Source organism: Podarcis filfolensis (genome assembly GCF_964270895.1).
Source record: "Podarcis filfolensis genome assembly, chromosome: 7".
In the NCBI taxonomy this organism is placed as follows: domain Eukaryota; kingdom Metazoa; phylum Chordata; class Lepidosauria; order Squamata; family Lacertidae; genus Podarcis; species Podarcis filfolensis.
Window position 1 is genome coordinate 47,986,965 of NC_139603.1, and position 72,089 is coordinate 48,059,053.

Below are 72,089 nucleotides of genomic sequence, written 5' to 3' on the forward strand. Positions count from 1 at the left end.
TGTAGGAAAATGTAGATAGATGCTGTGCCTTGGGCTATGGATTCTCTTCCCTTACAAACAACAACCCAGCCAGCTTCCCCATCTCTTCCCATGACATCTTGCATTGCAAATGCAAGAATGAGACTGTATTTGAAGCAGAAACAGTTTCAGCCTTAAATACAGAACATCTGATCCAACATGTCCAGGTTTGTGCTTGTTTGTTTTTTTGAGGCCTGGGTAACCAGATCAGTGAGGAAATAGCCAAAGATAACAGAAAACCTTAATGCAAAGTATTGATCTTGGTACTGGTGATCCCTCCAGTCCCTCAAGAAATAATAAACCACTCACATTGAAGTCTGAGAAAATCAACTGGCCTAAGGGCCTTGAAGGTTTCTTGGTTTCATTTCCACTGTAAATAAACCTCAGGCAGCAAGAATGTCTGCATTCAAATACCAGTTGTGCAACAGAAATAATTCATAATATAGAATTCTCCAGGACAGGAATGACAGAATGAAGTAATTGGTTTTAGCTTCTAAACAAAAATAAAAATATAATTTGAACAATTGTCAATATTGCAGTCGTGGGGGTTCCTCCCCCATATTTAATCCAATTCAAAGCACACACTCTCTTTGGCAAACTGGTCATCATAAGACAAAAATATATACTACAAATACAACTTTTAAGAAGGTGTATTCAAAACTATTTAGCATCTGCTTACAAATGCAAAACCAAACTTAGTATAACATTAAAAGGAGACCAGCAATAACTACATTTCCTTGAAGAATCAAGCTGTTCTTTGATACAACTTCAGAAGTGAATGCTGGTTCCATCTGTTGGTTTCATATGCAGTTGGTGCTTCTTCCCAAATACTTACTAGACCTGTCAGGTAACAACCCGGTGTGGACAAGTTTACTGCTTGTGCATTAGTAGAACACGTTAAAGGCTCCTCACTTCATGCTCCAAGCTTCAATTTATTATAATCTCCAGTTTCTGCATTGACACACTCACCCTTAACAGCACATCCAAGTGACTGTTGCCCCACTGGCATCAGTACCGTCAAAGAAGAACCTGCTCAAAACCTACCTGGGCTGCTTCTAGCATAAGAACATAGTAGCGACCAAAGGCCTACTTAATCCAGCATCCTTTTCTCGCAATGGCTGCCCTCGAGCAGGACAGGAGTGTGACAACATTCTACCCACTTGCGATTACCAGAAGCTGGTACTTTTATATTTTTAAGTTCACTTTTTTGAACTATGATCCCCACCCCCCCAAGTTTCTATATTTGATATAGTGGTCTGATGGTGCTTTTAGGAAATAATCAGAACACACAATGAGGAACTAGAAAGAGGTATTTGTATTGGTAAAAATGCATTGATCATTGATATAAGCAACAGTGCCTTCAATTTGCCTTTGGAACCTAGTTTCATTTCCACCTCCAGCCACATTTTTACTCCGAGGAAGGTCACGTTGTGTGGCATTTCCAGTGTATGTTCCCAGCAGTCCCTCTGCTACCACTTAATCATGTTGACAGAACACACAATGTTGGCAGCTGATGTTCCTTTCCCTTTTCCCATGCATTACAGCAAAAATACAGCACCTGCTGATGGCATCAAATGCAATTATTTTCATCATTATTGTTACTTTTAAAAAGTAGCTAAATTACAACTACAGTGCATCACAATGTTATTAACCTGTAAAAAGAGAGCTGGTTGCCATCACTGGTTTTTTCCTTATTCAATATATTTATTGCTTGTATCTATTGATCTGATTTAATAAATGACATTTGACAGATTGTTAAAAGAGTCTGCTTTCTTTGTAAAGGGCTAATCAGTGTCACCTACAAGTCTACATATTGTTTACCCTTGTTGCATTATTTTTATTCAGTTCATGACCATGGAGTCCATGTCTGCGACCTAGAGTACAGTGCCATTAACATACCAGACCTCCACAATTTGTGATTCAGTTCAAAAAAATAACATTCAATGCAGTGTTTATCTGACTATTCAAAGATTTAGAAAGGAGCGAGATGTTAATGTTTGCTTCAGAAAACTGGACAAGTATGATGAATGATAAGGGCCTCAGATTGTATCAAGTGCAGCCCAGGAACAGCAACGTTAAGCTGCAGCATTTGTAAGGGGGAAGACTAACTCCTGTGTGGTAGTATTTCTTTCAAAATACCAAAACACAGAATCCGAAACCATGTATAGTCTGTTGGTGTCTGTCAATTATGCTACATTTTGGGCAAGAGACAATTTAACATAGTCCCACTCCTCAAATCTAGAATCTTCACCCTTTTCTTTCAAGGTTATGTGGAGTGAACATGCAAAATATTCCAAGTTAAGTACATGTAGGGTACTTAAAAAGTACTTTCCCTACATGTTTACAGATTATTCTACTGGTTAAGAACAGTTTTTAAAATGTGGATGTACCAGAGTTCATATTCCTTCCATTTCACCTCAGTGCAAAAAAAAAAAAAAAGTTAAATAAAAAAATGCACATACATTTATTTCATTAAGACTAACTGCCATCATTAAAAAACCAAAACATTTAACAATGATCCAGAAACAGCAATACAATAGAACTGCTATTGTCCAAATTTACAAATCTGAATCCAGAAATTTACTCAATCTACCTTCTCAGTGCAACTCTATGTTAACATCATTTGCCATTTTATCCAGTATTTTTAAGCTTATCCGCTTTAGATATACACCACACTGGAAAAGCAAAGTTGTATTTTATTTTACAAGTTGATATTGTAGGGAAACTCTGAGTTTTGTCATCAATGTACTGAACATTTATGTATGGGATTTATCCTAACCACTTATTTCCTGGCATGATCAATTTAAGTTCCCCTGCCATACCCTCTAGGAGATGCAAGACTACCTGCCCTTATTTTATAAAACCCAGAAGAATTCCTTTAGCTTTTGAAGGTTTGAGATATACTAGAATAGACCCTTTTCGTTTGATTGGAAAAAGCTTGAATTCAGAGCTTCAAGTCTCACAACAAAATAAAATAAAATGGAATGTTTGCACCATTGTTTCAGTTCACTGTTCCATAAGGAGGAGGAGTGTGTAGTCATAGCTTACTTAATATACAGTATTGCATATAAAAAGGTATTTTGGGTAAGGATAAATGTGGTGATTGGTGACTGGTGAGTCTTATGCCACAAAAGCATCACCTGTGAACAGTATGGGTTTTCTGTTGTATACCTTGTAATCTCTGTTGAGACAAGCCAAAACCAATTAAGCAATTAGAATAACTTAAGACAATAAAATAAATGGAGGCAGCTATGTCGGTTCTTAGAAAAAACCCAAATAGCAACAGTACCAGACCTTTATAAGGACCAAATTAAAAACTTAAAAACAAACCCCAAAGCAATGTGCTGGCTTTTGAGTTTTTAAGAATTACTACATACTGTATCGGTTTTCTGGGTTTGTAAAGTCAGAGGAAGAGTGCTGTTTGGGTTTCAAAAATACCCAAGAAGAGGGCAAGGGAGGAAAGAAAATTGTTTCAGTCGAGAGGCTAGGAGATGCTCTGGCTGCAATACATCAGACTTAAATGGTGATTCAGTAAGCACTTTGCATACTAAGTAGTTCAAATTTTGCCAAGTGTAAAAATTCAAAGGATGCTCCAAGTTAGACAGGGACCAAAAATATTTGAAAAAAATAAAACTCAATGCCCACTGTCCTTTCGAAAAATATATACCAGCCATTATTCAAATTGTCCCTGCCTTACAAGGAAGACCTAAAGAAAAATGAGATAACCCTTATATTAGCAAATCTGGAGAGGAGGTGGGCAAAGCACTCTTATGTTGCTGCTGTTGCTGCTGCTGCTGGTAGTTTCCATGGGAGAGCAACCAGAATGGTCAAAGTCCTGCTGGATCCCTGTGTGCAGGGTGAGAATTAGGAAGCAGATCCCTTCCCCTGTTACTGTTAAGAAAACAAAAACGTTTATATTTCCTTCCTATTGTGGTCAATGGCATGGAATTAACTAGACCGGATCTGCAGTTTAAGGCCCATTTTGGTGAGGTGTCAGGGGAACAAGGGGGTTTAGGACCCTGCAGAACCTAGAGACGCGCCCTCCCATCCTGTCCTGGCCCCCATAACTTGTGAAACACCACCACTGGGATATCTATGTCACATACTAGGGGCTCTCAGGTGCCAGGAATGTGTTCCTAAAAACAAAGAAAGGAAATGGAAATAAAAGTTATTACACTAACTATCAGATACATACTTGAATAATAAATCTGTAATAGGCCATAATCATTAAGGATATTACAGCTTAAGCCAAACACATTTTGACAGAGGTGGTCTAAATATAACAAACAAAGCAGAACAATTCAATTGGCTTTATAGTATATGAGACCTCAAATGAGAGCAAGACCTTCAAAGGAGAAGCAAACCCCCTTGATTAACAACCAACCAAATTATTGTTCACAAGGATAGCCATTGTCTTGACATAATCAGGCTACACTTTCTGGAACAGACAATGAAGGGGAACACATTTATTATGGCACAAGACTATAGTCCATCAAAGAGTACGCCAAAATAATGGTGTTAGTCTTTAAAGTGATGTTTATCTGAGCAAAAAATATACACCTTCATTTCACTCTTGGAGTCTGAACTGGAGGGGTCTGAACTGGACCAGGAACGAGACTTGTAGCTAATGGAAGACTTGTAGCTAATGGAAGGGGTTGTAGCTAATGGAAGATGTCAACAGCACCTGTGAAAATCGCAAATTCCATGCTAGGGATCATTAGGAAAGGAAATGAAAATAAATCTGCTGATATCATAATGCTGTTATACAAATCGATAGTGCAACAGCATTTGGAATACTGTGTACCGTTCTGGTTAGCCCACTTCAAAAAGGATATTGTGGCGCTCAAAAAGCTTCAGAAAGTGGCGACCAAAATGAGAGCAACCCCTGCTACGTGGAAAGGTTGCAGAGTTTGGAACTTTAATTAGAGAAAAGACCAGTAAGAAGTGACAGAATGAAGTTTACCAAATTATGTATAACATGGAGAAAATGGGTAGGTAAAAGTTTTTCTCTGTCTCTCATAACACTAAAACTCATGAACATGTATCTGAATTTTGGAAGGTTCAGAACAGATAAAAGAAAAGATAAAATAGGAAACTGACTCCCATGGGAGGCAGTGATGGCCACCAGCTTGGCTGGCTTTAAATGAGGCTTAGCCATTGGGGCTAGTGGCCATGAATTTGCCTGTGTTCTACCTCCTCTGTCAAGAGGCAGTATGCTTCTAACTACCAGTCACTGGGAATCGCTGGTGGGCAGAGTGCTGTTGCTCATGTCCAGTTTGCAGACTTCCTACAGGCATCTGGCTGGTCACTGTAAGAACAAGATGGTGGACTACGCAGGTCAGTGGTGTGGTCCAGCAGCCTCTCTCTATGTTCTTAAGGTGCCATGACACTTTTTGTTGTTTTCACTACTCCTCTGGAAATTATGAAAAATGCTTCCCAGAGGCTTTGCTTGTTTAGCTCTAGGTGAGAATGAAATCCTCCCCCACCCTTTTAAAATGGCTCCCCCCCGAGCATTACAGAAAAAAATCAAAACATTCAGTACTATGCAATAAAATAACCAACATATAGAAGCCAGCATGAGAACCAATTATAGTCTCTTTTTAACTGTCACATCTTGTGACCTCGAAAAATACCACTTTGAATCTGTAGAAAGAAGGTAAATCTGTATGGTTGTATCCTGGGAAAATTTACATTGATGGAAACAGAGATGAAAAATAATTTGGTTGGTTGTTAATAAAAGAGATTTGAAGCCAAAGTCAAGAGCTAAAGCCTACAGAATGGTTGCACTATGTTTCTTTCTATATTAAGGCCACTGATTAAGACCTCTGTGTCAAAGTGCATTTGGCTTATGATGGGATATTATGAACTTACTATTGTAGTTAGTTATCTGATAGTTATTTTTACTGTATTTTTGATCCTTTTTTAAAATACAGGCTTCTCCTTATCTGATTTTGGTCACTAGGTTTTGTATTAAGGATCGTTTTGTCTGCAGTTCTCTGTATTTTGTGAGTTTTGTCCTGCCAGTGGATCTTGTGCTCCACCAACGGAGCAGTAGTCATACCATTTCCTGTGGCCCCTCAACTGGCTTTGCAATTGCTCCTTTTGATCGGGGTAGGCAGACTTCAGGATCTACCAGCCAGAGTCCGCTGCAAAAGATATAAATTTAAGATTAACTAATTCTGATTCCAGAAGTGCCAGAACTGGATGTTGTGCACAGTCCTTCCACACAAAAAACACATTCTTGGTTAGTCTAAGTTTTTATCATTAGGGTATTATATGGGGCAGAGGTGGGTCATTTGTTTGTTGCTTTGGGAAGTCAGAAATCACAGCAAATCATCCACAGATCTGCTAGTAGATCCAGATCTACTTTCTGTCTACCCTTGACTTTCCAGGTCTCTCCCATCATTATTTATTTATTGGCGCCGCACGTATACACAGTCACATGCAAGTCAAACAAACATATGTGGGGACTTGCCTGTATTGTTACTCAGCAGCTGGAGGGCCTGCCCTTCTCCTTAAAACAACATCTTCAGCAAAACTGTGCAGAATTATACTACTCAGAAAGGAAAACAATACTTGTGATTTTATGGGCAGTGATGAAATTATACTACACAGGGATGTTAGCATTAGAGAGACGTAAAAGCAGGGGTACAGGCCTGCATTTAATGACTTTACAACATAATTGCCCAGGACTGAAAAGATCGTACTAACCAACATTAGGGTCACTTGTCTCAATGATGGAGAGAAAGAAGCACCCTGAGGTGCATCAGAACCGTTTGCCACTATGAACTAAAGATAAAGCACATTGCCTTTCTTTAAGTAACGTATTTGTGCCTTCATATTGTTGTTTGTGCACAGAATTCAGCACCACTTACTGTCCAATGAATGTATCAGATGCATAATAGAGCAAGTTAAAAGCAAATGCTCATCTTGATTTTTAAACATTTTTCATTTTTTCTTTACTATTGTTGACTTAAATCAGGACATTAACAGAATTTAGTGTACTTCATTTGACTAAAAAATAGTAAAAATGAATGCACTGGAGTCAAACCAGAGCAACTCTGCCATGTAGGAATAAATTCTGATTCCATCTGATAAAAAAATAAGATGGATCACATCTGTCAGACGGACAGAAGTGTGTGACTTCCTGTTCATGACCTCTGTTGTGTAATGGATGGATGCTTTCTAGAGTTGTGCCCAGTCATCTCTAACACAAACACCTGCAAACCTGATTCAGGATGTACATGCTGAAAAACAGATCACCATTTGGCAATGGAAAATGGAAGGGAGCTGTGAGCCTCCCCTTCTGGCAATGGCTTCTTTATTGTAAATCAGGCCTGACTATGGCCTAGGACACTTAATGGCCCTCACAGCACCAATCTCACCTACAATTTTAAGGGGTTTTTCTTTCTTTTTGCATTTCTAACTTTTTACATATACATATTTTACACCTTGAGGTTATTATTACTAATCCAAATGCTCCTGTATCAATACAGGTATGGTCTCTATATTTGATATAAATGTGTCTTTATTCAATGTTTCATTCCAGAGCTCTTTTGGTGTTCCGACTGCCCATGGAAAAGGGTCCCCTTTTTTGTTGTCGCATAAGAAAAAAAAATGTCCTTAGTCCAGAGGCTCTTGCTTTATTCGAATGACAGAGGATGAACGAGATGTCCTTCTGAGTTCTCGCCTAAGTACATATTCACTGAACTGGGAAGAGTCCACCCCTCCTCCACAGGAGCCAACAATTTCAAAGCCTCTTTGCTGCAACCTCTCAAGTACCTACAAAATAGGACGAGGAAAAGATTGGGTCAGAACAAAAGATTAAAAACAACAGCAGCAGCAGTGTAATTGTGAAAAACAAAATCTGTTTTCATGTACTTTTTTATTATATGCTTAACTACTTTATATTTATGCAACATAAACTCCCTCCTCAATGATAACTACTGGTAAATTTCAAGACATTAACAGCAGCTACTGTAGTTAAATGAATACTGAAATTGCAACCTCTTCATTCCATTCACCTTTGCATGATTTCTAAAAAAAATGTAGGGCAACATCCAGTGCCGTCGTCCCATCAGTGCGGGAGTGAGAAACTTCCAGCCCATGGGCCAATCTTTGGCATGAGAACCATTTCTCCCAATCCATGGCCAACTGGCCATCAGTTGATGTCAGTGGTAATGACAATAACAAGTGAACTGATAGAGGTACAGTGTCTTATGAGCCTTCCATTCTGGGCTTTATTTTGGGTACTCCAACAGGTCATGGATGCAATAATAGTGCATTAGTGGTGGATTTATACTGGAACACCCATACATCGTTCCACTTTATCAGTCATTCTGTGATGCTTCCCTAAAGATGCTACGTTTTTGCCACCTGGAAAGACACTTCTGCTGTGGCACAACAAAAGCAGGACAACCCCCTTCCCCTTGCAAACTTTTGTGGTATGGAAAGTTACAGGATTTCAGTGGCAAACTATGGGATATGCAACTGCTGGAAACTAAGTAGTATGTTTGTCCCAAAACCTTTGCAGGAGCAAATGGAATCGAAAGTGAAGTTGCCTATAATCACTACAATACTATTGTGAGAATAGCTTTTCATGAATGCACAATATAAAGGATATCTGTAGGCCCTATGCTAAGTCCATTAACATGTGTACAGAGAGATGAGACACACCCAACATCTATATGGAAATATCTAAATTGGAAGGAAGTACATGAAAAGTCCGCTAATTTCAAGGTTGTTGCCTTTGATCTGACTTACTGCTCACCTGATGAGTAAGTGCCTTTAACTCAATGGGGCTTACTCCTGAGTAGACATGCAGATGATTGTGGTGTAGCAGTAAAACTCCATTAACATCTAGGCTCCCTTTCAAACTCTCACTGGAAAACTAAAACTGAAAATACGGTAAATATCCCTTCACCTAATGTGCTCACTAAGATTAATGTAAGCATCCTATTGATTATTCTAAAGGCCTATGACACAGACACACAAAGGCTTTCCTGATAAATGCTCCATGCTTTTGGAACTCCAGAAGCATGTTCTGAGAGTACACGATGGACTTATACTGCTGAAGCTAAGGTGGTTTGAGTCTGGATAGGAGACCATCTAGGAAGGGAGACCATTTAGGAACACTTCATGATGGAAGAAAATTAGGATATAAATGTGCTCATAATCTCCAATCCTCTAGTACTTCTGTGATCTCTGAACTTCTTTATTTGGCCCAGTGTTTAGAAGCCAAAGTTAAAATGATCTGGGGCAGGATGCAGCTGGTATCTTTAAACTGTAGCTGTAGGGATTTGTTTTAATCTTGAATGTTCAATGTAAATTAAAAGACATTGATTAAAACAGAACAAACCAAATGTTCAAGGCAAGGTCTTTCAAAGACTGATTGGAATACAGGTGTTGAACATTAATCAGATACGACCAGACCTTATTCTTCAGGAATTTTTCACTGTATTATTCTCTCTCTCTCTCTCTCTTTCTGTGTGTGTGTGTGTGTGTGTGTGTGTGTGTGTGTGTGTGTAGACTGAGAAGGCATAATATTCAAACTTCAACTGTTTCCCCGCACTAGGAAAGTTAGGGTAAAGTAGTGTAGGATAGAGGGGTAGACGTACTAGTTGATTGACCAACTAAAGACAGGTCTTGTGTCAATCATGTAGAATATTCAGATGTTTTTAAATTCTGGCAGCTAAATAAAACGTTCCTGAACCCGCAACGATTGTTGAAAATAGCTCCTAAAACATGACACCATGGAGTGGAGAGAAATCTCATAAGCCACCACAGGTTGTTCCATAAATGGTTAGCCTCCTATGTATCTTCCCCATAGATATTCAACAATACCTTCCAGGATGAGTTCTGCAACATATTTTTTCACTAAGCCAATTAATTTAAGTGATGGTACGTGGCTCTTCTCGTCATGTCATATGCAGCTGCTGCTGAGAACATGGAAACTGCCTTGTTCTCAGAAGCATCTGCATGCTCCATTATCTACTGAATAGGTTCAGCACAAGCCATTAGACCCAGTGTATCAAATAAAATGTGTTGTGGGAGGGGGAATGATTGGCTTGTTTTTGTTCTTATTTGTATTACATATTTTGTGGTTTTTATATTGTATTTTTATGTTGTGAACTGCCCTGATATCTACGAATGAAGGACGGTATACAAATTTAATAATGAATAATAATTTAATAAATAATAAGAAAGAGAATACAACCGATCCTCTAAGGAAGGGCTTGGATTGATTTACTTTCAAAGTTTTTGTTTGTTTGTTTTTTTAAACATCACTCTGGCTCACATATTTATCAGCTTGCCCAAAAACTGATATACTGGTGTCTACATACCTGAACTGAATTGAGATGACAATAGCCATTTAAAGGAAATCTGATGACATGTGTTGAGTCGTGATTCCAACCTGCATTGACTGAATTGCACATCACATCACCAATTTCTGGGAAAACCTCTTCTATCAAAGACTTGTCGCCACTCAAAGTAATCCTCTCTCCAAGATCCGGAGCAACTCGCACAACCAAACACTCGCAGGATTTTGAAAACCGGCATGTCTCCCGATCCTGTTTCCACCTTTCCATCTCCCCTAGCATGGGCTGAAGCTGAAAATACTTTGCTTCTTCATACAACAAGCTGTAATCCTGAAAGACACATAATTTTCATTGCCAACGAGAAACATACATGCCGCTATAGGGTACGAATGGCAACCCAACATTGTCAACTTGCTTGTGGAACAGGCTTCCTCATCATTTCCTTTCCACTGCAGCCTCTTTCTTGTTTGCCACCCAAAAACTCCTATGGGAAGGTTGGGGGGCAGAGGGACTGCAGTGGTGACATGCCTACCAGTGCAACATTGGATCTCATCATCCTACATCTACAGCATATAAGAAAAATAAACTCAATATTGAATTCACTTCAACACGTGGATAGGAACTGCTCACCTTCCCCATCTAAGAAGGTCGTATGGAAGAAATATACACCACGATTAATAGGGATGCTTCTGCCTTGCATTATCTTTTTCTGCTCCCCTATGAGTAGTAAGCTTACCCATGTCCAGGCAGTCATCATACTGTTTGTTGGGGTTGGGCCTGAGGAGTGGGAGGACTATGGCTCATTTATAGCATACATTGTTTGCCTGCATAAGATCCCAGGCTCAATTCCCTGCAAAGGTAAAGGTAAAGGACCCCTGGACAGTTAAGTCCAGTCAAAGGCGACTATGGGGTTGAGGTGCTCATCTCGCTTTCAGGCTGAGGGAGCCGGCGTTTGTCCACAGACAGCCTTCTGGGTAATGTGGCCAGCATGACTAAACTGCTTCTGGAGCAACAGGACACCATGACGGAAACCAGAACGCATGGAAACGCCGTTTACCTTCCCGCCACAGCGGTACCTATTTATCTACTTGCACTGCCGTGCTTTTGAACTGCTAGGTTGGCAGGAGCTGGGACAGAGCAATGGATGCTCACCCCGTCATGGGGATTTTAACAGCCAGCCTTCGATCAGCAAGCCCAAGAGGCTCAGTGGTTTAGACCACAGCGCCACCCGTGTCCTTTGCATCTCTAAGTAAGGCTGCACTGACAGTACTGAACTAGATAAGACTAAGCCTGTCGTGATTCATAATAGTGCAGCCTCCTATTTTCTTATGCATTTTGTTGCCCCTGCCAGTGACAATTGATGCTGAGCAAGTTTGAGGAAAGCACATGCGACATCAGAATACAACTAAGTAGGGGACTAGACGCAGGGCAATTGCCATGCTAGTTCCCAGTACAGTACAATAGAAAATAAATGGAAAGAAGAGAAAGTTGGTGCTGAACACAGACTGGCCTCTAGACCAGACCATCTAAGAAGCAAGGGATACAACATTTGCTACAGAAATATAGTAGGGAAGGTTGTAAAGACTGGTGTTTGAAAGCATCAAAATGGAAATACAGCAATTCAGGACACATAACATCGATTTGTTAAAAAAAGGGGGGGACTACATTCCCTTTGATATGACAACTGTCTTGATGGATAAAGGGAACATAATCTATTAGCTTAAGTGAACATTTAGACATGGTTCCATATAACATTCAAAGTTATGTTTTTTATAATGCAATCCTATTCATGTCTACTCAGAAGTAGGTGCCACCGAGTTCAATGGGGCATACTCCCAGGTAAGTGGGAATATGACTGCAACCAAAGATTAATATTTTATCTTCACCAAAAGACTAATATTTAAATGGTTGGTCTCAAAATAGTCTCTATTCTGAACCCACTGCTAGGAAGATGTATTTTACGACATTTTATTGTACTACATATAATAATTACATTGGTGTGTGTGTTTTGAATTAACTATATTTGTGGCTTTAAAGTTTATACTTTGGCTCATATGTGCTTTGACAAGAGTATTGTGTGTGCATGTACAAATACAGAAATAATAATATTAATGAGATTCAATGTTTTCTTCAAATTATGAGATATTTCCAAGTGCTGACTATCTGGCTCACATCTGAACTAAGCAGTAAAGGTCATCAATATGATCTTTTGTGTGTGTGTGTGTTGTTTTTTAAAAAAGGAAAAAATGCATTTTGACCTCATTGTAAATGGTATAAGGCATCCCGACTCATACATACATCTGGATGAGGCTAGGCAACTCTAGAAACATTTCCCCCCTTTGAATTTCTTTACCACCCTCCATTGAAAGATCACAGGGTGGTTTATAATATAAAAACAAAAAAGCATAATAACAAACAAAAACAATACGCACCCCCCACCCAAGTCTAGATGCAATGGCCAGAAATAATGTACATTCTGGGATAAGACAGATTATGGCAAACCTGATACGTATAGATACCTGGCCACATCCCCAAATATCTTCTTCATTAGTATTGATGTTTGGTCCTGTTTTCATATTTGTATATAACGCTTAATACCAGAATTATTATTAGGACTTATTAGTTACCTAAAAAGTCTCCAAAAAGCTTACATTTGAAAACATAAACACATGACATATTAAACTATGCTGTTTACAAAAAAGATAACAATCAGTAAATGTGTGTTTGTGTGTGTTTATGCAAAACAATGAAGATAAAAGTCTACAATACCAGATGAAACAGTAACATTCCCCCGCCCCAACCAGAAAACAAACCAGCACATTTCTAAAACATCGTAAGAGTCAGGGAAATGACTAGCTAGCCTGGCCACCAAGTACCTGCAAGGTAGATGGAGGATCAGAGAGGTATGGCCTGCAGCTGTCTGGACCCCACCCCAAAAGTACTTAAGATACACCCAAAGTTCTGAACTGGCCCATGACATAGAAAGCCCACAAAGCATGCCTCACCAGGATCATAATGTCCAGTTTAAAAATTCCAGCAAAAGCTAGAGAGAAATCAAAATCAGCAAGGAAAAAAACAGGAATTGAAAATTCATATTACCAGTTAAGGTGAGAAAGGGAAGATCAAGGATGGGTGGGGTATAAGAATTTTTCAAATAGTAGAGGAACATGCTCCCATAGAGAGGAAGACTAGCTAGCAAGCAACTGGTTCCAGCTATAGCAAGAGCTGGTTCAGCCTTGGAGAGTAAGAAGTGCTTGTATGTGGAAAATGCTGTTCACAAAAAGTGATAAGATCTTGTTCTCTAGACTTCTTCCAAGAGGAAAAAATGTGTCAGAGATACCTTCTGTCTAAAGAATCCTGCCCGTGGCACATGTTTGGACTAGGTGACCTTGAATGTCTCTTCAAAACTGGACTTGGTTATATTATGTATCAAAACAGAATGGACAGTGACATCATCACAATTTGAAGTGGCTAGGTTTTAAATCTATTTTACCTACACTGAAAACAAATATGAACAGTGAACAAGAAGGGCAACTTTGTTCCCCCCTTTTAAATGACTGACCTACCTTCAGGAAAGAAAACCATTAGGGACAGTGTAGAGGCAGATGCTGAGTCTCATGTGGACATATGCGCTTAAAGGCTATTTTTAGACAGCGCCATTTAAAGAGTGGTGTGCCCTAAGAATGCTTGCGAAGGGCAAGTTGGTACTATGGGGTTTTGTAAAGACTGCAGTTTAGCTCTGTGGCTGGAGCTAGAGCTCATTTCATCAGTCAAATGCATTTTGATTTTCCTACTGAGCAGATAAGTGGGGCCAGATGTTTCCAATAACCTGAGGCTGGGTTTTTAAGAGTGCTCACACAAAACCTTTTTTTGTGAAAATACAGCCCCTCAAGCAAGAGGGATAAAACAATTACACAGTATCTTGAAATTCTTCACCTCTTTTCACGGTTCCTCCCCCATCAAATCTGAATGAGAGAGAGAAAAAACCACCCATCTGAATGCAAACGAATGCCATGTTAGGGCATATCATATTAAGGTGTGGATTAAAAAAGAGGGCAAGAAAATATTAATTATTATGGCACACAGAGGTGTATAGTTTTAAAAGCCAGCTGTTTAAAGTAAGAATAGGTTTTATGAATTAAACTAAAGTTGCTCATTTAAACTTGTGTTTTAAAAAAGTTTTTCTGCACGTGTATGGAAGTGTATTATTTTTGCTGATAGGACCCACATTTTCACTATCATCTATGATCTATCTATCTTCTATCTATCTATATTAGTTTAAGCAGGCTGCATCCGTGTACTGGATAATTTCATTCTTCAGAACTGCGATCCTAAATACACTTAACTACAGAAAAGTAGTGGGACTGACGGGGGAAACCCAGGTTCAAATCTCCACTTAGTCATGAAGCTTACTGGGTGACTTGGACCAGTTATTCTCCCTTAGTCAAGCCTACATCACAGGATTATTTTGAGGATAAACAGGGAAGAGAAAGAGAGAAGAGAACATGCATACCACCTTGATCTCCTGGAAGGAAACTTGAGTACAAATGCAGCAAATAAAAATAAATAAATCATGAGCTCCTTGATCACAGGTTATGTTGCTCATTCAAGTAGATGATTTGTATGAATAGCCTACAATTATCTGGTTCAAGTCAAGATTCTACGTGGGGACTGCTCTGAGGCTGTTGCTTCATTCTGCGATTAGGATTCAACTGTGTAGGTTGTGCAGTTAAAGTGGATCTGGTGCTCTTGCACAACCAACCTGCTTCCAAAAAACAATCTGAACTTTTTACAAGTAAGGGAAGTGAGGGACAACAATTACTTAGCACGATACACAAGCTCTGAAGAAATCAGAATGAATACTCAATCAACAGGGGCCATTATCTAACTTCTTTGCCAACCTTCTGCAAATGAATAAAGATGAATGCTCAATAAACTGGTGGAGTGACTAAGGTTTTGACTGCATTCCTATGAATGTTAAGAGTCCTGTTGGATTAGACAACAGTCCATCTTGTTCCCAACAGTAGCCATGCTGCTGGGGGAAGCAGGGGAGACTGTGGGTTGGGTGGGAATGTGCCCCACCCCTGGCATAAAGTCAGTGGCCCTTCCCTGCTGCTGCCCACTGGGTATTCAGGGGCACATTGTTCTCCATTTGGAGGTTCCATTTAACTATTAGACTGGTAGCTGTTTATGGACCTACCTTCCACATGCCTCTCAGGGACTCAAAATGGAAAGATAGCGTCTTCAATCAAAGTACAGCTGACAATCTTATGGTGGCTTATGATCATAGGTTAAGCTCTATGATACAAATGGGAACCAAACTGCATGGGGAGCCATTCAGTGGTATGGATGTCTACAGTTTAAGACTTTCCTCTATTCACAGGCACTGCCTCCCTGTTCATGTGTTCAGGAAATGTCAGGTGGAAGCATGCTTTACATGCACAGACTCCTCCCATGATATGAAATAAGTTTTATAATTCACTTGTTAAACTGTATGCTCAATATTTTCAAATATTCATTTAAGAGATCTATTATTTGCCAGCATCCATCAATGCAACCCACAAGCCTTGCTCCCGGCACATGGCAGTTCTGATTACTCTACCTCCTTTCTAAACATTTCAAATAGGATGATGACGATGCATAAAATTTCACCTTGAAATCATCTGGTATGAGGAGCTTTGATGTTCGTAGAAAATTCAGGATATATCTGAACATTTGGCCATCTCTGTCAATGAAGTAGTGCTGCTTCAGGCTGTCCAAAACAATTGGCTCTGTGCCATCAAAAAGCCTCCCAATTCTGAAAAGGAGAGAAAAGTCAATTTGCAGTCAGCATCTTTAAGTCACTAGGAGTCACTGACCTTGGTCACTGGAATTTCTTGAATCCACGTTTTTGCATTAATCAAGCTCAGTGATAGTAACATTTCATGGTGAAAACAATATTATGGCAATGAACATGACACAGTGATATGTTATCAATGTGAATTTTTGAATCAGTTTTGAACTTAATGAGAGGACTCGTCTCCTCAGATATTTACAATGAAAATAGGGCAATACGGAATGCATTTCCATTTCAATAGTTTCTTAAAACATCTTTGAAACTGATGCTGAATGAAGAAGGCATGCCCATTAGAAGTACTTTTACCCATACACATAATTTTCTTCTGTTTAAAACTTATTGCAACATAAACCTTCAGGGCTAAGATTTTTTATGGCATTTGGATCTAAACCAAAATAATCTAAGCATGTGAAATTTAGTAACCACTCTCTTTTGATTCTAATATTCTGAATATTTCATGTTTTCATTCTTGGGGTTGTGTTCCTCCCCCACGTGTGAAAGACATCAGGGTTGCAATTCTAAATCAGAAGAGAACCATTTCAGCATTTCATTTTACTTATGATGCCATTAGCCTTTCATTTTTCACCCATCATTTCCACTTCCTGTCAAGTGGAGGCAAAGGGGATGGTTTTGAATCCAACATATCCTGGGCTAGCTTAGCTCCTCTCTGTCGCTGGAATGCCTCATTTTGAGGTTTTCCATCAGCTGTTACCAACAGGGATTCTGCCACTGGCCCTTCTGCCCACCCACCCATTTTGCAGGTGGAACAGGGAGTTCCAGCTGATTTCCACCCATGGAGTGATGCAATTATCACTCCGCCAGCACAAAGCAATGCCAGCATTTTTGTGCTGGCAGAATGATGTTGGCATTGTTCCATGTGTGGAAGTCAGCAAGGACTGGCAGGGCTTGGAGGAGGGGCAAATGGGTTTTGGATTGCAGCCTAAGCCATCCAGATTCGCGGATGAGCAGCAATTTGATATTGGTTGTCCCCTCTAGTGTCCCATTTGATTTATTTTCAAAACAAAATATATAATGACCTTCTGTGAGTGAATGTCAATCAAGGTGGAGCCAGTAAGGTTGCTAACATTAGAGTAGACATTAAAAGCTTTGGACAGAGGACCACTCTCAGTTCCACCATACAAGATTTTAAGACTAGTGGTATCTCTTGCTGATGTTCAGAGAAACGCCATACATGTTTCCAATTTATATCACATTCTGTATTCTTTATGTTGCTGATCTACCCTGAACATTAATCAATTTATCTAATTTTACGTGAACAACAACATGGCACAGACAAATGCAACTCAGCTAGAATCAAGTCCTATTAAATCTGAATACATTTTAGTAATTTGTATTTTTAAACCATCTATTTTCACTCTGTGAAATCACTGATCTTCCACTGACTTTCAGGAACAGCCCATTCAGATTACATATTAAAGTGCCCAAAGACCCTAATTTTGGACTTTATTTCTTTTCTCATTTACAAAGTAAACTGACCACTTAGAACAAGACTTCTCTTGTCTCGAAGGCAGAAAATATTCAGCAGGATCATATGGGTCATGACTTTGGACAGCCCCCATTAGGCAACAGGTTTGTTGTCCTCATTATTATTAGTCATATATCAAAACAAGCAGACACTAGTGATCCAAGCTTTAAAGAATGTCAATAAAATGGGATGTGGATGTCAATACTATTCTTACCAATGTTTTCCATTAGAACAAATGCCTGTTACTTTTATGTCACCTTTAGAGACCTCACAATGTTTTCTTCTCCTTTCTAGGTCCACTATCTCCACTTACAGGAGAAGGTAGTTTAAAATGCAAGTTGATGCTTCTTCCTGCCATTATCCCTACCACCCAACCGCTGTGCTCGCCAGTGCACCTCATCCTCCTATCCAGAAGGTCAGTCTCTCACACATGTCTGAATTGGTTTAATATTTGCTTCTGAACTTCCAAGTAGCAACCCGATGAAACTGATAATTTTTGTCAGACTCACTGTGGCCCAAGGCAGAAAGCAGCTGTACAAACTCAAAATGCAACCCGAGAGGCAAATGAACTGTTCACAGATTTAACAAAATCGAAGATTTATATTGGGAAAGATGTCTTTGAAGAAAGTAAATAAATAGAAAAATGGACAAATAAAGGGTCGAGAAATGTTTCAAAATGGAGTGGGTTTGACTGGTTCCCCAGACGTTTGTCAACGTTCATGTAGTTTTGCTTATAAAAACAACAACCTTGACATCTTTTCTCCTGATATTTATATTGTTTTGAAAATGACTGACAATATGAACAATGTAAAAAGGGACTTAAGAGTAAAATCTGTGAGAGAAATTGAAGAAATTAACTGAATAGCTAAGAACATAAGAATATATGAAAAGCCCCGCCAGACCAGGCCTATGACCAATCTAGTCCAGCATCCTGTTCTCACAGTGGCCAACCTTTTGGAAGTCTGAAAGCAAGATTTGAGCAAAAAAGCACTGAACCCACTTGTGATACCCAGCAATTGGTATTCAGGACCATACTGCCTCTGATAGTGGAGGTAGAACATAGCCTTCTAGACCATGAAGTTGTCTAACCCACTTTTAAAGCTATCCAATCTGTGGTTGCTGTTAAGCAATCACTTGCATAATTTGACCAGTTCCTTCCCTCTCTTTCCCAAACAGGTTTGTGCTAGCCAACTCAGAAGACAGAGCCAACCCTTATTCAAGAGGAGAACAGATATGAAGTTGCTCAGCAGCTGGTGCCAGCCAATCTCGCTCCAAGGCAAGGATGTGTGAACCCTGGCTAGGCCTGATAATGTATAAAAACTGCAGACTAAGTGTCAGGGAACTGCCATCGGAACTAGAGGAGGAGGCGAGGCCCCACAACGATGCTGGAGAGGGGCCAAGCAGGGAGAGAGGCATGTCTCCTTTTGGGGAAGAAAATCAGTGCTACACCAGGGATAGAGGGGGGCCAATGGGGGAAGCAGAGAGCAGGCTCCGGGACTCTTCACTGGACACCAGCGGGGAGAGCACAGGTCCTCCGCTACCCACGCCCTCCCTGCGCAGAAGACTTCCGCGCAGGGAGAGTAGGAGGAGACTGGGCGTCAAACAACTTTTATGTTGGAAAAGGTTTAAGAAACGCCCACTGACGGATTCTGCCAGCGACTGAACAGCCACAGAGTGGATGGCTGTCCAGCAAGAAATGGTTTAACCAGCCAACCTAGCCCAGAGCAGCGGCTATTTACGCACAAGCAACCCCTAAAGCCATTACACTAAGTCTATTGGAATTGACTCAGATGGGAACAAGACCCCTTAATCACGGGTCCTGATGAGTTTGCCTTCGTTCCCTGTTTTATAGACTCCTAGGAATTCCCAGGCTTGAAGCCACCCTATCCCTGGGTTCCTGTTCGCTTCAACAACTAGTCATCTTCTCTGCAAACTGTTTCCTATGAACTCTTGAGATTGCACATGAGTTACTCTCTCAATGAAGCCATGTTATCTGTTAAATAACACCAGAAGGAGATGCGTTTGAAAAATATAATTAAATGATTCATTTAAAAATATTTTTATACCACTAAAAACCAGAAAGTGATGTATAGCACAATGTAGCAATTAGAATAACACCAGACCCTGCAATCATCTGGGGCCCTTCTTTATATGCCTTCTCAACAAGAGGTCTGGAGAGTCGCAATACAATAATAGGCCTTTTTGGAGGGTGGCTCCCCTTGTTTAATGCTTTCCCCAGAAGCTCACCTGGTGCCTTTATTACATATCTTTAGGTGCCAAACAAAAACATTCCTCTTCTTCTAGGTGTTTGGCTAATTAAACAGCACTATTTGTGGGATGCGGGTGGCACTGTGGGTTAAACCACAGAGTCTAGGGCTTGCCGATCAGAAGGTCAGCGGTTCGAATCCCCGCGATGGGATGAGCTCCCGTTGCTCGGTCTCTGCTCTTGCCAGTTCAAAAGTACACCAGTGCAAGTAGACAAATAGGTACTGCTCCGGCGGAAAGGTAAATGGTGTTTCCATGTGCTGCTCTGGTTCGCTAGAAGTGGCTTAGTCATGCTGGCCACTTAACCCGGAAGCTGTACACTAGCTCCCTCAGCCAGTAAAGCAAGATGAGCGCCGCAACCCCAGAGTCGTCCTAACTGGATGACTGGACCTAACGGTCAGGGGTCCCTTTACCTTTAGGGTTATTTGTTTGTTTGTTACTATGGTGTGCATTTTTTTGTTTTTATATTGTAAACGGCCTGTGATTATCGGATGAAGGGCAATATAGAAATTTTAGTAGTATTAGTAGTAATAATAATAATAATAATTCAACAACAACAATAGAAACCTAACACAGATTAAGGACTGGGAAGCTAGATAAAGAATAAATGAGTCAAAATCCCATCAATGTGAACACCTCACACAACTCAGATGGGACATGGTTCCCTAGAGGGGATGCCACAACTGAATAGCCTCCCTCTGGTTGCCACAACGTGGACCTCTGCAGGTGACAGCACAACCAGGAGGGCATCACTAAGCTGATCTGAGTGACTGGGTAGGATGATATGGAGGAGGCATTTCCTACAACAATAGCCTGTTAAAAAGTTTGCAAGCCTTTTACAAATTGGTTTTCGTTGAAAGGATTTGTTGTATGGTATAACATATCATCTATCCCTTACGACAAATGCTTTCAACATAAAACAGTTTGTTTCTTTCCATTTGAAATATGTTAAACATAACTGAGTTAACTTTCAAGAAAGGAAAGCAATCCCAACCTATTCTGGCTGATACCGGTTTACTTCAATGATTGTGGCAGTCTGCCTATAAATACTGGGGGTGGGGAGTTATCTGATTTTCACCTTGTTTCTTCTGCAATGTATCATCAAGATGATGATGTTTGTGATGAAGTGTCTCACACAGGGGCCTGGAGATAATGGATTCAATGGATATCCTTAAAGGATCATTTGTCAATTTTGTATTGACTATTTGTGTTGCTCCAAGACAGGAAGAGATTTCATTTTTTTAATATAGGCTCTGAAGCCCTGAGGCATCTTCTTAAACCGTTTAAAAAGAAATCAATTTTCAGATGGATAAAAGGGAAGCTAAGAAGGGTTTTAATGAACTTACTTGAGCAGCATGTTCTGGACCTCATTCAGTTGAATCTTAAACAAGGCCAGACAGGTTTAAAACCTACTATCAGCAGAGGAGCTGTGGCCTGGAAATGCTTGCTGCTACTGTTTAGAATTTGCGGTTCTGGCTCCTGGAGTAAAGCCATAAATTACTGTCTTAGTACCTGAGACATAATATGTAGTTGCACAAGAGTGTAAATTAATTGCTACCACTAATGAGGATAAAAGGGAAAGCAGTTACTATGCAAACCAGATCTCTATGTTTATGTATAAACCAGAACCTTGTGACCATGTTACATAATCTCCTCACAATTATATTCAGGTAACTACACACACACAACCCTAGTGAAAAATCACTGTACTGGGTAAAAGCCCATTTCAATTAAATGTTACAGCTTCTGCTTTGAAATTATAGCTGGATATGTGTTATGGGGATATGGAAGACACAAGTGAATCTATGCTCTCCTGACAGGATATTCTGCCCAATATAAATTACTGCAGGGATATTTTAACAGAAGGAACACAGAAGAGCTTGAGTGCACTGACAACTAAAAAAATATGTCAAATGAAGCCAAGAACATTTCACAGATCCGCAGGGCAGGGACAGGGATTCACTTATCCCAAGTGCAGCAAGGCAAGGACCCACCACATCCACATTAGTAAGTACACTGGCCACAAACAGGTCTTGAAAAAACTCATGGGCACAGAAATCCAGAAATCTTGTCTCTGCAGGTAGCATATGCAACTCAACTACTACAGTGTGCAAAATTTTTGCACAGACTGCCGTCTGCTCTGCCTTGTCCTTTACCTACCTGAAAGAACACAAGAACATTTCTATTATCTCAATTTCTTTCTTTTTTGAAACTTTTTAAAAACTTGACTGCCAAGCTCAAAATATATACTTTGAATAAAAATTAAGTCATTCAGTTACTTTTACATGTCATATTATCTTAAAGCACAATCCTAACCATGTTTAATCAGAAGTAAGCCATACTGAATTCAATGGGGCTTGCTCCCAGGTAAGTGGAATTAGGGTTGTAGCTTTGGAGCATTTTTAATGGAGAAATGGTTAATAAATTACATGAACAGCTAAAAGTCATCCTATCCCATTCACATGTGTGGGTTATGTATGCTTACTGGTAATGTCCACTGCAGCTTAATTTCCCTAAAAAAAGAAATTCCACAATCTTTATTTATTTAAATTTATGTCTCACAAGGGATTCATTTCATTCCAATTTATTGTACAATTATAGATTTCTGGGGGTTGAAAACAGAGAAAATAAAATTTGATGAAAATAAAATTTGATGTGGTCATTACAAGAGCAATAATGCGTTAACTACTTGGGATGAACATGACAGATGCAAATGCTAGCATAAAAATATAGAATGAATCTCTTCACTCAGCTGAAAAATACACATTATAAATGTATTCAGGTATTAATATAGGCTTCATAGCATTTATATCTTAGTGTTTGAAAATAAACCCATGCATGTTAAGGAGACAGAGGCTGACAGTATTGAACGCTGCATTGTTCTTGATTTGTCTGGGAGTAAACATAGGCTGCTCAAGGTCAGTGCTGGGAATTGGTAGCAAAATGGTACACAGGCTCTCCTCTTCTTTGGTAGCACAAAAAGAGGGAGAATGCACTGGGGAAGACTAGCTTGGCTCAGAGGCGGCACAGCTACTAACATATCTGTACAGGAAAAGGAAACTTCAAAGAGAAAGCAGAACTCAAGGGTGGCTGATACAATAACAAAAAGGGGGCCTGAAACCCAAAACTTACTTTATTTGATTACTGGGAGTGGAGCTAACTACCTGGATTGTAGAATGGGGTTTATAGGATTACCACAATAGATATTTAGATGTGTTGTATAAGCATGCAAACAAAGCCTGTTCTGAACTTCCTACTTCTGGAATAAGAGACTAATCAGGACACCCTCATTAAAATGCCAGAGGTTTTGAGGGCTGTGAGGGTCCTCTGAGCTAGGAGGAGGTGTGAGGAAACTTTATAGTGCAAATGTTTTCTTTCTTTAATTCTCTCTTCACTGTGAAATGTTTCTATGGAAGGCTGAATGTTGGAACAAAAACTGGGCTGGCGGTAGGAAGGTATAGAAGTCATCAGCAAAGAGCAAATGGCAGGAAAAAGTGCTAAAACAAGCTATGACCAGAACTACATGAAATGAAATGAAAAGCTGTTACAGGTGTTCAAATCATTTAATCATCAAACTGCAGAGTTGGAAAGGACCATGGGGGTGATCGAGTACAACTCCTTGCAATGCAGGAATCTTTTTGCCCAACCATGATAGCAGAGCTTGTGGCTGATTAATTGATGCTGTAGCTTTACATTTCACTGCACTGTGAACTTTCATTTTCACTTTCTCCAGGTCTTCCCCATTTGGCCTGTCAGGCTACTTCTGTCAAGCCATGCCTAGCTGCCCTACACCTGCACTGCAAGGGGTTGGACTAGATCACTCCTGGGATCCCTTCCGACTCTACAATTCCATGATTCTATGATGTCAGCTGATTGTCCGGGCTTGCAGAGCGCTGTACTTTTGCCCAGATGGTTTGATTTCAAACTGCATGGGCAAAACCAGGTCACCTGACAAGAGGGCAGGATAGGGGAGATAAGCACCCAGCTTGCTGGTCAGATCCTGCTGCCTGTCCTTGCTCTACAGCGAAATCACATGCTGGCTTGTTGAGAAAGGTAAGATGGGAAGTCACAAAGCAAGACTGTGACAAGAACACATGCATGGGCAGGAGCCACAAGCCTGGCTGTCTACCAAAGACAAACAAAGGTTTGTGCTTGTCACTGATCCTGAACATCCTCCAAGTTGAGCAGAAGTGAGACAGCACCTCAGACATCATGCTGAACTTTGGAGGTAGGTAAAGTGCCAGTATCACTAGGATGAGCCTCGCACGTACTCAATTTATTCATTTTTGTAAACAGGGAAAGGATGCTTGCAATGGAATTGGTAGAAAGTAAATTTTGATGAGCCTTGTATATGGAGTAGAATTAAATTCAAAATAAGCAATGGGATTTAAGCATCCACTGGCTTATGCTTTCAACAAAAGAACCAAGTCAAACAAAGCATTACAGTAAGTGCACAACAGGCAACTTTATCTTTGGTTTTTTTCCTTGACTTAATTACAGGTGTGGACTGGCGATGTTCCTGGGGACAACAGTGTATGGGGAAGAGGATTTAACTCTTTTCTCCCCAGCTGTGATTCCAATACACACACGCACACACATACACATACACACACATCAGTTATAAGGCTTAGAAAGAAGTTTTCAGTGACAATGGAAGTGTTTTGTCCCTAAGTCTTCTACCTGCACAGGGGTACTTTTCATTTGGAACACAGCTAGAAAGGAAGAGTTAAACAACTCCTCTCTGTGCTTTGTGGTCCCAATGGAAAAATTGTCCCTATGACTGTAATTAAATAAAGAAAAAAAACACAGACAGCTAAGCAATTAAGCTAACTTCTGGTTTTTCCCTCAGCCAATAACAAATCAGAGCAGCAGACATGAGAATCTGAAGAGAGAGAAGAGAAATTCTGATTGCAAAAACATACTTTGAGAGGGTATGCCGAGTGTCAATAACAGGGGGAAGTAAAATTTTGTGGCCCTCTCCCCCTTGTGTGATTTCACATAATGCATGCCATAAGAACAGGTAAGGTTTTATTGGCCAAAGCATCAGTTTGAAAATAATGCCTTCAGATCCAAAGGCTCTTCCTCACCTCGTGGCTGTCTTTTAACAAAGCATTGGGAAACAAATCTCAAAAGGGGCAAAGCTTTCCAAATGCAAAGCCAGCAAAAAAGTGGAACAAAGCCAGCAAGAAACAGCAGAGAACCTGGCAGCTATATACTGAAGCTTCAAACATACCCTGTGGGTGGCCATGGGTGTTGGCTGTAAAGCTACAAGCAGACTCTGTTTAGTCCTGCAATTATACACAAGAAGTATATTAAACTGCTTTGAAACCATATAGCAATTTAGGAAAGACTAGCATAGCAGAAGCTGGGGCGCTAACTTCATGAATTCTCAGAAAAGTAAGTTATATGAATTGTTACGTTTCTTCATGCTTGGACACAGAGCTTTTCTTAAATTCTGGTCATGTATTTGTAAGGTGGTAGTGCTGCTGCTGGGCCCACCACAGATTACTGGGTCCCAACCCACCAGCTGAAGACCAGACTATTACTGCTCCTCTATGATGTTCTGGAGTTCTGGGTTTTTTTTAAATTGCTTGTGAACAACTTATTATATTTTTGTTCCTCATTTACCATCACACTCTTCCTACAAATTCAATAATTTAATACTCTAAACTAAAACTGGTAAAAATAAATAAATACTGGCATGTTGCAACCCCTCATATTCTAGAAAGATCCCAATCTCTCCTGAAATCACAAATACTACAGGTCTGGCTTCCATAGATTTTTTTCTTAATTTATACAAAAAAGAAAGCTGACACAAGGGAACACAATGTTGCAGTTAGTTAGTTTACAATTAGTTATTCTGTACCAATAATGGATCAAGACACTATAGGATCACCTGTGAACTGAAAAATACTTGTGGGGGGTAGAATTCATTCCTTAGTGAGAGCCGCTCATTTGACTATGCAAATTTTAATAACTTTGTGAGCAGGCACAGTAGATTTTTGTTGTGGTTCAAACAGAAGTGACACCACCACTACCACCAAGATCTAATATATTAAATCTAGCAGGTAGTGTTGCATCAATCTCTCTAGATACCTGCTCAATATAAGTAATGACATAATAACTATTTCCTGTTATAACTAAATGCAATTTCTCCTTATCCAGGAAACAGATTTATTTTTTTAAGACATGTACAGTCTTACCTTGGAAGTCAAATAGCTTAGTTGCCAAACGTTTTGGCTCGCAAACGATCAAAAACTGGAAGTGATTGTTCCAGTTTTCGAATGTTCTTTTGGAAGCTGAAAGTCTGGTGAGGCCTCCACACAGCTTCTGATTGGCTGCAGAAGCTTCCTGCAGCCAATTGGAAGCCATGCCTTGGAAGTCGAACATGTGGGAAGTCGAACGGACTTCCGGAAAAGATTCCTTTCAACTTCCAAGGTACATCTGTATATACCATTTAATCATCAGCATATCTTAGTGGAACATGTAAAAATAACGCACACAGAGAATAATATCTTTAGAAATAATTATGAAATCTAACTTAAACTCAAACGCTGCCTTAAAATGCCTGCTAAAACAAGAAAGCCTTTGCCATGCACCTGAATTTTGCAAGGTGGGTGCCTATTTAATCTCAGGTGGGCCTACTACACTGAATGCATGGTGCCTAACAAACAGTTGGACCTGACTGAGCAAGGAGGACCCATAAGTAAAATATGACTTCCACATGCATATTCCCTGCTGAATCAGAAACTGAAATGCCAATTGATACTGCACACATAATTCTAGTCACCAATCGCTACTTGCAGGAAGCATGTGGGAGGTCTGAAACTAGGCTTCACTCCCACAGACTAAATTACTAGTGCTGTCAAAGATGACAGTGATGATCATCTGACTGGCATACTCAAATCGCTGTTTGCAATTTCAGACATTGAGTCTATATAAAAAATAATTTGAAGGTTTTAAAAACCTATTACTCAAGCCCAACTCTAGACCAACAGTACTCACTAGAGTACTGTAAGTACATAAAATTCACAGTTACCCAGGTAACTTGTTCCCTTTAAAATGAAAGAAGATTACATTAAAATTAGCAAAGATGCATCATTTGTTCAGGTGCATGTCAGTAAATGCTTTTGTCCAGGACTATGTACATGTTTATTACGTAGCAAATATTTGTCTAAAAATGTAATTATTTTATGTTTTAATTGTTCAGATACACCCTCTATCCGAGATTCTGATGGCAGAAAATTCCCCCCTCTTCCAGGTCCAAAAGAAAGCCAACCCCCTTCTTCTAAAGCAGATGATTTAAATGCTAAGTTGAAACCCATTATTCTGAGGTGATATTGTGAGGAATGACTGACAAAATTTCAACAGAAAGTGTCAAAGAAAAACAGCAAAAGAATCTGGTTTATGAGTGATGTGGGTCAGTTACTCGTGGGTTCTGGGTAGAGAAACAAAATCCACTGGTGTGATTCATTTAGCAAAATGCTTTCCAACTACGACTTTACGTGTATGGATTCACCTTCAAGTGAAGTGGTTTTGCACCAAGTAAGAAGGTTACAGAGGTCAGAGGATAGAAGTGAGTAAATTAACAAGGCTGCCAGAGACATGCAACATAGTCCTTAGAATTACCTTGAATCAGGATATTTAGTAAGTGTGGCCAAGCTGCTGGTATACATGTGCCCACCCACATCAATATGTACCGGTGCATTGGATTTTGTGAGCTGGGCTGGCGTGGGGATGCCTTGATTGTTCAAAGGAGATGCAGGGGACCTAGTGATCAGAGGTCTTGACATATTGGGCCGACTGTCCTGTGAAAAGACACAAACACCATTAGGAATTTGAGTTTCTATTTTAGAAAAGCCAACAACACAGCTAAGTTCACATTTAAGACTGAATAAAACATCACCAGCACCAAACCTCAGTCTCCATCTTTAAATATAGCTCAGGAAGTCAGTTAAACTTGAAATCTAGTTACATTGCAAGATAGGGGGAAAAAAAATAAAGACAGTGTTCTTTGAACACACACTATGGAAAAGCAGTATTTTCAAACTTCTGTTTAAAAATGAAAACCAGCTCAGTGCTCATACTTCAGAGCTAGATTAAGTCACTAATAATGACAAAGATCAAAAAATACAAAGGGAGAGGAAAAAAGCAGGATTTTGCTATGTCCCAAACCCACCTATGCACTATGCTGTTAAAATAGGTAAATACAAACCCTCAGCTCTTCCATTCTGCCAGCTCTTCTCTTGAATTTCCAATTCACATATCACGCAAACAGAAGAGGAAACACCTGGACTAGCCAACTGTTCATGTACTGTAAAACACGGGGCACCGAGAGCCTTTGAGAAAGACATTTTCCATGTAAATATTATACAAGTTGTGACAGATGCCCCTCTGCACCCAAAGAGGCTGCTATCCCCAGAGCAGCTTCCTGAAGAAATCTCCAAAAGGGAGCACCACAAGCAGATGCAGATGAAACAAACGCCTCAGTCAAACTGGAAATGCAATGTCAGTAAACTGCAAGCACTAGCCCTGTGCAAAGAGTCAGGGTGGGGCAGAGCGAAGCAAAGCATTTTGCTGAAGCCAGCAAAGCAGACCAGTTTCAAAATTCTGGAATGTAAACAAAACAAAACCTGGGCACATTTCTAAGGCAACGGCACTTCCTCTTACCATATTCACTCAAGGATGTAGCTGGGATATTCCAACTGAGGATACAGAATACTCCCCAGATTTTTTATTTAGGGTTGTACGCATATTATCAGCAATAACCTGTGAGGACTCAACTAATCAGACAGGCATAAGGTTGCACTGTTAATCCCAATTACCCATCATAAAATGAGAACAACCCCACAGAGTTATTAGGATTATTGGGCCATTGGGATAAGCACTGTAAATCATTTTGCATATAAAGGGGCTAAGAGGCTGATAAAATTATAATGAGCTTCTCCAGAGTATTTATAGTTCTGCACAGCGGAGAACAAATATAATATTAACACATTTCCATTTGTAGGAGGCCCAAACATTGTATTGCCACATCATTTTAAAAGATGAATCTGTACCTGACCATTTAAAATATTTTTTCACCAAAACGGTTGGACATTATTCAATATTTGTGATGTCTGCCTAAGTCTGCCTGAGCCATTTGGATCATTCACAGCAAAAAGAGGCAACTGCATATACTGTACTGGACAATGTAACTGAGCATACTAACGTATGCCTGACATAAGATAACACTTAAGTAAAAAAAATACTTAAATCTACTACATTCCTTCAAAACAGTAGCTCAAACTTAAAAAGAACAACATGAGAGATTTTATAATTGAAACTAGGTTTAAGGGTCAGAGTTGCAGAATGCATTCAAGCTTCTTGGATATTGGGCCCAGACAATTAGGTCCAAAGGACAGCAAACAAAGCAATAATGTAAGCAAAGAGAGTTAAGATGTGACTTCTATCATTGTTTGAAGAATGCTATGTTCTTAGGATTTGGAAAGAGTGGAAGCCCTACTTGGAGAACAACAAAAACAGGTCTACACATCCCACAACCACCTTGAGTGGGAAGACCGTACATTCTTTTAACAGAATGCTAGGAAAGAGAGAAAAAAATTTAAAATGTTTAGGAGATGGCTATAGATAAAATGAAGAGTTTGGGAATATAACCAACAATAGCTTTGTGGCCTATATGAAACATACTGTGGGTTGTATCCAATGCTAGTCCTACTCAGAGTAGACCCACTGAAACTAATAGGCACAACTAATCAGTTCCATAAATTTTAATGGGTTTACTCCGAGTTGGATACACCTCTGTATGATTTTCTTTATGATTTCCCCCCATATCTATTATAATTTAGAATACAATAGTGTCAAAAAGACTTTGAAGAAAATATTTTCATAAAGGAAATCTGGCATGTTCTAATGTATCATCTTCCTCAGGTTCCTTACTAGAACTTGAGCAGCAGGTGTTAGTTCTGAAAAATGACTCTCTTTAAGACACAAGTGGAAAAGTACAGTATATCCTATATAATAAAATCTAACCCAAGATTGCTCACTATAGGACATGAAACTGGACTCTCTACCTTTAATAAACAACACAACTTTAAAACATAGCTCACAACATTCAAGTTTACTATAAATCCTTACTAGAAAGAACTCCTTTCCCTGACAAATATGTCTGGCTGATATTTGTTGGGCTTATTTTCACAGCAGGGGTGGGGAACCTGTGGCTCTTTAGATGCTGTTGAACTAAAACTCCCTGTCTATGGCTTATAGCAAAGGAACAGGTGAGAGATCCCAATAATTGTATTGAACATGTACTATGAGCCACCTTTCTATGCAGAACACTAAACCCTTCAAATGGGGGATGGGGTGGGGGGAGAGTAAGAGAAAGAGCGCCAAAGCAACACTCTCCTGAGATGTACCAACAAATCTGCCATTTAAGGTATCTGCATCTCCTGATTTCATACAACTTCAGGAGTTCCAAGAGAAGGGGAGAGCCATGTGTCCAACAGAATGACAATCTCATTAATGATTTTGCCATTACTGGTAAGCAACATTTTGTATGAAGACTGATCTAGAAAGGTTTTTCCATTAAAGCAGTACATGCAAATGCCCTTATCATGCTAGTACAATATGCAAGACACATATCATTTTTCAAAAGCAGAGACTTTTGTTCCCTATGAAGGATGAGAATGGAATGAAATATGAAATAATGCATCTGACATTTTATACATGGTGTCAGTTAATAGGAAAATGCATACTTTAGGAATGGCACTACTACAGAAATTCACAAACAGCACCTCACCTTGATTATCATTCCCAAAATTCTGAACGCTTTAAAATTATGCAATGCTTTCATTGCAGCACACTGTGCACATACATCCTGGGAGTTCTGGTGTGTGTGTGTTTTTTAATGTTTTAATGTTCTGCACTTTTGTGACACTTTAAAATACAGTGCTAGCTGAACCTATTTGTCTTTCTTGCAATGATTCTAAAGTACGTGTGCACATAAGTAGGTACTACAGTTATTTGTCCAGCTTAAGAACACTACAAGTGATGCAATCTTGATCAAATAGACACACACACCAATATGTATAAATGTGTTTTCACAACTTAAAATACCTCAAATCCCATGCTGCACTGACCCTCAGGTAAATATGCAAATATACTGGTACCTGACCAGATCCAGTGCTGTCATGCAGGTATTATGTAATGGATGCAGTTTCTGATGAATTTCATCATTTCCCTGAATCTTCTAAGAGAAATCAATTCAATACTCAGTAATTTTAGCAGAAAGGTTTTGAGCTACTATTTTTCAGTTTATTTCAGTGCCAACAGAGCCAAATATCTACCAACCAAAAAGTCTTTTCTCATACAAATGTGTGTTTGTGACCTCAAAATTTCCTTTTCTACTGATGCTATTTTCTTAAAATCCTTAATGTTCAAATGTTACCAACACTCATATACTACTATTTTGTAGTGTGGTGTTTTGCTTTCCTTTTAAGTTTCAAATTAATTCTTGCAACACTCCTGTGATACATCAATATTATTATCCCCATATTACAGGTGTGTGTGAGAGAGAGACAGAGAGAGATAACATGGGAGGAGGAGCCTGATAGTCAAGGACCATCATCTTTTATATTTTGGAAGCTAGAAACAGCAGGATTCTTATGAATGCTACAGAATAAAAATGAATTAAAATTTAATGGAAAGTTAACCCTTCACTGATGCTAGAATCTGAGTCAATTGCTGTAACCATTTCTTCAATTGTTTCCTGTGTACCATGTATGAAATAGTTCTCTCTACTGCTACTACAAACTTATGAAATAACTCATTTTCAGGAATGAAGAACTCTGAATCACTGCAAATATGATGTCAAAATATGAACTGAATACATCTGTAGGAATGCAGAAAAACGTTGCAATGGTCCTAGACAAATTCTCTCCCTATCCCTGCGTGTGATAAACTATTTTTTAAAAAACACAACAGAAGCAATCAGAAGCAATACCAAAACCATGTGATCAGCTTCAAATCAACTTGGTTTCTACATTAACACTTATTTATACAAATTAACATCATGACTGTTCCTAACCAAACTGCACACAACTGTTCCTACTAGAACAAAATGCACGTGAAAAAGCTATTCTTAAGAATCACTATACGGACAATACTCTCAATTATGTATGCAGATATCCTAAATATCCTGCAACAGGATATTGTATGCCATCCCTATAACTTAGAAAAGAATATCTATACATATACTTAAATAAATATGTCTTCAACATGCTCCCTGAGATGTCAACAAAATATTTAAGAACTGGCTATATATGATACTTCTCCCAGTCCTGCCCATAATCATTATGGAGTCCCTGGCACGATACTGCTGCAACCTGCTACATCTACAGTATTTTTACATTCATATCCTGCTTGCAGACTTCCATAGGCATCTGGCTAACTCCTGTGAGAACAGGATGCTGTGCTACATGGGCCTTGGGTCTGATTCAGCAGGGCTCTTATAATGCTTTTGTACTTTTACTTACACTTTTTAAAGGGATAATATACAAAGTAGCACACCTCTGCACACAAACTCATGCAATATTAGGATAATAAACATAACTTACTGCATGTAGCATGACAACACAGCTGGCACTATTAACTGCTGTGTTCTTTAATGTGGACATATATATATATGACTAGCAGCATATGTATTTTAAGATGACCATCCACTGATGTTTTCTGTTTTGTTAATTTGTAATAAAATAACATCGATCAATGCCAACATCCTTTGAAAAGTTACTTTGGGAAATAATAGAACTGTGCAAAATTTTCAACCTCATACATTTGGCAATGCCACATATGGGAAAATGCCGGGCGCACCCAGCAACCCCAGCCAGAACAGCCAATGATCAGAGACGATGGCAAACATAGCGCAACAACCTCTCAAGGGCCAAAAGTTGCCCATCCCTGCGCTATATAGGAATTGTCAGGGGGTGCAAAGTCATACCGTCCTCATTCTGAATCCCAGGCCCACTCTAGCCATGCCAGATTCCAGAGACATGGAATCAAACATCTTAAGCATGCATTCCATCAACAACAGTGAGATGTACGCTCCTATATGCATTCAAATGCTCATTCAAATGTGATTTCCAATATTCAACAAGCCTGACTGACGCTTCTCATTTTCATGCACTGAGTGCAGCAAAAGAGGAACTTTCAGCCTTGTTGCAACAGGGTCAAACGTCCTTCTCCCACAAACACTTTCACGTCCTTTCAAACACCCCCCCCCCCCAATTCCCCAATGAAAGGGTAGTTTTGTAGGACACAAAATTATTCAGGATATTTGAACCCCAAGTTTTGACACAGCTCCAGGAAGCAATATGTCTTCCTTTGCGGGGGTGGGGTCAGGGAGCGAATACCTGATTGTTCTTGACTTGTGCCAAGGTAGTTCACTCTTCCAGGTTTTGACAAAAGTGATTCCTTTCTTTTGTCTGCACTTACGAAGAACAGAAGTACTGAATTATTTCTTTTGGAACTTCAGCGGCACATTCCCTTGGGATTGTTCCAGATCATCTACCTAACAGCAAGGAGAAGCTAACACCCATCGTAAAACTTTCGGAAGGCGCATTAGATGTTTATTCTCCCCTTGGCAATTTCACCCTCAGAAGTGAAAAAAACAAACAAAACCAAAACACTGCCAATTGCCATCTTCGCTGAAAGAGCACAGATATAATTTCACCCTGGGAAAGTTGCAGGTTTGGACACTCTGGGGTGACAAGACACCTCACCTTTACAATCCAGTGGCTCTTTCGAATCAGAGTTTGGCCAGTGATATAAAAGCAACCCCTCCCCTTGAAACTGCCAGCCTCTTCTTTTATCAGCTTTAAAAAATATATGTATTCAAACATCTAAAATACTTAGAAATTCAGCACTATCATCTTGACATAATGCACATATACTTCAAAGACATACATGTATGCTACAGAGACATAGTGTATTAACTAGTGAATTAACTTGTGTTCTACAAGAATAGGTATCCTCCTGACTAACATTGCAAATGCTTCCGAGTTACACAAGCCCATACGTATGGTAGTGCAGGATCATGTGCATCATACATTTATTAAAAGTATTTTTAACCTGCTCTTCAGCTCAAAAAGTACAGGCAATCCCCGTTTTGCATGCATTCAAAGAACATGCAACCTTGCATGTGTGGGTCATTTTTGGAACTGGAAGAGGGCACAATGGAGGCTGGATGTAACAGGCAGGCATATGCGTGCTCTGCAGGAGCGCACAGTGACTTGTAACACAACCCCCATGCAAATCAGGTGTTGCCTGTACCTCAGACCAGCTCATAATGATCAGTAATAAGACCATCCCTACCCTCAGGCTCATAATCTTAAAAACAAAAACAAAAAACCGCAACACAAAAGGTTAAGGGATTGGAAGTCTGGAAAAGACAAACAGACTAAGTACAGGTGCATTTCTCTCCATTATGGAAAGAAACACCAGGGATTCCAAATGGATTTTGTGGGCTGGTGAACTGTAGGTGAATTGTGGCCTCATCTCCGCCCCCACTCCACAATCTATTAGCAAGAACTGCTGCTTATGCACATGTATTAACTTAGCCTAGCCTACCCCACAGGGCTGCTATTCCTAATATTTATTTGATTTCTTAGCTGCCCATCACTGCACGGTTTAAAAATAAATTACAGTTACAGGAAGAGGGTGGCTCCTACTGCTAAGATAAAAGGGCGGCAGGTAATGTACACAACTGAGAGTTCCTGAATCCAAAAGCAAGTTACACATATGTCATTCACAATATCCCCCTTGCTTTAATTGCAACATTTCATAGTTCTCCTATGCACAGCAAAATACCAAAACAAACAAACAGTTTGCCAACCCTGATAAATAAAAACAAGCAAAAAAGTACTCCCAAGTACGTATGTGCAGTTTCACAAATTTAGCATTTGAACTACCAACTCTCAGCCTAGCCTACCTCCCAGGGCTGTGGTTAAGATAAAAAAGGGGGCAGGGAGAAGGGAAAGAAAAGGTACACAGCCTGGAACTCCCAGGAGAAAAATCAAGATACAAAATATACAACAAGTGGCAACAAATATGTGCAGTTTCACAGCTCTCAGCAAAACTCATGCACAAAACATATTGCCAACTCTGATAAACAAACAGAACTACTGTGTTACAGTACAGTCCCTAGATGAACAGTAACCTTGCTGCAGCTGCAAAGTGTTTGCAGATTCATTTCACATTTTTGTTTATGGTGATTGTATATTAATAAATAACAGCCCAGTGATGACAAGCAGAACAGTAGTGATTGGGTGGAAAACAAAAAAAGCAGGGTGGGAAGCTTACAACAGCACCCTTTTTTTCTAGTAGGAAGGAAGCCTCATTTATTTCAAGGAAACTGCTTTTGAGTAGAACATACCTAAATAAGCAAATTAGGTTTTACTCTGTGAAGGCAGCCCATTTTGGGGTGAAGAAAATATTGGGGACATGTATTAAACATACATACCTCAGTATCTTCGTCCATCCTGCATATAGCAGGAACTACTAGTCTCTCCTACTCTTTTGTACTGCTCTGGGAGAACCTCCTCCCAAGTACCAGGTGAAGGTGGTCTACATACTTTTCTTTAATTGCTCAGCAATGGTGATTAAGCATCCTTAGCAATGGTGCTTACTGCTAATTGCTGCACCCTTAAAGCTGCCTCTGCTTTCTAACTTTCTTCAGAAGTATTTGATTGACTTTTTTTTTGTAAAAGAAAAAAGAAAACCAAGAGGCAGGAGCCCCTGCTGGCTCATAGCCTGGTACATGTGTACCCCCTGTAACCCCCCCTCCCCCTGTCAGCAGCCCTGGAGGAAAATAGCAGCTATGATGAGTTAAACTTCCATAAGGAAATGCAAACTTGCATAAAGAAAAAAGCAGCCTACTAGGATTAGAATTTTGTGCACATAATGTGAAGAGAAATCATGTCCTTTTGATGTTCATAAATGCCATTTAAAATAAAGGTTAGTTTCAATATAATGAAATCACGACACTTCACACGCAGACACGGAGGTATGTTGAGTTGTTTCCATATGGATTCAGGAAAGCAGACTTAGGAGGTTGTAAAAGACCTGTCTTCACCCTTTGTAGAAGAACTGCTCCTCAAATCCTAAAAGCCACAGAAGCATGGAAATGGTGCGTGAGGAAGATGGCATGCAGGCAGTAGGTGTAAAGCTGAGAGGAGAGCAAGCACAAAGCCATGCAGGTCACGCTGCGTTTCGTGGGATAGGAAGGCATGCAGTGGTGTTTCACTCAATGTACAGTGCTGCAAAGCTCAGAGAGAGCTGGCTTCTGGGTGAACTGTCAACCAAGCTTCAGGTCTGATCCAAGCAACAGAAAGCTTGAATTGTGGAGGGGGTGTGTGTGTTCTGTCATGCTCCTTTTCTCCTCTGAAGCCAGCACACTACGTGGACTGAGGAAAAGGCAAAGAGCTGAATTCTCTCCTGCAGTTCCAATAATACTTTTTCCTACTGTATGCTTTGGAGGGTGTCCCAGAGAAGCAGTGGGAGGGCGCTTTAAACCAACAGGAGGCAACACAGCAGGCCTCCCACCAATCCTATCACTCTAGCCCATCATTCCCTGGTAAGGGAGCTGCAAAGGTGGAGGGGATTGCCCCAAGTAGGTATGTGTGCTATTTATTCCTGCAAAAGCATTCTGGAAGTTCTCCTGCACAAGCCTCAATGAGATCAGCACAAGAAAACCTCTAGGTAGATTGTGCCTCACACATGCATTATCTATTTGTTTAAGCTACCATTTAACATGATCCATACTGTGTGCATAGACTAATCAATCATGTATTATAGTCACTTGAATCTATTTATCTGAAACTGGGGGTTGCCTTAATAAGGTTTTGGTTTAAAAAAACCCAACTCCACCCCTCCTCCAAATGATACTGTTTTGTTTGGAAGACTTTGTTAATTAGCTTCTTTTTCTTCTTCTTATTTCTACATTAAATAGGAGCCAAGTCATGTTGGAGTAGTAATAAGGAATGGGGTTAGCTTGCCAGTGATTTGTGCAAAGGGGCCACAGCTGGGACAGCCAGGAGCAAAATGTGGTCACTGAACTCTGCAGTACCAAACGGTGACCTGCAGCTGAATTCTTTACAACAGGAGTATATTTGCTACTGCAAACAAAAGAACATTTCAGAAGCACATTAGTCTGAGAAAGTGGTTTTTGAGAAGATGAAAGAAAAAAAAGAAAACCTTGCCACTTGAAAACTGCATCACATTGCACACCACGGCACAGTTATGGTGGCAACCCCAGAACATTTCTTTCCACTGTAATTACTAAACAAGAGGAATGCTACTTTATCTTCAGGGCCTAATTAGATATTATACAAGACACAGAGCTGCCACTGCTCTGCATTGTGTTCCCTGGTAAAATCCTTTATGAATATTTGTTCTGTAAGTTGTGAATAATCGTCCAAGTATATACTAAGGATATTAACTGTATTTTTCTTTTTGTGTATTCTGTTATATAATATTTCAAGAAAGAAACAAAGATTATGATACCCAGTATTTCCCCTGCCCCTCACTTTCCTACCTGCCAATATTCCAAAGCTCAGAAATAGAGCAATATGGTGCCTCTGCTCATTTTTGTCAGTTACCTTCACCCATCCCCATCCCCATACATACATATAAACACACACCTTAACACATTTATTTATAAAGGGCATAAAAAGTAAGCAATAGATCATTTGAATACAAAGGAATCCTAAGAAGTATTATGACTGTATGACCAAAGGGAAAATGAGCATCCCCTCCAGTAAAAGCAAATTGTTTGTCAAAATAGAACTTCCATGTGCAGCAATTGTCTATCTGAGGTCAGGTTTTGAATTCTATTTATTTGGTCACAAGACCCTCTGGTTTCCTTTTAAAATGTCCTCCCCCCCCTTTGTGTCTTTTTGCCACCCACCCCTCTCCTTGGTCCTGTGCAAACCCTTTTCAAAGAGTTTTGACATGTAAATTTACTCTCAAATAAGCTTCAACAAGATTCCTTTCAATTTTATTTTTCTTTAATTACTCATTTTAGGAAATGATAATTTTGTAGTCATTTAAGGTTCCATGTAAGGTGAAGAAATGCTTTTTGCAAGTCTAAAGTAGAAAGTACCCTCCCATTACAATCCTAATGCAGCCGGGCTGACCAGAGCTTTGCCAGGAAACTGCCTCTGGCAGGAAAAATGCTCTCACACTCCTTACTTTCCTGTGCGTAGATCATGTATAGTCTGTAAAATGACTCAACGTTAGCTATTTAAACACATTCAAAGTTCTGAAGGGATTATAGAATCATATAATTGTAGAGTTGGAAGGGACGCCAAGGACCATCTAGTCCAACTGATTCTCTTCCTCAGCTTCCTGCCCCTCCAGAATTTCATTCTCACACAGTAGCAAACCCACAGGGGATCCCAGCAGGCATCCCCAAACTCAGCCTTCCAGCTGTTTTAGGACTACAATTCCCATCATCCCTAGCTAACAGGACCAGTGGTCAGGGATGATGGGAATTGTAGTCCCAAAACAGCTGGAGGGCCAAGTTTGGGGGTGCCTGCACTGGAGAGAGCCACGCAGCCTCTCCAGATTTTCCAGCTCTCGCTCTCTCCCTGTATCATGTTGTAAATGAGCCTTCTTCAGCTTCATGGGGAAAGGGGAAGGATGGAACTCCTGCTGCCATTCACTTTTTCATCTTTCTCTCCAGCTGAAGCCCAGACATGTTGAGAGGCTGGCAGCCTCAATGGCGCCTCTATGGAGGCTTCACCCAGGGCAGAAACCCTGGCTAGACCCCCTTCCCCCTAGCCATGGCTCTAGATCAGCAATCATAGCTGCCAAAAGTTGGGAGGGGGGCAGAATCTCACAGCTGGAGCCCAAAATCACAGAAATGTAGAATCATAGAATTGTAGAGCTGGAAAATGACATACCATCATGTTTCCCTAGGCTTCAAGTGCAATTATTTGCAGATTTCGCAGAACAGGAAGAAGCCAAAAAGCTCCTCCAGCTCTAACACAGGACCCTTCAACTATAGAGTCCAGAATCCAGACCAACAACAGTGTACTATATTACCAACAGAAGAAAAGATGGCATACTCTGGGAAAGCAAAGGGCACAACGATGGCAGGCTACACAATACGGGAAGTCCCAAAGGTGCTTGTAAACAGTCAGTACCACTCATGGCAGAGAGAAAGGAAGCCAGCTCTCCTTGTAGCCTTTTTAGAATTACCTGAGGAAGAGCTTGTGGCTGCTTGGAATGTACTGGACGTTTAAAGAGGAATTGCATTTCAGATATTTATAACCACCTTTGGGGGGGCATTTCTTTGTGTACATCAAATGGCTCCGGATGACTAAAGCAAGTGAGCCAAGACACGTTTCAGGGGATTATTTTATGTTCCTTGAGATAGTTCCTCAAGTTAGGCAACAGGGATTTATATCAAGCCAGTGCAACTTGCAACCCACCAAGCTGAAACTGCCCACCAGCCATATATTGTGGCTTGCCAGGTGCTTGACAACTTTCTTATTTTTGCAGACCCAGGCAAGCAGCAAAACCAGAAGATTTACAGAGCATATTGCATAGCTTGTAAAATGTGTTTGGATGGGCGGGCCATAGCTTGTGCTGGCCTGATTTATAGCATTCACTGAAACACACACCAATATTTGGATTTTTAGTATTTAAGATGTTTTTTAATATGAAATATTTATCAGATCTGAAACAATGCACAGATGCTCCCAAGGACCTTCGTGGGTTTCTCTTGCTTCAGTGAACTGTAAATGTGGTTTATCTGTAATAATGCAAGAGTATCTCAAAAGCAACTATTTTTGTCTAAGCAACTGAACCAGCTTAATTCATCCTGCCAGACCAATGCAATGCTATAAATAAACTACAGTGACTACAGGTGAAAGCAGGTGAAGCTTCTCTGAAGGCAAGAAATATATGGAGTTATATTTTGCTCATCCCAGAAAATGGATAGGCAGTTTTGGCACAGTGTACTGCATCCATACAGCAAATCCCTGAACAGAATTGAGGCAAGAATCGGAAAGGGTGGGGCAGGCATCATTTAAGAAGCAAAACAAAGGGCACAATTTGAAATCAATCAAGGCATCCCAGAGATTTTACAGAAGTAAAAAGAGAATGCTAATCTGCTGTATTGGCCCCTGATGATCATAAATATGTTAAACGATATACAGTGGTACCTCAGGTTACATACGCTTCGGGTTATATACGCTTCAGGTTACAGACTCTGCTAACCCAGAAATAGTGCTTCAGGTTAAGAACTTTGCTTCAGGATGAGAACAGAAATTGTGTTCCAGCGGCACAGCAGCAGTAGGAGGCCCCATTAGCTAAAGTGGTGCTTCAGGTTAAGAACAGTTTCAGGTTAAGAACAGACCTCCAGAATGAATTAAGTACTTAACCCGAGGTAACACTGTACCTGGGGAGGGGAGAGCAGTAAATTGGTACAAGAACCATATTCAGGGTAGACCAACCCTTCAAAAACTGCATGCCAAAGTCGTATCCAAACATGCACCAAACATACAAACCACACCCATTTGCAGGCATATAGCTAGGGCTCTCTCTCTCACACACACACAGCTTGCTTGATCAGGTCAATATCCCTTGTAGTCCAGTATCCTCACAGTAGCCAGCCAGATGCCTGTGGGAGGCCTGAAGCAGGATGCAGGCCCAACAGCATCCTACTCATTTGTGACTCCCAGCAATTGGTATTCAGAGTCATGTTGCCTCTGATCATGGAGGGTGAACACACACAGAGGCACATAAAGCTTAAGCCTCTCCAAACAGTACAGCTGAAATAAGGTGATTTCTCCCATGGCTGGTGAACCACTTCAAACACAACTTGCTGCTCCCTGCTATATATACCAGGCATCTCCAACCTTTGGCCCTCCAGATGTTTTGGACTACAATTCCCATCATCCCTGACCACTGGTCCTGTTAACTAGGGATCATGGGAGTTGTAGGCCAAAACATCTGGAGGGCCGCAGGTTGGGGATGCCTGATATATGCACACAGGATGGTCCCCTGCTTTAAAAAAAGAAAAAAAGACTGGGATGCTGGACATCCTACATGCCAATGCTTCAGAGTGTCAGTCCTAATTTTCCTGTGATTGTTGTGGCATTCATTCAATGGGACCAATTTCTCAGTAAGTTTGTGTTCCTCCTCTGACTTCAGAGAAAAATAGCTTAATGAAACTAATGCCCAAATCACAGAGAGCACATCTACAAATCAATTATGGATGTGCTGGATCAGTGTCTTGTCTTGAGAATGGACTGGGTGAGAGCCAACAAACTGAAGCTCAATCTAGATAAGACTGAGGCACTGTTAGTGGGTGGTTCCCTAGACTGGATGGGTGGGAGATTGCCTGCTCTTGAGGGAGTTACACTTCGTCTGAAGGAGCAGGTTCATAGCTTGGGAGTGCTCCTGGATCCTTTGCTGTGGCTCGAGGCTCAGGTAGGCTACCTGAGTGGCATGGAGTGCCTTCCATAAGCTTTGGCTGGTGGCCCAACTACACCCCTATCTGGACAGGGATAGCCAAACGTCTGTTGTCTATGCTCCAGTAACCTCTAGGTTAGATTACTGCAACATGCTATACATAGGGCTGCCTCTGAAGATGGTTCAGAAACTTCAGTTAGTGCAGAATTCAGCAGTCAGGTTGTTCACTGGGGCAAGATGGTTTGAGCATATTACACCGATCCTGGTCCAGCTGTACTGGCTGCCAATTAATTTCTGGGCCCAATCCAAAGCTCTGGTTTTGACCCATAAAGCCTTAAATGGTTCAGGACCGCAATAACTCAATGACAGCCTCTTCCCAGATGAACTGATCCAGACCATGTGATCATCATCTGAGTTTGAAAGATGTCAGCATCTTTGTGTCTGGGTGACTTGCCTAAACTAAAACATTTTAAGTGGTGTCACTAGCAGGGTAGATAAAAATCAATGATTTAAAAAATACATCAAAAAAATCAGATTTTTAAAATTTAAATTGGATTTTTAAAAATAAAATGCTTTTGGAGGAAAATATTTTCTAAAGATAGTTTTCTATTTAAGTTGCATAATAGTCCAAAGGCTATTCATCGGGGGAAAACGATTTGTTTTAAGTTTTTCATGTGTGCTAAAACTCAGTCTAAGTTTTGTTTTTTGTTTTTTAAACTGTTTAACCACATCAATTAACAAACCTGGATACATATGCTACAATGTTATTGTTTTAGTTACATAATTGTTTAAATTGTTTTTAAGGAAATGATTATTTTTCTCCTTACAATAAAGTACAGCAGAAAAGTTGTCCAAATATAAACAGTTGAATTATTAAATCTCACAATAATTTCATAATTATCTGTCTTACTGACTAGTGATTTAAATCAAATCCACCCTGGTTACTATGCAGGGAGTTCTGAACACTAAACACTTACAACTGCGGAATGTGTATCATGTGGTACCTGTAGCAGTACCAGTTCTACAAACCAAAGGTTGTGTGTGTGTAGTAGTTAGCTACTTTCATAGCTTTATGTGTTCCAGACTGGAGAAAAGCTCAAATATAAAAACACAAATTGAGTGATTGAATAAATAAATAAAGTGATCCAGTGTTTCTGTCCTATCATGTTTGGAATTCACGATTTTGCCTATGCAAACAGTGCCTCAGCTGGAAACAGAGGGCAAGTTGGATCTTTTACCGTTGACATTCTAGTTTCTCTCCAGAACATAGTGGTGCTGTTCGTATGCTATCGCAAGCATCATTCACACTTAGCTACCAGCTAATACATGTTGTGTGATTTACTGCAAACAATAAATAAAAACATGTCTCAATTACTCTTGCATAATGAAACACAAAATGATATAATGAATCTTCATAATATTTATCTGCTTGCTATATGAGGCTTAATATTAGCTGGTGCGATTTAATGGAGTTTTTAATCGATTAAAGGCTAGAAGCCAGAGGCTTCTCAGAAGAGACAGATGCAAAGAGGTTGAGAGAGAAGTAAAAATGGCTCAACAATTAATTACCAATTATTGCAAAAAGGTTTAATCATATGTATATACCAGCATAGTGCCTTATATTTTAGTACTGTAACAGCAGTTAAAGCTGACCCCTGTCACTGAACCAGTGCTGGTTACGGTAGTTCAGCATCAAGTCAAATCTTAGGTCTCAATCAGAGGTTTAATCATGATCACATCAGTTTCGCAACCAGATGGTAAATACAATCATTTGTCTAGTGCATGGGTAGCCACCATGGTGCCCTCCAGATACTGAACTACAACTCCCAACAGGTCCAGCCGGCATGGACAATGGTCAGGAGTGATAGGAGTTTAGTCTAACCTCTGGAGGGCACTATGTTCACAACCCCTGGTCTAGTGATAGTACACCATTTCTTTCAGTCCTTTAAAATTGCAAACCACCTTGGGTGCCTTGGGAAGGAAGATGGCACATAAGTGCAATGAATGAATAAGATATGGAGTATTTTAAAACAGCATGGCAAAATTCTCCTCATCACCTTGCCGTACCTTGTGTTACCCCTTCCCAACCTTCACTGGAGGGTTGTGGGATCTTTCTGGGCAGCATGGGCACTGCGGTGACAGAGGAAAATGCTGAGAAAATGGCCTTCCTCCCTTCTGCCAGTGGGATGTTCCATTGGGCTCTCTACTGAAGTTGCACAGAAGCAATGTTGGGGGTGTATGATAGTTGTTTCAAAAGTGCTCATATTTACATCTTTCTTTTTTAAAAAAACAAACAAACCCAATGTATCAAACCATTTTTAAAAGCCTTTTAAAAAACTGCAGCTGGACTACGCAAGTATTAGATACAGCAAACCAGCAGCTGGACTACGCAAGTATTAGATACAGCAACCCATTTTCCTTTAGAAAACCAGTGCCCAAAAGTCAGGGCTTATAACAGGCTGCCCTTAGGCATGTACTTTACAAGTTTCAGCAAATGACACTGAATCCAAATTGTACTGAAATCACTTCCCTAGAATTCACAACATATGGTCCATTAAGCAGTAACTGGCACACTGATATTTCAGAGCCACCTTCAATGCTTTCTTCATTTGAAGAGGGCAGGCAGGCGGGCGGGTGGGGTGGGGAGGGGATGCGCATGCTTCTGACACACCAAACAAGAAAGGGGGAAGAGAGAAGACAGGTCTTCCAAAGTGGCTGAAAAATCTACAACATAACTAATTAGGTTCCAACTTCTAACACAATAGTTGGTGTACTAGGGTCTATTATCAAGTTTATAGCTAAAGGCAGCAGACAATACAACCCTACATTCAATTTAATTACAGCCCATGGCTTTTGCAGCAGTGGCGCATTTCAAAGGGTTTAACCACTCATTTATTTCTAGCCCATACATAAAATAAGTCAGCTCACACTGTCATACAGATTCACCAATTAAAAATGAGCATTTTCTGATCTCTGGGTCTCTGCAAGGAGAACAGTGAGCAAAAAAAGAGCCCTTTTCAACAGCAAAAGCACAGAAGCTTCATTTAATAGGGAAAATGCTTTCAGGCACCTGCAATTCTAGTTTGTGCATTAGGACTTTGATGTTCATATACTGAGGGTAGTGAATTATTTAACTATCTGAGGAGAGGGGGTTTTTGGGAGGTGCTACTTCAGCTCTCCAGCCATAATTTTCTTGCCTCTCCTGATGGCACCCATGCAGACTGATCAAGTCTGGCCAAGACACAAAATATTCTCTGGCTCAGTTTTTAATGACTGTTGCATACAGACCACTCAGCTTGAAAACGTAAATGTTTTATTCAAGTATTGTGCAAAGAAATGGACTTAAGAGAGGCATCACATAGGTGAAATGACAAAAGGTTAACGAGGTAGGATATTACTCAGGCACTTGTTACCCCGAAAATATGGGAACTTCTTGCCTTCCTAACTAACATAAAATTCTGTATTAAAGTCAGCGGGTGGCATTCAAGTCTAGCCCTACTCAGATTAGACCCATTGAAATTAATGGGCATGATTAAATTAGGGTGATTAATTTCAGTGGGTCTACTTTGAGTAGGACTTAGTTGACTACAACCTGATGTGGTATAGTGATTTAAGAACATTGGACTAGGACCTGTGAGACCAGGATTCAAATCCTAAGTGGAAAAAATGGGTTGTAGGGCCAGAAAAGCTGGCATGAAAACTCATATAAAATCATGTGTCATGAGTTCATCTCACCCATGCTTCAGTTGCCTCCAGACTGAATTATTGTAATGCTCTCTACATGGGGTTGCATTTGAAACCCAGGAAGATGCAACTGGTCCAAAATCTGGAAGCTGGACTTTTGTCTGGCACTCTAAAGAACTTTGATATTATGTTAGTTCTAGCTTCCTATTTGCTTCTGAGCTTCACTCAAAATGACAGTATAGTCTCCAAAGCCCCAAACAAACACTTTCAAACTAGGTTAACTTAAAGAGTACTTAGTCTAATACCGGTGAGAACAAAAGTTCAAATTATTGTCAGAAACCTTGCACTTGGTGCAATCCTGGGAGAATTGATGAATGATATTTTCTGTGGTGACAACATGATTTTGGACTTCTCTCCCAACTGAAGTTCAACTGGTTCCCTCTTTGTGCATCTTTCACCAGAAATAGAAGATGCTTCTTATTCCACTGGTTTTCAATATGCAACACATACGTTTTATTGCTGCCAGATTTAATGTATAACATCTTTAACCCTTGCTACTTGTGGTTAGGCTCTTGCTTTGTTGGTTTCGTATTGCTTTTAGACATTGTTTGTTAACTGTGCTTATTATATTATATTACAATCATGTTGTTTGCCTCTCTTGGTAGAAAACCAGAAGATAAATATTAACAACTTAGGCTCAGGTGTCACAGCCATCTCAGCAGGTGGCAGCCACAGAAAAACAGCAACTTTGTGTGGACTTTCAGCTACATCAGCAAGCAACAAAGCAGGCATCACAATCTACTGTCAGGTGTGGGGTTCAGCTGATTTGACTTTTGATATGCCACTGACTAAAGCTGAATCCTGTCTATACTAGCGGATGTCTACAGTTGCTTCACCCCTGACACAGCTTAATGTCAGCACAGGGCAGCTGTCTCCCAGAGGCTACCATGGGCGGATGTGATTATGGTATGCTTATTTGCATTCAAATCATCTGACTATAAGAATGACTAATAGCATGTTTAAGAACAGGACATAAAACCCTTAGCTAGACAGTGCAAGGTGCTACTGTATGTCATTTTTAATAATTACTGTAATCGTTTGTCTTTCTTTATATTGAATTCCTTTGATATAGTGGTCTTGTCTTGAGCAATCTCCAGGTCCACAGTGATAAACAAATGAAGCTGAATAATTAACCCAAAGATATTCATTACCTCAGTCACACTGACTCTCCTTCCTTATATACACAACACAGCATGGTTAAGCCCTGGTCTCACTCTCTGACAACCCAGTCTTATGCTCTTTCTAACTGCAAAAGGACCAGCAGCTATGAATGAATAGTAATCCATGCAGTACCCTTTGTATCCAAATACATCTAAGCTACAACAGAAACATGCATCTCATGTTCCCATTACAGCCCTGACTAATGTCAATCTAGTCTCTTACGATAATTTCTAAACTTTAATAAGTAAACTCAAAAAGGACTGATTAGATACCTCTTAATAGCTGTTGCACTGCACTATTAGAGATCTTGATCATTTATGAAAAATGAATACACAAGTATGCAACAGACAATTTAAAAACCTCATTCATCAGTCCCAACTATGTTATTGCATCACTGTAGCGCTTCAGAAGCAAAAAGACTGAAGTCAAGGTCATGGAGGCTCAGCCATGTATGATTAAAATACTATAATGCCTCCTGTGTCTGCTACCTAAAGCGATAGCAGGATCAAAGGAACATTTAGCATGCCTTCTCCTCATTTCACTGCTGCATCCTACAATGCCCCTGTATCTCATACACTAAAAGATATCTCCATAGAACAAGAAAAGATATCTTAGTTTGAAAGAGAAAGGTGGATGTAGTAACAGTTATCAAAATCTTGAACTTGGCATTCCTGAAATACCAGTACATTTACATCTGGTAGCTACTGGCACATTAAGTTATCTGAATATGTTTATGTCAGTACTTTATGCAGCAAACGTAACTGAAATGTTTCCTGTGTCTAGCTGTGAACAAAAAGTCACCCACATTTTACATGTTTCCTCTGGATATTTCCAGTATTATACTGGTATACACAGAGTAAGTGTGGATAGACCCTTAATTACACATATGACCCAAGAAGTCATATGCACACACATATAAAACACACACATGCTTTCCTGTTCTCAAAGAGTGGTCTCAAACAGTTTCATTCAAAAGTTTTAGGCCTGACTAGATGAGAAGCCATCTGCAGAGCCAAGTATACCACTTTGAGCTCCATGGAGGAAGGGTAGGATAGAAGCATAACCAGCAGATATTCTATTCAATGAGCAAAGGAATGTACAACCTGAGCAATCCTTGCACAGTGTGTTTTCATTCGCAAAAGAGAACGGGAAGCCTTCATATGCAAATGTGGGGGTCACGCCCACTGTAGTATCATAGTGGTTGGTCACTGGATTCAAAGGAATATATATTTAATTTCATACATCAGAGCCTAGGCATACTTAAGTGTCAGGATGCCGATATTACAAATTATAAGAGCACCAAATATGTTCATCAAGTAACTCTAGGTGAAGCCTTAACTTTCTTGATTTCAGGGAGATCAATACTTTACCTCTAGTCTTCACCTAAAACTAGAGTGCACCATTTATTTTTAGACTCGTATTACTGGCAGCGTGTACATCTTTATAATACTGAGAGTCAATAAAACTATCAGTCTATGACCTTCAAGACCTTGAAGCTATCATGAAAGCAGCAATATTTGTCAGCCATGGAATTCAGTGGCATACCACTTGATGAAGTCAACTCAGTAATGACCTGGAAAGTCTATGTTTATAATTAAGCAATAACTATTGTGGGTCAAGTCATTTCCTCCAGATTAATGGCCAGCTACAACATTTGATGGCTCAAGGTAGTGCTTTGGGCTTATTCACCCAGCCATCCATTTCTTCAAACAACTCTATAACTTTATCATTATGGCTATTTTCATTTTAAGAGACAGCAGTGAAAGACTCTTAGAGCGCAACCCTAGCCATGTATGTTCAGAAGTAAGCCCTACTGAATTCATGTTTACACAGAAGTAAGTCCTACTGCTTACTCCCAGGTACATGGGGTTAGGATTGCAGACTAAATTTATTTTCCCATATTTCAAATGCTTTCAGGGCCAGCCATGAAAATAGGGGATGGGAATTCTGCAAGTGTTTGCAAAATAATAACTGCAGATAGAACGGTTAGTAGACAGAGCCTATTGAAATTGTTTCTTTTGCTTAAGAAAAAATCACACTCTTAATGCACAAAGCAAATGAAAATATTTATCCCCACCCCAGTCCTGTGTAGAAATGAGTGGACAGTCAATTACCCTACCTAATCCTAATCTAGAACACGCCCAAACACACATAAAATAGGGGATTACTATTAAAGTACATTTTAACATCTTCCAATCTCACTGAATGCTCATTTCTTGGGGGGGAAATATAAACACAGAAACAACAGATGTCTTTATTCTATCTACCGCATATACAACTTCATCAGCAGTCTGACTTTTCCTCTTATCTGAAATGTCTGATTTAGCAGTCAGCAGCACTTAAAATAACTACAAAAACTAAGTTCACCTTAGGTAAGCTTCTTACTTACGCAGTTCGGGGAACACAATTATAAATTATTGGTTAAAGGGGCTTTATAAATTATGTGGTAAAAGTGATTCGCAGCTTAACGAGCAGTTCCTCTTACTAACTGCAGTAACATACGGTGGTGAACTACTACACTTGCATACAAATATACTTCTTTTAAGATGGATTGTCTTTTTTTATTTCTTGCTCACAGACATGCAACATAAGAACACAACTCTGAAAGACGTTTTCAACCATCCATCCCAACTTTTGGTAATCTCATGCCGACTATATATAAGATGTAGTTTCTTTCATCAACAAGCTAGAATAAAAACATTATCCACACATCAGCAGATCTCTAGTCATTCACAGCCATAAGATACACGCAGCAGGAGACCGAAGTACAATACTCTACTCAAGTGGCCCCAAACTCCAAACAGTAAAGAGAGGTCACATGTATTTTACAGAAGACAGATGCTGATGCAGCCATTCACAAAAAGGCCCATTCTTCAATTAGCCTTCAGGCTGGCTGATTAGCTGGCAAACTCCTCTGAAAGGGTCAGTTTGTACAAAACTGGTATTTCCACTTTGGAAATTGCTCAGGCATGTCATATACCTGTACCCACAGAATAGAGCTCTTTCAAAGCTTAGACTGAATTCATTGTTAATGCTGGAGACCAGACCATCAGGAGGTTTAAGAGTCAATTGCAGCAGCTTGTAATAACATTGTTGACACAAATGTATTTTATAGGATGCTTTTTTTTACAGCGAGGATCCTTATATAGTGGCAATATGGGAAGTGATATAATATGTGATTAAGATCCAATTACTCATACAGTAACTGGTTTTCAAAAAAACCCACCTATGCCCCAATTTAACAAGGCAAAAGGAGTGGACACGTGAAATCAATTTTACGGAGTGGGGAGGTACTTCTGAAATCTGAAGCCTTCCAGCTCCCATTGCTGATGAGGACTTAAGCTACTTAGATTGTCAAGGATACGAACATTTAAACAAGGTCTCAGAACCTTTTAAAATTACTTTTGACTCACTTTCCGAAACTCTGATTTCACTTAGGTTCTCCAGCAGCTAAATTCTGTCCTTTGGTATATAGTGGATGGGGGCTGAATGTAATTTAAAAAATGCTTCTCCTCCAGATTTCCCTGATAGCATAGTAGAATGGGAAGGGACCCTGAGGGTCATCTAGTCCAACCCCCTGCAATGAAGGAATATGCAGCTGTCCAAACCTGCAACCTTGGTGTTGTCAGCACCGTGATCTAACCAACTGAGCTATCCAAGTCAGGACAGTTATTGACCCAAGCAGAGGTGGGGGAAACCAGGAAAGTTTTCCCCAAATCACCTCTCCTCCAGATTTCCCAGGGGCCAAAGCTAAAAGTCAGGACAGTTATTGTCTCAAGTTTCCAAACTTGCCCTAAGATAGCTTCCTTGGAGCTGCTGATGAAGATCTAAACTCTGGAGGAGGCTGCCTGCAGTGGGCTGCAACATGCACCAGCCTTATGGCCTGGAGTTCCCTGAAGCTGACAGGGGGAGTTGGGAAAAGGAAAAGGTGTGTATGGGGGGAGGGGGGATAAAGTTTTTTCTCTTCTTTTCTTTTTTTGTTACCTGTGTGGGGGAAACCATAGCAGGTGACATGACAGTGGGAGAGTTGGTGCTTCTGTGCCCATTGGCCTCGGGGATGAGGAGTGGCAAGGGGTCGTGTTTCACTGAGACCACCACCACGGACGCCGCCGCCGCGTCCAGGGGCTCGGCCGGCCTCAGGCAGAGTCTTTTGGGGGACGAGGAGGGGCCGCAGGCGTCGCCCCCCGCCGCGGCCCCGCCCCCCGCCGCGTACATCGCCTCATAGAGGGAGCGCTTGGCGGGAACCACGACGGCCGCCGCTTCGGCCTTGACGCCGGCGAGGTCGTCGCCGTCTTTGGGGAGGACGTAGGCGCCGTTGTTGGCGGGCGGCGGCGGCGGCGCGGCGCGGGCCCTGCCGTTGAGGTGGGCGTAGCAGCCCCCTCCGCCCGCCGCGGCGCCCGAGGGCAGCTTGGTGCCGATGCCGGCGATGCTGTTGAGGGTGGCGATGGAGACGGCGCCGATGCAGTGGTTGGTGTAGGTCTTGGAGAGCTTGGCGGCCTTGGAGAGCATCTGCATGCGGGTGCCCAGCAGGTTCTTGCCGATGGCCTTGTTCTCGTACCAGGTGACGTCGCCCTCGCTGCAGTGGTCCCGCGGGCGCTGGAAGAAGGCCTTGCAGAGCGGGTTGCGCTTGGCCAAGTACTTGACGAAGCTGGCGTAGGGGCAGAACTCCGTGCCCGTCTCGTACATGCGCGGCAGGTTCTCCTCGTCGCTGCTCTCGGCGCGCTTTTTGCTCCACGACGACGAGCGCGACTTGTGGTAAGGCCCCAGGGCCTTGAAGTAGACGAACTTGCGGCCGTCCTCGTCCATGGCCAGCCCGAAGGAGTCCTCCTCCAGCTCGCGCTGGTTCTCGCGCCCGCGCGTGCAGAAGTACATGCACGTCTCGAACCAGACCTTGTTGAGGAGCCCGAAGGGGCTCTGCGTGCTGAACACGCTGCAGGTGTACAGCTTGCGCAGGTCGGCGCGCGTGATGGCCTGCTTCTGCACCACCGGCCCGGCGCCCTGCTCCTCCAGCTTGCGGATGACGGCGGCCAGCGTCAGGTTGGCGGCGCGCAGCTCGGGGTCCTTGGTGAGGTCCAGGGTGCGGCAGTAAGGCGGCTCGTTGAGGTAGCGGTTGAGCGAGCTGCGGATGCTGATGAGCGACGACTTGGAGTACAGCTGCCCGCTCTTGGAGCGCGCCTCGGCGTAGAAGGAGCGCAGCACCCGGCACAGCGCCCCCTTGTCCATGGTCTCGAAGTCCGGGCTCTGCGCCTTCTCGCTCAGGTACTCGCGGAAGATGCGCACCGCGTAGCGGGTGGCCAGCCGCGTGTTCTCGCTCAGGCGGGCCCGCTCGGGGCGCTGCAGCAGCAGCTCCGCCTCCGGGTCCGAGTCGTCGGCGGGGCCCGCCGCGGGCGCCTGGCCGGCCAGGGAAGCGGCGGCGGAGGCGGCAGCGCCGCGGGCGCTCACGGGCACCGAGGGGGCGCCCCCCGCCGAAGCCCCGACGCCGCCGCTGCCGCCGCCGCCGCCAACTCCCCGGACGCCTCCCAGGCGGCCCCGGACGCCGCAGACGGCCGCGGCCGCCGCCGAGTCCAGCAGCACTCCGGTGCCCTGGTCCATACGGATGATATGGCCCGGCTCCTCCGAGGCGGCCCACTCCAGCCCCATCATCATCATCTCCTCCTCCTCCTCCTCCTCCTCCTCTTCCTCGTCGTCGTCCAGCAGCAGGATCCCTTCCTCGGCTCCCTCCTCGTCCCCCGTTATCTGCACCTCCTGGATCTCATCCTCGTCCTCCCCGTCCTCGTCCTCCCCAGCGCTGCAATAGTGGAGGGGCCGGTGGGGGCCGCCCCGGCCGGGCTGCCGGTCCCCCGCATTGTTCTCCCCGCCGCCACCTGCACCGCCGCCCCCTCCTCCTGCGCCGCCGCCGCCGCCGCCCCCGGTGCTCCAGTCTCCGCCGGCGCCGCCGCTGCCAGGCATTCTCGCCATATTGCCGTCTCCCTGCCAGTCCTCGGGCAGGGCGCATGCGCTATATTGGACCGCAGCGCTGGAGAGCTTTTGTGTTTAATGACCTTCAGCTACCGGGAGGCAAAGCTGGGCTCTTAAAGGGGCCGCGCGCTCCCAGTGGTTGTGCCTGATGTGCGAGGAATGGAGTGGGGAAGCCGGACTGGAGAGGAGGAGAGCACGGGGAAGAACGAGGGGGAGACCGACCGAGAGGGAGACTCGCCACCGAACAAGGCGCAGCAGCAGCAGCTTGGAAGCCTTCCATCGCCCAGCGTTGCGCTTCGCGCGAGGCGATCGCCATGCAAAGGGTTACTTTATATCGGCCCGTGCATGCACCCGGGAGAAGGGGAGGCTGGGACTGACAGATCCACTCACCCAGCCTCAGCGCGCGGTGCCAGCTGCTGTCCGCTAAGTGATGCCCGAAGAGCAGCCCGGCAGCCCCCACATTCTCATGGCTTACGCGGGGAAGGGGCGATTTACCCCACCACCACCACCACCACCCACTGGCGGTGCCCACTGGAGGGGTGGGGGTCAGAAGTAGGGAGGGGGAGCGCAGCTGCAGTAACAGCGGCAGGTGAGATCGGAGCGAGAAGGGGGGGGCAGCAGGCGGCTTTTCGCACAAGGCAGCTCCTCCCTACGGATTCCTGGCAGCCAAGCGCGGAAACGCGGCGGAGGCAGCAGCAGAAGAAGCAGCTTGGAGTTGACTCCGGTAGAGGAGAAACTTCTCGGATCGTCTGCACTTCTCGGCGGCTCTCCCTCCTTCCCACCCCTCCCTCTTCCTCTCCCCGGCCACCCCACCTACCACCCCCCCACCCCCACGCCGCCGCTCCATCCAAAAGGGGGAAGGGGGGGGGAGAGAGAAAGAGGCCACTCTGGCTGCATACCAGGCGCGTCGATCTCACGGCGAAGGCATCGAGCAGGCTCCTCCAGCCAGCCAGCCAGACACGTTAGGCTGCGGCTGGGATCGGAGAGGGCGAAGCTGGCGGGGAGGCAGCTGACTAGTCCGGAAAGAGCGAAAGCGAGCGAGAGAGAGACCGAGCAGGGGAGCCGGAGCGGGTCCCAGGAGTGCCCTTCGCCGCCGCCGCTGCAGATCTTAGGGGGGCGATGTGGGGAGCCTGCGAGTGGTGCCGGGCCGGCTGTGTACCAAAGAAGGAAGCCCGCTTGTTTCCTGCCTGGCGCTAATAAGCCGAAGGAAGCCAGCAGCGAGGAGCAGAGAGGAAGCCGCCAGGGCTAGTAAAACCCACACAGTCCGCAGCCAAGAGGCAAATCCAGAGCTATTCCCAGCCTGCGGGGACAGGCAGCTGCAACACTCGCGCGCTCACACACACACACACACACACACAGACAGAGAGAGAGAGAGAGAGAGAGAGAGAACAGGGGGGAGAGAGGGAGAGAGAGAAGGCACAGCCTAGCCCTGCAGAGCTCAGCCATCAACATTTCTCTTTCTCACATACACGCACAGATCCACCTCCCCCCCTTCTGGCTTCCCGCAATCCTCGAACCATTTGTAGGTTTTCCAGCAGGCATCTTTTCCTCTCCCTCTCTCTCTCCTCGCCGCTACCGCACCCCCGGGGCAATACGGGACTTTGCAAGCCCCGGCGCTGCCAAAAGCCGCCCTCAAGTTGAGTAGCCGCCGGAATCCCGTTACCGATTCACACGCACAGCCGCGCTACAGTTCATTTCCGCCTGCACTTCCAGCTGCCGCAAAGCCTTCCCTAACTTTAAGCGGTTGTTGCGCGGCAGCGGCGCCCTCGATCTTAAGCATTTTGCCGCTTTTATTTCAAAAAGAGAGGATGGGACGCGGGGCAGCGGGGGGAGGGGGGGGTTGGCAGTCGCGACACCCACTACGAAAGGGAGATGTTTCTAAGGCGGGTTTTAGCTAGGGGCGGCCAGATAGTTCTGGGCTGGGGGGGAAGAAGCACGTCTGAACTTGCCCAGGCGCTACACGCTGCTTTCTCGGGGAACACAAAGCAGGCGGCTCTCGCAAACTTGGCAGTGCCAAACTGACGCCACTGTGTCTTGGCATGGCACTCCTGTGAAGGGAACGAGTACGTTTTCTCTCTTTGCTCACCCACCTCTTTCAATATCGTGCTTTTACCCTGAACAAAATTCTGGGGAAATCTTGCTAAGCTACAGACAAGTCACAACCAGCCATCGCAACATCCCAGATATGATTCACAGATAAGGGCAGAGATGACAGTTTACTGTTGTCCTGATCCCTAAGAAAAAGAGCAGGGAGGTAATACGAAAGCACCAAAGTGCACGCCGGTTTTTTTGTTTTGTTTTTTAAGTGTGAAAGGCATTTCGGGAAAAACAGATAACAGTCACTCAAAGTGGTTCAAACCACAGTATTGTACGCCTGAAGTCTTCGTAATTCCAGCATATGGGATCCTGCTCTTTCTGACCCCCACCCAGGCCCCCCAAATTCGATGGGCATTGCCATTCAAATAGTGTCCATGTACCATATCATGTGATCGATTATGCGGGGCGGGGCTTACCTGTGTCCCCCCCCCCGGGCAATATTTTATTCAAGTTGCCACCCATGAACAGCAATAAGTGACATTTTGCGGAAAGCACTGTATTGCCACGGGATATATATATATTTTAAAAATGGTTCAGAAATTATTGTCATGCTCTATTATCTTCCTACCACAAGTTCTCCATCACTAAATTATGTAGTGATTGTCAGTGAGGTCAAAGCCATACTGCCCCGATTCTGAAGCCCAGACCCATGCTAGCAATACCAGAATAGAGAGATGTAGAATGACACATCGAAGCATGCATCCCATCAACAACACTAATACATGTACTCCTATGTGCATTCCAATGTTCAACAACCCAGCTTGATGCTCCTCATTTTCACCCACTGGTAGCTTCACTGCCAGTGTGGCAAAAGAGGAAGTGTCAGCCTTGTTGCTAAGGCAACAGGGTCAAACTTCCTCCTTCCACAAATACTTGCATGCCCTTTCAAATACCCCCCCCCCCTTTCAAAATGAGGAGGTAGTTTTGGAGAATGCAAAAATATCCATGACACTTGATGTCCAAGTATTGCTCAGGAAACAGGCTGGCTTTCTTGTGAGGTGGGGTGAGGGGAAAGAACCTCTTTGTTGTTACCTTATTCCAGAACATTTGGAGGGCACTGGTTGGCTACTCATCTCTTACATTCTACAATTACACTGTGATGCCAGCCAATAGCTTCCATATTGGGATAATCATAAACTTGAGCCAATGCACCACTGGATGGTGAGTGGAAGCACTTCTGTGACCTCTGGTTGTCTGCATTGCTGCTGCATACCGGTTAGTGAGCTTGGTGTGGTGCAAATGAACTAGCAGGAGTGTCAGATTGACTCCACCTGACCTTGTTGCTCCTTAGCCCCTCCCCACTCCATCCTAGTATGGAGGAACAACATATCCATCCAGCGATCAGATGAATGCCACTGCCCCACCCTGTCATTGGCTACTATGACAGTGGTCTTTCTATCTATCTGGATACAGTCATACCTCGGGTTACAGACACTTCAGGTTGTGCGTTTTCAGGTTGCGCACCGCACCAAACCCGGAAGTACCGAAATGGGTTACCTCCGGGTTTCGGCGCTCACTCATGCCCAGAAGCACTAAATCGCGCTTTGCACACACGCAGAAATGGCAAATCATGACCCACGCATGCACAGATGAGGTGCTGTGGGTTGCGAATGCTGTGGGTTGCGAACGTGCCTCCCACACAGATCACATTCGCAACCCGAGCGTCCACTGTATCTGTCAGTCTGGAAGGCAAACTGGTGCCCTCCAGATATTTTGGACTACGCCTCCCATCATTCCTAACAATAATTGGAGTCTAGCAACATCTGGCAACTTTCCATAGTCAAATAATACATATTTCCGTCAAAATAAGAAAATGCAAAACCTTGGATTTAGAATCTGATGAAACTTACTCCAATTTTTCAAAAACGACAACCACCTCACAATAAAGGTACTATTTTGCTGTCTAAAACACCCCATTTCTTTATTAGCACAGTCCGTTTATGTTTGCGTGAACTGGCAGTATTAAATGCCATGTAAGGAAAATGACTATTTTTGTAGTTGGCCCAAATAATTTGTTACACAGCAGATCAGTCACTGGATTTCCTAAAGTGATCACTTTCAGAGGTACAGAGGAGAGTGTCTTTTCTGTGGTGGCACCGTATGCCAACATAGTGTCAGTTCTGCTTAGTTTGGGGTTTCAGGTCAAAACAGTTAATTTCAATAAAAGTTTTTAATTGAACAATGATATTATTTTTTTATAGCTGCTTCTCACGTTTCAATGCTATTCAGTTTGCTATCTTGCTTTATGCTGCTTTTGTTTTTCCCATTTTATTATTGTGATGATGATTGTTTCATTGGTTGTTACTTTGCAGTTTGATACTTTATTTTGTATGCTGCCCTGTGAGTTTGTACTTTATTGTTGTCTTTTTTATACACTGCTGTTTGTACTTAAATTGGAAGGTTGATGTAAACATATTTAATTGTAATAATACATCATTGGGGCTCACCGCAGTTTCATCACTCTCCTTTTATAAATTATGATCCTGTAACACTGTCTGTGTGGGTGCGGGGAAAGGTCTGGTACACTGCTATCACTTGTCAAATGTTTGGGTTGAAATATGTTGTGGAATAATTTGATTGCAAGTCTTTAGTTCAAAGGAGATGCTTGCAAGCCTGTTGTTAAAACAAGCAAATAACACTTATCACTCTCTCAGCCTTGGAAAAATACAGTGTTGCAATTAAACATTGCAGGTGCACATTGTACCCATTAACACATCCTGGAAGAAGATGTATCGGGTTATTTCAAGTCATTTGCTACAATCTGTTGAAGCATTTAACCCTTTCTGTAGCTCAGCCTGATACATAGGATGCTGCCCTAAACCAAATCAGACCACTGATCCATTTACGGCAACTCAGTACAGTGGTACCTCGGGTTATGAACTTAATTCGTTCTGGAGGTCAGTTCTTAACCTGAAACTGTTCTTAACCTGAAGCACCACTTTAGATAATGGGGCCTCCCGCTGCTGCCACGCCGCCGCTGCACAATTTCTGTTCTCATCCTGAAGCAAAGTTCTTAACCCGAGGTACTATTTCTGGGTTAGCGGAGTCTGTAACCTGAAGCATCTGTAACCCGAGGTACCACTGTACTGAACTGGTGTCCGGCTGGAGTCTCTCTCAGCCCTATCTTGATACTCAAGGGACTGAACCTCTGAATTTCTGATTGCAAGTGTGCACTCTGCTGTGGAATTATAGCTCCCTTGTTATTTGTTAATCCATCTCTAGGAATACAGCGAAGGCTCCCTATCAAACATTCAAGGGTTCCTATTTCACTAGACCTGTGTGAGTTAAAAAAAGAAAAAAGAAAACTACAAGACATTACTAGTTTGCTATAAAATCACTGATGTTAGATGTGTGCATGGCCCCCAAAGCGGTTTGTTCATGATGTTAGGTGACAAGAAGCCATTGTGAGCAGGGCTTCAGCACCTTTAATTGTTGTGTTGTTGTTGTTTTTAAAAAGAAGCGTTTCTTGTGTCTGTATTTTCTTTCTCTGCACAATTATTTAGTGATGCTGTTGAAACTCCCTGTTGGAAACACACATTTTGCCAGCTTGTAATACTTGCCCAGAATACGAAGCAAGCATGACAGCCATGATATATGTTATCTGGCTTGGATTCTAATCTGATCCAGAGAAGAAAAAATATTTTTGTTGCAGCATTTTGTACCAACTGGAGATTCTGGCATCCCCACATGAAACATACTGCAGTAGTTTAGTCTTGAAAGTAACTGAGGCTTATGTCGCCATGGCCTGATCCGCCCTGTATTAAGGACAGGTGTGGCTGGTGTACCAGCCTAAGATAGGCAACAGTACAAGCTGCCGCCTGAACATCTAATAGCAAAGCTGGGTCAGGGAGCACTTCTACAGTGTGAACCTGATTCTACTCAAGCATTAAACCTCAACCCAAACAGGCCAAAAATCTTATTCTTTTATCCACATCTCAACTGACCAGACTTGTCTGCATTAAGTTTCAGTTTCATAGCTCATATTCAGTCCTCCACTGATCTTGGGCACTGGTTGAGAACTGCCACAGCCACAAGAATAAAAATTATGAATTAATCTTAAAAAGAGAAAAGAGCTTCCACAGCATATGTAGAATAAGAGAAAATGAGAGATGGAGCTGAATTTCCTCAGTGAACTCCAATCTCTGGTTGATCACCCCAGGAGTTCATGAAGATGTCAAACAGGGATAAAATTGGAATTTGCCTAGTACCATAAGCAGATAGCAGTACCTTCTGAGATCTCTCCTCCACAGAAGACAGCAAACACCATATATGGCATCTTCAAGGCCAACCCCAGATCAACAGACCAGGAGGATTGGGATCAAAAGCTCCTAGAGTTCCAGCAGAACTAACAAGGATGTATGCCATCTGTCTAGCACTCAATGTTGGTCATCAACTAGGGTGACCAAGGCAGTCTGGTTCTGGAACCAGATTGAAAAGAATCCAGATTATCAGTTTCATACAGAAATATGTGGCCTCCTCCGGTTTAAAGTGTTATTCTGGATATGTGTGGTCAGTGTTCAGAACACTGGACACTGAAACCTAGCTTCTTTGTAGGCCCACACAGAATGTCTTAACCACTTACTCTCAATGGAACTCTTGTTAATTGCTGTGAAACAACATGAATGACATATGAAGCCAGTTGATATGTAGATGTATGTGCAGAAGTTACAGCTTCTAAGGGAATATGTGCATTAGCTTATGTGGACAGTGGAATCAGTGTGCACACAGCAACATTACAAAGCTGTGAGAACTGCTGGAAAATGGACGAGCTTTTTCTTTTGACTTGCCAAGAAAGCTTTTAAATACTGAACCTATTTCAAACTGAGCTGGGGGGAGTTTGCCCATCATTCATTTGGCTATTACTGTTTAGAAACCTCAGATCTACACTAAACAAAATGCCTTAGTTTTTATGGGGGAGGGGACGCACAGGAATTTGAAAACTTCCATGTGGTGCAAGGCCTCTAGGTTCAACTCCCTGTTCAGCAAGTGGTAAAGATCACTGGATAGTTGAGAGGCAAGACAGCCTAGTCTATCTCACATATGTTGCTCTGAATACTTTGGGGGAAGAGTCAGGGAGAAATGTAGGTATGGGGGTGGGGAAGAGGGAGAGGGAGAGAATTTTGGGGCTGCAATCCAGCCTGGAGATTTCCAAGAAGCAGGCAGAGCTAGGTGCTAGATTGCAGCTATTTAAAACAACCTATTCAATTCCCATAGTAATATTAATTAAAAACTGACAGTGTAAGCTTATGCAAAATGCTCTTAATAAATTATCTAGGGTTTGCTTACTCAGAGGACACACCTTCCTCTTTCCCCTGATTTATGATAGTAATTGTGTTGTAACCTCGCTTCTATGTCTTTTGGGTTATGACTTAATTCATTTTTGTTAAATATTCTTATCCACATTTGTCTTTGTTAATTGGTTAGTTATTTTGCAATGTAATTACGTGCGCTTTCATAAAATAAAAATATTAATTAAATGAGGCAGAAGCATAATCTAGCCCAAGATATTTTCATTGATTTCAATAGGAACATTAAGCATATGCTTAAATGCGGGTTGGTGTGCCCATTAGGCAAGGTGAGGTAACTGCCTTGGGCAGCAGGATCCGGCCTCTGAGGAATGCTTGACTCACTGCCACTGCTGCAGTGGCAGTGGCAGCTGCTGCACTCTCCATGGAGACTGGATCTGCTGCCTCCTTGGCAGACCGCTACAATGCTGCCTCCACAAATATAAGGCACTGCTGGCCTCCTCCCTCCTAGAGAGTAAATGGCAGGGCCTGCCCTCTTGGGTTCCCCCAGTGTCTGCCCCCATCCTGATGCTGTTGAAAATTAACAGAGGTTGCAATCCCATGCCCTCTTACAAGGAAGTATGCCTTGTTGGACATAATGGGACTTACTTGTTGCTCAGTTTGAGTTGCAAGTATGTGAGAGATGGGACCAGTCACATGATCCCATTTCTCCTTACATGAACCGGGCTTGAACCTCTGACTTTTAGATTTCCTGTTAAAACTAAGGAACAGGTTTATTTACTTCAAATGAATTGAGAGCAACATAGAACATCAGGCAATACTTCAAAGGGCAAAAGGTAAAACTGCCAGTCTTCCTAGCTTGCAGAAGCCAGAGTCTACAGAAAACGGCAAGGGTCCTTTAATAAGACAGTCCTCTCACCCAGGGAGGCAGAGCCCACCACACTTGAGGTCCAGGGTCAGCCTACATAAGGCTCAGTGGGCTCTAGCTTACCACGGGTATAATTTCTCTTGTAGCTGTCTTGGGCCCCTTGGAGCTGTCCAGGGTCCTGTACGTTCTCTGCTTGACGTGAACTTGTGACTGGACACTCCCTGTTTCCCCTATGAGCATCAGGTGCCTGCAGATACTCTGAAATTGTAGTTGATTATAGAGAAGGAGAACTATGTTCCTTGTGGAGAGACGAAATTTAGACAACTATCACTTTTCAGATGGATGTTGGATTGTTATTACAGTATTTCATAGTACACGAAAGAGCAGACTTAAAAATAAACCACATTTTTCACAGGCAGCATGCAGAATACAAGGTGCTCATTTTGACCTTAAAAGCCCTAAATGACCTGAAATAAGAATACCTCAATAATCACCTAAGAATTCTACACTACATCTAAGGACAATATAGGTCCCTGCCATTAGGGGCAGACTTTGGTCTTTCTAATTTCAGTGGTGCCCTGTGCAAGGCCAAAATTCACTGCCCCGACTCTCGCCTTCTGTTCGGTTCAGTTACAGTTGTGACACCCTGCAGCGCCCCCTAGGCTCAGTGCCCAGCATGGTGGAACCAGTTGCTGTGCCCTAAATCTGCTTCTGCCTCCGTATGGTGGTGGTTGGTACCTGGGAGAAGGACATGGGAGCATTTAGCCCTTTGAAGGACTTTATAGTGATATGTACCTATGCTCTGAATGCCCCTCTGTCCTGCCAATTGGTCCATCCAAATGTTGGGTAGAAGTTACTTCTGGCAGCATCTCAGCTGGCGGTGGTTAGCAGAAAACCCCCAACTCTGGTTAATTCAGGGGAGGGAAATGGGTCAGCACTCGATTCACTGCTTCTGTCACATGACCACAGTGGGCCTGAACAAGGCCTTTCTGCTGCTCCAGTCTGGAAGCAGGCATGGTAATGGAAAGCTCCTCCCCAAGCTGGTGCAATTTGTGCTGTTCCATCAAGCCCCACTGCTGCCAGTCAGGGGTTAGCATTACACCCTTTTTCTATTTCCTAGACTTATTTCTGGCCTTTCTTCTCTTGCAAGTAGACTTGGTCTAGAGTTGGTCTGACACCATTTATTCAATCAAACAATGAGATCAATCACTTTATTTGTACATCATGTTTCCACAACAAAATAGTGCTGAGGGTGATTTGTAACAAACTAAATAACAGCAATGAACAGCAGGTATTCAATATTGGCTTCAGTCAAATTCAATTGGAGTTCTTGCAATAAATGTGTAGTATGACTGTAACAGTTTTTCTAAGCATATTAGGCTGTGAATATAGCCTTTTTATATGATACCACATGAGCTGAGCTCTATAATATCATCCCCTCCCCTCAAAAAACCTCTGCCACCTGGGGCACTTTCAAATGGGTGGGTCCTAGCAGATGATGAATACGGCCCTAGCCTTAGTACTCAACATCTCCAGTTAAACGATATCAGGGTTGGGGGAAAACAAAGAGTTGGTTTTAAAAATTTGGCTATGATTAACTGGAAAAAATAGAGTGAAAAACTTTCTTAAGGGAAAGGGCAGCTTAATCACAACATTGCAATGGAATAACTGACAATCTACTGATTTATTATATTTGTAAATAATTTTAAAAATAAATAAAGGAATCTTTTGTTGATTTGGCTGTTTATGCCCTTAACTCTTGCGAAAACCTTGATGTCTAGCTATTAAGTATCTACTATTTTACAGGTGCTGGGTACATATTAAATGATGATGGGATGAGGTGTGGACCTTTTCCTTGCACTGTAGAAGACAGTTTCATCCACTCACAACACTCTGTATTTATTCAAAAATGAAAGGCACACAAGATTGTGATGAAAAGTAGTTTGCATTGCTCTGCTCACTTTTTCCTCTGGCCCCACCAACTACTGGCATGAGGTGCCCCGGAAATTGCCCAGGAGGGAATTCAGTCCTCAGGCTGAAAGAGTTCCCCACCTTGTCTTAGCTAATACTTGTGAAGAACTAATGAACCAGCTTCTGTCAATTTTCTAGTTTGCTCTCTAGAACACAAAGCCAACTTGGCCTACATTTCTTCACCTTTCACATCTACAGTGAACAGTGCTTTGTGCAGCTTTTCAAGAATAAACATCCTTAGTAAAACCAAAACCCAGCTTAGTTTCTTAAACTGCAAGTGTACGTGTATTTTTGTTTTGTTTTGCTGAAACCATGTTAACCTACCTTCTCATTTTGTACAATCATCTTCTCCGCTTTCCCTAAAGAAACCCACTTTTCAAACCCAGACGCTATAATGAATTGTATTTCCTTGTTTCATAATCTTCTAAAGTAGATTGCTTGAAAGATGAACTGGGCAATTCTGTTGGTATGTGTCATTTCTTAAAAACATGTTCATCTATAGCAGTTGCTATGGGGAGCAATTGCTTCTATGGGAGGCAAAAGGTTTTTCAAACATTGCCCATTAGGTTATTACTAATTCTATCTTTTACTATGGCAGCTTTCATTCACATAGCCTATTGTTCAAGAAGAGTCCACCAATGACAGTGAATTCTCTCTCCAACCCCCATGCAGCAACCAGGCCCACATTTACATCTCTGGGGCACAAGCTTGGGCAGTGTGTATGGTGGTTCTGTTAGTGGCCTCTTCAGCAAAAGGTAGTAAGGCAGCATTCACAGCATCCATTGCCTAGTAGTATTGCACCATTGAACCTCTGCACTGACAACTTTTTATCCATTCCCTTTCCAGCTTTTAAATGTCTAAAGATTTTCCTGGCCCCCCCCCCCTTTTTTTCCTTTTCAGACTAGTCTCACCAAGGCTAGAATTCAATTTCCTGAAGGTTACTTGCTCCCTTCCGTTCATTTTATTTATTTATTTTGCTCTTGCCTTCCTGCTGCATTGTTGGTTCAGGAGTACGCATACCTTCTGCAACTCATTATGCCAGTACTTAAATAATCCCATGCTGAGTTGAAGGAGTTTAATTTCCTCCCTTGCTTCTTCCCTGCCCCCAAGTTCAAAGCAGTTGTTGGACTATTTTTATTTTTATTTTTGGGTGACTCTACTATACCCAAATGCAGCAACTTATATCCCTCTCTAACTCATTTTTTTTTAAAAAAAAAGTCTTATGTGGTGTGGTCGTTGCTGTTTGCGTATGTATATTTATTTATTCAACAAAATGTATATACCCCTTGATTGTAATAAAATCTCTAAGCGGTTTTCAAGAAATGCTTTGAAACACCCCCCCCCCCAGCTCCTTTAATTCTGGATCTATCCAAAGGCCTCACAGGTTTAGGCATGTTAGAAAGCAGTTACATTTACAAAGTATTTCCATGCATGTTTACCAAAGAGTGAGCATTGCTGTGTTCAGTGCAGCTTGCTCCCATATAAGCAACTTATGACATAAGCTTTCATGAAGAGCCAGCTCTACAATTAGGGAGAGTGAAAGAACTGCCTCAGGCAGCCAATTTTGCATTTTAAGAAAGGGCAGTAATACTTTGTTGCTGTCGCACTGTTACTCCCAGGGAGAGCTGCTTGTGAAATTCTGTCCCTCAAGATGCCAAAAGATGTGGTTGGTGTTGGGTATCATACACCTTGACTTGCAGGGCAAAATGTTCTGGGCTGGCCCTGCTGATGCAGTGCATTAAATCTTATTCTCGGTTGACAGGCATATAGGAGGTAACATATTCTGAAACTAAATAGAAAAGAAAGGGGGAACACTTTGAAAATCCAGAAAAAAGGACAAAACAAATGGGGAAAAGGAAGGGTGATGGGATGGAAGAATAGGGTCATTTCAAGAGACTTCAGGGGTTCTGTAAAATGAAATCAGGGGTTACATGAGATCCTGGGCCACAGGTTATGCACCTCTACTCCTCACACAAAAATAGACAGCTGCCACCCCATTGCCAGTCCCCTCCTTTGTCTTTGGAACTGACAGTTGGGTTTGGGAATTGCTGATCCCTGTTCTAGCACCACTGATCTCAAGTATGACTTATTAGCTTAATTGAAGATGGCACTACTCTAGGTCACTCAAAACTAGGTTATTCCTCAAAAAACCTCATATGGTATACATTAGTTACTTAAGCAAGCAGCTACTTGCAAAGCATTTTGGTGAATCAATTCTCAGTGTGACGGCCATCACTGAGAGGGGTTCAAGCAGATAGAGATGGATGCATTTTTATTGGACTACAAGCTAAGAGGTCTTTGTTCTGGAGACTAAAGACTGACAGTCAGCATTACCAAAGGGGACAGTTTAGCCCCAAGACCTGTGGGACCGTCAAATCAGTGCTTAAGCTGAGGGCGTATGTACAGCATGTCTCAAAGGACACATCAGTTACACACTCCCTGCAATGCCAAAGCAAGTTACCAGGATCAAGGTGCCAATCCGAATTTCTTTCCCATCAGTTACAATTCTGAATATCTTTTAAAAAAAAACCACACATACCAAAAGTTCAATGGGTATTTCAACAACATTCCATCAGACCAATACTGCAATTTTGAGCAATATTTCAGTGCAAATACTTCTTAGGATGCCACGTGATCCCTCTCACAAGCAATGTGCATCACTATTTTCTCCAGCTGGTACAAAACAATGTAAAGTGATCCTGACACTGCATCTCCTTCAGAGATGGCCAAAAACCCCACAAGATTGTTAGACCAGCTGAGGGGCTTTAGGATCTGGCAAGGGCCCTTGCCATACCAGTAGGACACTCTTACAAATATACGGATATGTTGGTGAAGTTTCTTCAGTACACCCAAGGAATGGCTGAAATGGGGTGGGGGTGAGTCATGTGTAGGAAGTGGACATCATGATGGGAAAGATGTGTGATGCCTTCACTGTTGGCACAACTTTCCACCAGCCACAAATCTGGACCAAATATTTTCCCTCCCATTCACTTCAATGCAATTTAAAAAAATGATAAAAATAAATAGCTGGCCCACCAGAACTGGCAAAAATGGGTGGGAATTGGTTCCACGGGCTGCTCTGAGGGAAATTGCTTGGATTCTAAGTCTGCTTGTGGACAGAGTATGGTATGGGTGTGTGTGCCTTAGACTCCTTCCTGAAAGGCTGCCTGAGATCTCTAGAGAGCTGCATACTTGCTGCCTGTTCTGCTGGGGATCAATTTTTTTTGGGTACTGTGGAACCACTGTGAATATTGTGCCAGGGTACGGCCACCTCCCAGCAGGATAGGATTGCTCTGTTAAGTGCTTGGCTTTCTAAAGTAAAAGGCATAACCTGCCATCTGCAATCACAGAAGTACCAAAGCAGCACCGAAAAACCTTAAATAATTTATGCAAGTAGGTAACATATTATTATTATTATTATTATTATTATTATTATTATTATTATTTATTGGTATTATTGGTATTTCAATTTATATCTCATCCTTCCTCCCAAAGGAGCCCAGAGCAGCAAACACCACATTCTCTCAGCCTATCTCAAGTTAGACAGGAACAATTTCAGCCATCAAATGCCTGGGAAAAGAGGAATGTTTTAACATTCGTCCTGAAAATCAGTATGGAGGGAGGCAGACCCACCTCACTAGAAAGGACATTCCACAAGCAGAGGATGCAAAACTGTATTCAAATGGCAAACATTATGTGTGTGCACCACAATGTGCTTTTTTTTTTGAGTAAAAGTAATTTTATGCCTTATCACTCACAAGAAAACTAACCCTTGATTGCATGTTTAAAAGACTTTAAACTGATCTGAAAGAGAATTGCATCTGCAATGACCAACATCACTCCTCCAACTTCAGTGAAGGAGGACGTCTAACTTAATGTCGGGAAACTGCTGGTAAATATGCATGTGACCACTCCTTGAGTGGAAAAGCAAATCAAGTCCACTGCAAGTGTTATGAAATAGTCACACAGTCACCTAAGGTGCAAGATGGCCAAAGAGTCCTGTTTGTAAACTGAAAATCTGAGGGGAATCCATTCATTTGCTGCGACTGCTTTATCCTGCAGCAACATCACCTGTAGTGGAAATAACTCCTGAGTGGCAGGATTTGTCAAAATGCCAGGAGGGAAGTGATAAGGGGATCTAAACTCCTCTTGGCCTCAAATGCTCAACAACTCAGTCAAATTGCCTCTTCTTAGGACTGCTTCATACTTTGCATTCTTACTGTGTGCCTCTTTCGCACACAGTAGGACTATAGTGTGTAGTATAAAGGCATATAAGGTAGCTCGGTGGCAATTTCAGGTATCCATGCAAATCAGAACATTCATGGCTTTTGCAGGTGTTGTGTGAAGTGATTCTCAGAATCTCAGAGGGCAGAGTTGAATAAAACAGGAACACTTTGAATACTAGAAATGCTATTTGTAAATACTAAGTGCTTCACATGTGTTCAGTAATCCAACATTTCTAGAATACAAGCCTGTATTGGACTGTATACAAGTCCAATAACACATAATGCAGATTTGACTGTAAGTATGGGGTAAGGCTAAGAGAACAATGGACTGCTGAAAGCCACTGAGTTCATGAATGAGATCCAAATACTTAAATATTATTATTTTTCCTTCATTCCATTCCTTTCCCTGCAAAAGCAAGCAAGATGTGATCTAATATGCTTTAATTTGAAAGTCTGCATTTCATTTACACAACCATGGGAAAAGTTCTGCTTTAGAGCAGGAGATTTGATTCTATGATCCACTGAATCCCTACCAGTTTGCAGGTTTCTAATTCTTCGTCTGCCTGGCTGAGATGCAGCAGAAATGCCTACCTCAAAGATAGACAGCCCTCTGTTTCCTGCTCTAGTGTTATAACAAATGGCTTATTGCCAATGGATTTATTTTCTATCATCTACAGAAAATGGTAATATGAACTCTCTTTTTAAATGTCATTACATGAGTTCATGGAATATGTACCAAGCAGGGAACCAGACATAAAAGCTACAACTTTGCAAAGGGCACCCCCATCTGTTTTGGGTCTGGGGGTATGTTTGAAAAAACTAAGAAACTGCCACAGTCACACACAAAAACTTTCTCACAAAAGAAAAATGGGTGGTGCTCAAACAGACTAAAGATCCCTAAAAAAAACTTATCTTGCAAAATAAGCATAATAAAAAGGAGGCAATACAACCCCAAAGAGCAAAAACAGGCAAGACACTGCCCAACAACATTTCCAAGCAGCGAGAAAGCTGAAAAAACACCTCCAAATGGAAAGACACCCAAGGAGCTCCCCAAAGCAGGCAAAACACACCCACCCACAAACAACAAAAAGCAGGCAACCCATAAAGGTTCTCCCTTCAAACACAAAACACCCCCACTTCCCTGGCGGTGGCCAGGTCTCCCGCTTCCATGAGGAGTTTTGCAGGAGGAGTGGAAAGCCAGGCACCAGCCTCTAGCTACCTCTGCTAGGAGTCCAGAGGCATTCTGGGGAATGGCGAGAGGGCAGGGCAGCTGCAGGCCTGGGCTTTTATTTCTAGCCATTCTTACCACTGGCACCTGGCAGGCACCAAAAGGGATGTCTAGTAGTGTCGTGCCATCAGTAGGCACATTGGAGACCCTAGTCCTGGCATAGGCAAACTCGGCCCTCCAGATGGGCTACAACTCCCCTCATCCCTAGCTAACAGGACCAGTGGTCAGGGGTGATGGGAATTGTAGTCTCAACACGTCTGGAGGGCCAAGTTTGCCTATGCCTGAGCTAGTCCAAGAATTTGGTGATGCAGTCCAACAACATTTAGGAATTATTGTTTCCCAGTGGATTGCATCTTTTGTTTTCAATAGATACATTTGTATACGAAACAAGAGGAAATGCTATTAAAAGCCACAATCTTGTCTTCAGTGACTCCATGGATCCACAGTATATGTATTAGTGCTTTAATAAGCATTTTGGATCAATGGTGTAACAGATGAATTCAACTGGACAGCTGAATAAAAGAGAGGAAGAACTGCATGCTGATCTTAAGAACAATTAAAATTCAGGCTAGTTAATTCAGACATGTTTCATATTAACATATAGTATTATGCAAAACATATGAGCAGCATTTCATAAAAAAGACTTAAGATTTCCAAAACTAATGCAAGTTTTTATTACTCCTCAATCTTTTGCTCCTTAAGAGTAAAGGTTGGTGGCTCTGTTTTTGTGCATACCGAACGTAAACTGACAAAGTTAGAATAAAGTGTGCATTTTAGATTAATTTCTTCCAAACAGGCAAAATGAGATTATAGTCTATGAAAAGTAGGACAAGGGAATAATGCATTTTAATAGAGTAAGGCAAATTAATTCTCGGTGTATTAGCAACTGTGTTATATTAAGGCTGAATGAGACACAGAATGCGAAGAGAAACTGCTGCCCAGTGTGTGATAGAAAGAAGTCATACCCAAACACTTTAAAAATTCTGTTTCTCTACAAAAACAATGACACTGCCCCCTCCCCCCCCCCCCCGGCGGGAGGTAATCCAATTTGGTGCTATAAAAGCAACAACAAAGTCCATCCAAAAAAAGTAACAGCAGCCATCTTACGAGGGAATTTTCTTCTGACTGACAGATTTCTCCCCTCAAAAGCGAGGTGGAATTGAACACATTGCAAAAAAACCCCACTGTTGATATAGGAGAACATTTCTCTCCCTTCTAATTTAGTTGCACTTGAAAAAAAACTTTTAATAGCTTTGGAAATTTTAAACAGGTGCATATCTCAAGGACTTTACTATACTTATGCATTGAAGGTGTTCTGGAATCCAGACCAGCAAGGCCAGGTTGATATAATATGGCATCACTTGTAACTGCGAAAGTTTCTCCTGTTAAAATTGTCAATCTGTGAAGAACCACTGGCTCTTTCCCTTCAGATTTCATTGTCATGGAAATCAACTTAATTCCAACCACAAATGTACATGAAGCTCTTTCTTTTGAAAAGGAAGTTTCCCCCCTTACATTCTTTCTTGTACATAATAGTCGTACAAGTTTTCCATCTTATATGTGGATACTGTTAATGAATGGGAGCCTTCATTGTATCAAACTGCTGCTTTCCAAGATATCTACACTGAAACAGAATGTTTCAGTCATGCAGAGGCTTTTCCCATTGAGATTTTATTCAACGTGCTGCTGCTATCAAGGACCAGGAGGCCCATAGCCCCATCTCACGTGTGGAATGTATGTATAGAAAGGGCTGTCATGAACACTATTACCATCTGTTAATGAAGTTGCTGTTAAGGCGAGAAAGAGGGGAAGATTGTGAAGCTGACAATCCTAGCAGTGACTGAATTGTAATCCTGTTATTGTATGACCATAGAATCCAAGCCCATAAGCTCTTGATAAAGGTAAAGGGACCCCTGACCGTTAAGTCCAGATGCGAACGACTCTGGGGTTGCGGCGCTCATCTCGCTTTACTGGCCGAGGGAGCCAGCGTTTGTCTGCAGACAGCTTCCGGGTCATGTGGCCAGCATGACTAAGCCGCTTCTGACGAACCAGAGCAGCACACAGAAACGCCATTTACCTTCCCGCCAGAGCGGTACCTATTTATCTACTTGCACTTTGATGTGCTTTCAAATTACTAGGTTGGCAAGAGCAGGGACTGAGCAATTGGGGCTCACCCAGTCGCAGGGATTCGAACCGCTGACCTTCTGATCAGCAAACCCTAGGCTCTGTGGTTTAAGCTCTTGATAAATGCATTTATTTGCCACTCTTTGCCAGAGCATTGACATTAGTTTATCCGACATTAGTTTATACCACCCTTTCAGTTGATCTGGAATGATTGCCACCCCTTTGGTTCCATATTGACTAGTGTTAACCAGAATTAGTATCACTACTTTGTTGCACATATGCAGTGAAGATAAATAAATAAACCTCTCCATTACCTATCTTCAAGTTTAATGGAAATACATTCCTTTTGTATACACAAGAAGATGCTAAACCCTTGTTAAGGGATAGCTGGATCAATGCTGATTGATTTGTCAGTATGCATACTATGATACCCTGAACACCCAATATTAACTCAGAAGAGTTATTCCTAGCAATTTGTTTGCAACAGATCCCTTCTTTTTTTAAAAAAGTGCTATATTTCATGATTATGTTTGTGCATTGAATCGATAACTGTAGGTGTGATTCTCCACCCGCTAATTTATAAAAAAAAGCACTGGCAATGGTATTATTTTAGATTGCAGTCCTAGCTGGCAATGCTGAAACTCAGATTAGAAAGAACTGTAAACACAGATATATCTTAGCTACAAGAGAGACCTCTAGTGTGTGCTAGAACATTTTGTGTTGTGCTTGAGGCATAATTAATACACCAAAATCACTGCAGTCGTTTTGAATATGTGATATTAAATTTCAGTAAGTGTCTCTCAGAGTGAATTAGTTTTAACTGTCCTCCTAAGTGTGCGGTTTAACTCAATTGGAATCAGTTTTTTGAAGCTGAGTGGAAACTGGGCAAAAAGGAACTTGCCTTCATTTCCAAAGCTTCTGCATTATGTCTGATCAGTTTCAGTGATTCGATTTTATAGCTGAATGATCAAAAGGTCACCAGCGTTCTAATTCTTGTGTACAAACCTTTACATCCAGGATCACAAAGCATTTGCCTAACAGTTTCTTGTATGCCTGCCAGATCAAAATGTCAAAAATAAATCAAATTACAAAGCTATAGTATTTATTCCAGAGTGCTTTGGAGTAGGGTTTGAAACAAGTAGCCTCTTTAGGCTGCAATCTGATAGATACTTACCTGGGAGTTTGCTCCATCTAATTTAATGGGAGTTACTTCTGAGTAGACATATATAGAATTGTACTAGTGCCAGTAAATAGCATGCGGTTTCTAAAATTAAAGAGGCAGTGACTGGAAGTTAGTTTTCTGCCCCAAATTTCAAACATTTTAAGGCTGGCTGTTAGAAATGTATACAGTATTCAGAAACCATCCTCATCCTTTCCTCTAATGGCAAATTCAGGTGCCAAGAGCCTATTAGTTCGGAAGCAAAATGAGGCCATCCAAAAATAATGGAATGGGTTCTTACATATTAATGGGACTTCCCAGGCAAGTGTGAACATTACAATAAAAATAATATTTTATAAGTGGTTCAACAAGCACCTATGAGGGGCCATGACTTACAGATTGTTAATGGCACTTGAACATTAACAAAGGATGGTGAAAGGCACCCTAAGTGGGGGAATTTTTCATTCCAGGAGCCACATTCCCTTTTAAGCAACTTCATGGGGGCCACAAACCAGTGGTAGGTGGAGCCAGAAGCAAAATGAGAAAATCAATAAAGACTGATTTTACCTTTTTACAATACTGTAGGCTAGTTTCTTCACATTCACACATTCCTCTCTAACCTCCATCCAGGTGAGCAAGGAGCATTATTATATTTCAAGGACACTTCCAGCCAGGCAAAAGCACTCAAAGGAAGGTGCAAAGCAGGACAGGTGAGGCGTTAGTTTGGGAGGCTGTGTCTTACAGGCCAGAAAGAGAGGTCTAAAGAGCTGCATCTGGCTCCCAGGTCTGAGGTTTTCTACACTTGGCTTAAGGTAACCAGGCAGATTGTGTGAGGCTGCAATGCTAATTTAGCAGGCCTCACTGAGTTCAACAGGACATACTTCTGTGAAGACATGGGGTTGTATT

General features: G+C 42.0%; 1 protein-coding gene across 9 annotated transcripts; it reads right to left on the reverse strand.

Annotated features, from left to right (window-relative positions):
- Positions 1 to 1,314: 1,314 nt before the first annotated feature.
- Positions 1,315 to 53,893, reverse strand: KCTD1 (potassium channel tetramerization domain containing 1). 9 transcript variants are annotated; one of them, XR_014550882.1, is made up of 6 exons: positions 50,291 to 51,629; positions 27,554 to 27,732; positions 15,990 to 16,134; positions 10,362 to 10,667; positions 4,655 to 7,800; positions 1,315 to 4,618 (listed from the first exon to the last, which is right to left on the reverse strand). XR_014550882.1 is itself a non-coding variant. In XM_083624276.1 (6 exons), the coding sequence occupies exons 2-6, from the start codon at positions 28,152 to 28,154 to the stop codon at positions 7,642 to 7,644; spliced, it is 804 nt and encodes a 267-aa protein (XP_083480402.1). In that variant the 5' UTR covers positions 28,155 to 28,238; positions 53,164 to 53,892; the 3' UTR covers positions 1,315 to 7,641. The 9 variants fall into 9 exon arrangements, 8 of the variants coding, with proteins under 8 accessions (XP_083480402.1, XP_083480400.1, XP_083480403.1 ...); XM_083624276.1 differs by lacking the exon at positions 50,291 to 51,629 and adding exons at positions 28,140 to 28,238; positions 53,164 to 53,892 and having other exon boundaries at positions 1,315 to 7,800; XM_083624274.1 differs by lacking the exon at positions 50,291 to 51,629 and adding exons at positions 28,140 to 28,263; positions 53,164 to 53,892 and having other exon boundaries at positions 1,315 to 7,800.
- Positions 53,894 to 72,089: the final 18,196 nt, after the last annotated feature.

What these genes read in the sequence shown, in the direction of transcription:
- KCTD1 (XM_083624272.1), bottom strand. Translation starts at nt 51,529, where the DNA reads ATGGACAAGGGGGCGCTGTGCCGGGTGCTGCGCTCCTTCTACGCCGAG. An exon ending in CTATGGTTTCCCCCACACAG is followed by an intron (nt 27,733 to 50,290) that starts GTAACAAAAAAA and finishes GTCTTTTCACAG; the next exon opens with GACAGTCGGCCCAATATGTC. An exon ending in ACTAAATATCCTGATTCAAG is followed by an intron (nt 16,135 to 27,553) that starts GTAATTCTAAGG and finishes TCTCCTTTTCAG; the next exon opens with AATTGGGAGGCTTTTTGATG.